Genomic DNA, 72,089 nt, shown 5'->3' with positions numbered 1-72,089 from the left:
TTCAACTGATTAGATGAGACTTCTCTCATTGTTGAAGGTAATCCCCTCTGCTTAGTGGGCCCATATCAATAAACTCTGCCTGATCCAACTTTATTAATTGATTGTAGATATAATCAGCTATTGGTAAAATAAATCTACTGATGATTTTAGTACATGAAATATCCTCACATTAACAATCAGTTCACTTCTTCCTTGACCAAACTACTGGACACCATCACCTGGCCAAGTTGACATGTGAACTTAACAATCATAGCTTGCTTTGAAATTTTTAAAATATGGAATTTGTCTTGAACTCCATAGAAATATACCAAACTATTTAAATTTAGAAAAACTTTAGCTATCCTCTTATAGTCCCATCTCCATAATATGTTGAAAGTGTGTCAGAAATACAGATGTCCTTTCTCTGTGAAAGATAAATAGGTTAGGGGAAGGGAAGGAGGCTAACTTTTATTAGGCAACTACCATGACCTGACCATTTACATTAGGCCCAACTCTAATATTTGCAGGGCCCAGGGCAAGAAAATAAATGAAAGCCTGCCTACCATATGATTTCAAAAGTTGTATAGAAAGCTAACAGTAGTTAAATAAAATATGCTCTATTCTCCTACCTTGACAAACACTTCATAACAATAACATTTTTTAAATGTTTGTAAAGCTATGATTTTTATATAACTGAAAGCACAATATCAAAGATGAGTGAATTTAATTGTCACTACACACATCTGGGTGTCTGCTGATGGACCAGTGTTTGGAGATGAGTAATTGTTCAATATTGCATAATCTTCTTCAGTCACCATGTGTAACTACTGCAGAGAACATTAATTCACAAATATCTCTGCTACCATGAAGAGAAGCAAGAAAATGAATACCCAGTTCTACTGAGAAATAATGCATTTCCATGCAATAAACTACAACACTCGTGCTGCGAGAAAGGTTTTATAAGTTATTTTGTCTTTTGTCCTACATAAGTGCTTTGGCTACTCAAATTCTCCCCACACCTCAAAGCAGTACCGTTTTCAGACAAGACTTCGTGGCATTTGGATGTAGTCATCTTTTGTTTGGGAACATTGGGCAAGAGTTGTGGGAAAGCCTTTCCCTGGGGCTTGAACAGTTTTAGTAGGCCATGAGAGTGGATGTTCAGCTGCCAATGCTGAGTAACAGAGGCATAGCATAATCTTTATGTTTCTTCCAGTTACTTTCATTCCAACTTAGTCTTTGCCACAGAAAAATCACATCACTGCCTTCTGTCACCTGGTAACCAGAAGCTTCTTTCAACACTAACCCCTTGAGGGTGTGCCAGGCACTGTGCTGGGCTCTGGGAGTAGACAGACCAGTGCCTTCCTTAAGGATCACAGCATTCCACACCCGGGGGCTTTCAGTCACCATTTCCTAATTTCAGCCTTAAGATAGTTGCAAGGAAAATAATCTGCACTTCTTTACAACACGTTCCCTTTCTCTCTTTCCCTTTATCAGACATTAACAACAGCATTACAGAATGAAGCTAGGAACAGAGTCCTGTTTACCCTGTAACTAAGAACAGATATATTAAGTATCCCGCATCGTAAGTCACAGAATCAGTCACCTTCCCACAGGGCTTGCTGAATGGTAACAGGTCAGTAGAGCCAGGATTAAACCCTAACTCCCACCTGCTGCCACTCTACTCCTACACCACCTTGCAGATGTTCAAGTAGAACTAAGAGGGAAGATAGGTTGAGGATCTGAAGGATTTCTCAAGAGAAGCTACTTCCTCCTTTCCCAACAATGCCAAGGGAGGGAGGTCATGAGAAAAGGGAAGATGATGTTGTATGTCCCCACTGGGTGTCACTGAGCTTAATAGCAAGTCCCTGTATTCCTGGAGGTAGGAAAAGAGCAATGGAATGAGATGGTGTAACAGGGACAAGAACTGCCCAGTTTCCTGTTCCCAAGATAGATGCGAGTTAGATCTGCAAATGCCAGCAGGCCACAGAGATGGGGACACCACAAACACCAGGTGACGCTGTTCTGCAGTCTTGCCTTAATCAGTAGGGCCTGATGAGGTCACCACTCATCCTGAAAGGGCCCATGGACTAAGTCATAACTAAGTCAACCGTTAGGGCCAATCAAGAAGGGTAGTGCAATCCCACCAACGGCACACATACAAGGCAACGTTTTCATCTCATCCCCTTCCTCACTGTCCCAAGACCAGAGTAGTCATTCTGTACAGTAAGGAGTTTGGCCTCTAAAAAGAGGTCTGGCCTTTGTTCTGGCTCCTGGGAGGTAACCTCTGCATCCTTGGAATTTCTCCTGTTAGGACTATCCTTGTTATTCATGGTTGGCCTCTTGATGCACCTGATTATTTGTGCTAAGTCTAACCAGATGACTCAGGGTGGGACTGGCCACACCAGAAAGAACAGCCACGTGATTAGAAGACTGGGGCTTTGAGCAGTGTCCTATCGGCCCAGCCTCAGGGGAATGTAGGAGGGCTGGAGATTGAGCTCAGCCACATAGGCACTGATTCGCTCAATCACGCCTACCCAATGAAACTTCATAAAAACTCTGGATGTGGAAGCTCGGGTGATCTTTCCTGGTGGGTATTACACACCAACGTGCCAGGAGAGTGGTGCGTCCTGACTCCTAGGGGAGAGGACAAGGAAGCTGAGCATTTGAGACCTTCTCAGAAACTGTCCAAATTTGCAGCCAGTTGTTCAGAAGTGTGGGTAGCCTAGGAACTTGCAGCTGGTGTCTAAAGTGAGGGCAGTCTTGTAGGGACCTGTGAAATCTGACCTAACTCCAGGTAGTTAAGAGTCAGAATTGCATTGCAGTTGGTGTCAGACATTATTGTACATTCCAAGAAGGTAGAGAGAAACGTGTATGGGAGAACAAATGACAACCCAGACCCACTCTGTTTTTAGCCACTAGAGCTACAAGCTTAACCTTGGCTGGGGGAAAGGAGGGGGAGGATGGTTGAAATGAAGAGTAATGAATTAAATATGAGATTAAGTTTTAAAATTGACAACATTGAGACTTTTAAAATATTAAAGTGGGATTGCTTTAATAATAAAAATTGACCAAAAGGTTATGAATCTTACCAATGTAAGACATTAAGACATCATCAAAAAAAAAAAAGCCTGCTACAAATCAAGAAAGTCCACAGCACAGAAAAAAAGTGGGGTATGAGACTGCAAATTGACAGCAGTTACTGAGCAAAGTAAACCCATTTCATTTATAATATACCAAAGCACTGAGACAATAGGAAACTTCCAGACATATTCATCAAGCTGAAAATGATGAAAAAGTTATGAAATTACATCACTGTACTAAAAAGAAATCTGTTATGTTCCTAGGAAGGGTCCCGCTCAAGCCAGGCTCAGAAGTTCAGACCCATTTTCTACCTCCCAGCTGTTTGGAGCTATTATCAGAGAATGATGCTTCTTATCATGATAGGTAAAAGCATTCAAATTTGGCAGAAAGTCTGACTTTACTGTTTGCAAACTGTCCAGATTTACACCTGGGATCTCTTTCCCAAAACTGCAGAAAAAAGAAAATTGCACTCGCATTTTTCTCTTTGTACTTCTTGCTTCTTATCTTTGTGGTCTCCTATTAAAAGTGATCGCTTTTGGAAAGATCAGAAATTGCTTTAGAAAGGTTCTGTTCATCCAAATGACATTGTTAAGATGGGTTTTTTGTTGTTCTATATATATATATATATATAAATCTGTTTCTCTTCTGATCTCCTCACTTTACAGCTAAAGTCTTTCAACCTTCTTGGGATGAAAGAAGTACTGTAGAATATTGATTTTTTCTCGTCTTCCTGTAAATTCATGACAAATAATGAACAAAAGCTTATCTGGAAATTTAGACGTCCAATTAAAATTTTGCTCTCAAGTGAAAATTCTCCAGAAAAAGAAAAAAGAAAGAAAGAACTCAAACTTCTTGTGAACTACTCACAGATCTTCATCCCACTGGTGACATGTCCTAGGACCATTCTCAAGAAACTGATCTTAAAATTAACTTGAGACAGAGAGAGTTAAAAATGAGAAGCATCATTCAATATAACATTTTCTTTTCCTTTGGGTCAAAGGGAAAATAAGACATGGCATCTGGCCGGAAGGATGATGTGATTTTATGAATTCACCAGTAATTTGGATCCAGGCCCTGGGTGGGTCTGGATATAATGAGATAAGACTGAGACAGGAGAGCTATGAAGGGAAGGACACACTATTTCAGGCAAAGCATGAATGCAAAGTGCAGAAGCAGGAAACAAGAAGGCAATGGGGAGAAGCCTAGACAGATATGAGACCCACTTCTGAACAGCAATACGCTGTTCAGGTGACTGACACACAGTTTGTTATGACGTGAAGTCAGACAAAAGTGTGGAAGATGAACTGGAGCCAGTCTTGCATAAGTCCATTTCATAAAAGGCTCTGTTTTTAAAGTGGTTCTCTGCTGCCCTTTTTTTTTTTTTGCTTCTGAGCCTCTCTCTTTCTATTAGCATCTCCAGCTCCAACTTTACCTAGGGAGTTTTATCTACTCTTTTCTTTATGCCTCTTATTCAAGCACCACTTGAAATCATTTCTGGAAACGTCTAAGGACATTTGGTAACAAATACTCTGTGAAGTCAGTCACAAAATTATGGAAAAGGATTACGATTCTATCCTCTAAGATAGGAAGGGAGGAAGGGAGGGAGGGAGGAAGGAAGGAAGAAGATATATATAGATACACACACACACACACACACACACACACACACATGTGAATATATACCCATACACAGAATAAAGTGAAATGAAAATAAAAAGAAAAAATGGTTTCTCCCTTTAAAAACAAAGTTGTTTCTGAAAGAGCTGGTCCTGAAAGAATCTCTACCCACCTTTTCACCTTCCAAGGTTCATGGGGTCACCTTAAATTCCACAACATTTCCCCACCAAATAATAATGACAATAAAGACTCTTTATTGATAATGTAACCTCAACATGATCGTCATTTATCTGCAGAGCCAGAGAATGGCTTTGGGTGATGGATTTAGATGTAAACAGCAACACAATCCCAAATGCTTAACTTCTCTACCATGGGTTGGGCTTCAGGAGCTCCTAGCATTACCACCTGCCAAGCTTCCTGCCTTCCCCACATGCCTGTCTTTTCTTGTTACACTTATCTTGCCTCTCTGGAGCACTCTGCATTCACTTTGATTCACAATTCTTAAATCATCTTTGGGAAGCAGACACAGAGTTATATAACTAGGGCAGCGAAAACCTGACAACTGCTCAGAGCACCCACTTGGAGGAGGTTCCAGGCTGCTGCCATGATGAACAGTTAATTGCCTAGATAGTTTTTAAGGTGGTGTGGGAAGTTGAGGGTTATATGACTGTAAAGGAAAAGTTTGGATAGAAAACCCTATTTTCTTGGTGGCTCCCACAGGTTTGTTCCCCATGTGAGAGGGGGAGAAGACCATAAGTATAAGTGCGGCTAAGCCTCAATTCCCGTGTCATGTGAGCAATATGATGGAATCAGAGTCCATTTTGGGAGTTTCAGCCCTATTCTTCCCTTTTACAAGTGAATCTGACAGGACATTTTCACTTGCTAATATAAAAAACCCAGTGCAAACTGGCTCAAGCAAAGCGAATTTATCAGCTTACATAACTGAAAAGTAGAGAGCAATATCCAGCAACATCAATCAAAACTACTGCATGAAATCAATCCAGTCTCAATTAATCTCCCTTCCTTCTTCTCCTCTCCCTCTTCTTTCCTTGACTTTGCTTTACTCTGTGGGACAGCCTTCTCAAAGGGCTCTTCCCATGTGGTGGCAAAGATGGCTAGGCTTATATTTTACATCTCTTGCCCAATAACTCTAGCAAAGGCTTAAGGATCATTCCCATTGGCGTGGTATGGTCACATGACCCTGCTCTCAATGGCCAGGTCTGCTTCAGGTGTCTACCCCTGGAGCCAAAGCCTTGGGCCAGCTGTCAAGAGCTGTGAAGGGTCTGAGATTCTATCCTTCTTGCAAGTGAACACGTGAGTCTGACAACAGTTTCATACATGCTGCTAGACCCCTGGGACAGAGACAAAGAACTTTATTCATGACACAGCAGACAGAATGAGCTTCATAATCACATGGGTCCCCCTTGTCACTGAAGTCCCACAAGGATATGCAGGGTGGCCCAGGTGAGTGCTGCACACACGGTCAGTGTGCATCATGGCTGAGGACCCTGAGCTGAGGAAACCCCAGTCTTATACAGGGGTTGCTAGCAAACCTGTCCAACCTTCACCCTGGAAAGAGATACTACCTTTAGGATTCTGGTCAGGAGGCAAACTTACCCACCACCTAGAGGAAGACACTATCTCTACCTTCCAAGGCTATCTGCTGTACAAACACCCTTGAAAAAATAGTCTGGAACAAAAGAAACACAAGAGACCCATAAAGAGATGTCTTTCCACAATAAGCCCTCTAAACTAAAAGGCATGACACTCGGGAGGGATAGTTCTCCCCAATGAAGAAACATATTCTGTTACCAGAAAGAGAAAACTTGTGCAGCCAAAAAGGAGCACTGCCCACCCTCATTTAGGGTGTCATCCTAACTCCAGCTGGATGTACTCTCTCTCTGGCTCCCCAACTCAGTTTTACCTTCTAGGAGTCCCTGATATTGTTTTTGCACCTGAGTAAATTAGGCCAATGTTAAGTTCAGACAGTTTTCTCAATCTGGCAACATGCTTGCCCAAAATCCATTTTTTTGCAAGAAAAAAACTTAAGGTCATGGAGATAAAAAACGTCACTCTGGGACCACCTCTCTGCATGGACCATGAGTGGCAAAGACCATGAACTCCTGTCTCAGATGCCCCAGCTATTTTTAAACTGTCCCCATGGGGTATTATTCTGTTCCTGCATAATTGCTTGCATCCCTCTGATCCTCAAGTCCACAAAACTGAAAAGAAGAATTGGGATTCAATGTGTAGGTAGAAAGATTCGTTCTGTGCTCGAGTAGATGAGTAAATAGCAGCCTTGGGTTTAGAATTTGCTCTGTCGCATAATGGATAGGCACTGGACTTGTCTGTGAACTCTGAGGAATTCTTTGATTCTCCTTGGGCATAGGCTCCATGGATGGAATCCAGGAAGCAAGAATGGCCCAAAAAGATACAAGCAAAGCATGAAGTCCAAGAAGACGCAAAATTTTCCCAGAGAAGCAGGCCATGCTAAAGGACTACCCCAAAAAAAGAGTGCATTTGAAGTTCTATAAAACTATCTCTGAAAGAATACTGTTATTCTGAGCCTAAAATGTCTCCCAAAATTTTGTCCTTCTTCTGGATAAAGAGCTCCACATTTCAAAGATACACACGCCAGTTTTTTTGAGTCACAAGTGTGGTTGTGTTACATAGTTTTATTAACTTCAAAATCAGATTGCTTGAGAAAGGAGTTTTAAAGAAGACACAGTGTTTTGAACAGATGTGACCAAGCAAAGTGCAGGTATCAGGGTGCTGGCCCTTAGGCAAAATTTCAAAAACAGACTCTGCATATGTTCACTGACAAATAAGCCAGTACATCCAGCTGGGATAACTGCTAGATGGCAGGTAGGCTTTTTCTTATTCTCCGAAGCTTTTTCTACAACCTCCAAGCATGCCAAAACCTTATCCGTCTTATGCATGATTATTCCATAAACCACGTCTCTAATAAAAATAAATAAATTATGTGTAAAAAAACGGTATCCATCTATCCATCCACCCACCCACCCATCCATCTCATTATTTACTGAACAAATGTTTTTTGAATGTCTACCATGGTGCGCCAGGCACTGCTATGCACTAGAGATTTAACAGTGATCAAAACAGATATGGCCCCTTTCCTCAGGAGTTTATTATCGAAGAGGAAATACAGCCATTTATAAAGTAAAAACACAAAGGAAAATCATGAAATAATGCACTAAAGTCTATAAAGAGAAAAAAAGTTTTCTGTGTGAGAATAAGCAGAGACACAACCCTCATGTGGTCCTAGCTGGCCTCCCTGTCAGTCTGAGAGGAGGCAGGTGAGACTGCAGTCCGGTGCGGGAGGTACCAAAGGGCAGGATGAGGATGGGAAACGAGATAGGGCCAGATCTCGAGGCCCCGTGAGTCAGAACTCTGGGATATGTTAAGGGGAGTGATGCCTTCTGCTTTATGTTTTGGTCAGATCACTCTGACTGCCACTAGTCAGTCAGAGTGATCTTGGTTTCAGGGCCAAGGAAAGAGGCGAGGAAACTATTTAGGGCACAGGGTCTCAAAGTGAGGTCCAAGGACCAGGAACATCAGCATCACCTGGGAACCTGTTAGCATATTCTTGGGCCCTAGACCCAAGACTGAATCAGAAACTCTGGGATGGAGCCCAGTAATCTGTTCTAATAAGCCCGCCAGGGGATTCTGAAGCACATTAAAGTCTGAAAAACACCAGTAAAAGGGATTACCACAGTAGTCTGGGAAAGAAACATTAATGGCTTAGAACAAAATAATGACAAAAGAGATGAAAACCATTAATCCATGAGCAATTAACAAGTACTAATAGGTGCTCCTTACATATTTGCCAGAAGTGGGTAAATGTAGTGCTGCTTGGAGCCATCTGAAGAACAATAATTGAATAAGTCAGCAGGTCTTGCAGTATGGAAAAGACAATGCAACAGTCCTCCAGTTTGCTTGCTTGAGGCTTTCTCACTCCTTAGGATTTCAAGGCTTAAGGTTCTGTAAAGAGTAGCTGCATCTAAGAGCTAGCGTTTGAAACATAATTATATTCGATTCCATTCAATAAGTTTTTATTGAGGACCTGCTGGGTACAGAGTGAGACGATAAGCAACAGAAACCTCTAAGAACTTAAAGAAATCTTTGTAAATAATTTTCACCAGGCAAACCTAGAGAACAATTAACGGGGAGCTGGAGGAATTCTAGGAGGCAGCAGTCGTTCCCTAGAAGCTGATGTACAAAAGCAGGGTGGGCAAAGAGTGAGGGAAAAGTTGTCTACTTGCTCCTTACGTTGATCACCGTATCTGTTGGTAAAACTGCTCGTTCTTAATTCCCTCAAACCCACCCTTCCCCCAACACACACACACACACACACACACACACACCTTATTTGTGTGGGGGGAGTGGGGGAATGGGGGATAAAAGGAATAACATGCTGAACAGCACTCCTCTAAGGATGGAATGAGAAACCCAGCAAGTGGCTCAATTAACCTCTATTCAAGGAATAAGAACCATCAATCACTTGGACATAGTTTCTTCTGTAATATCTAATTTTGGGAGGAGGGCTGAACCGCTTAGGGAGAGAAGGACTCTCTTTCCTTTCACAAACCTTCCAAAAAATCATTACACCCTTGCAAGACTCGAACAGACATTTCTCCAAAGAAGATATACAAATGACCAAAAAGCCCATGAAAAGATGCTCAACATCATAGCCATCAGGGAAATGCAAATCAAGCCCACAATGAGATACCATTTCACACCCAGTAGAATGGCTACTGTTAAAAAAAAAAAAATTGGAAAATGACTACTGCTGGAGAGTATGTAGAGAAAAAGGAACATTCATTCATTGCTGGTGGCAATGTAAATGGTGCAGCAGCTCTGGAAGACAGTCTGGCAGTTCCTCAGAAAGCTAAATATAGAATTACCACATGACCTGGCAATCTCACTTCTAGGTATACATCCAAAAGAACTGAAAGAAGGGACTCAAAGATATTTGCACACCAATAATTATAGCAACATTATTCACAATTGCCAAAAGATGGAAGCAATCCAAGTGTCCATCAACTGATGAATGGATAAACACAATGTGGTATATACACACAATGGAATATTATGCAGCTGTAAAAAGAATGAAGTTCTGATAGATGCGACCACATGGATGAACCCTGAAGACATCATGTTGAGTTAAATAAACCAGACACAAAAAGGACAAATATTTTATGATCTCACTGATACAAAATAATCAGAATAAGCAAACTCACAGAGTCAGAAAGTAAATTATAGGATGGGGTGGGCGTAGAGCTCAGGCTTAGAATGTACAGAATTTCTATTTGGGATGATGGAAAATGTGTTGTAACGGATGGTTGTGATAGTAGCACAATATTGTTAACATAATTAATAGCACTGAATTGTATGTTTTAATGTGGTTACAAGGGGAAATTTTAAGTTGTATATATGTCACTAGAACAAAAAATTTTTAAAAAATCCAAGGAACTGCATGATACAAACAGTGAATTCTAACTTCAACCATGGACTATAGTTAATAGTACTATTATAAAAATGTGTTTTCATCAATTGTAACAAATGTTCCACACCAATGCAAGGTGTTAATAATAACAGGGTCGGTATATGGAAATCCTGTATTTTATGCATGATTGCTCTGTAAACTGACTTCTCTAATAAAAAAATTAAATTAAAAAAAGTCATTACCCTGGGAAGCTGCTCATTCATATAAAAAATGTTTAAGTAAACTTCATTTACTAACAGTGAAACAGCACATTGTAGATTGTTCCAGCTGAGTCAAGGGGCAGTCTGCTAAATAACTCCATGCCCTGAGCATCCTGGCTAAGATTTCTCTTAACCGCCTTTCTTCTCTCAGTGTAAGACGTGTCTCCATGCCATGAAGATAATCATTAGAGGGATGTGAGACATTTCCGAGAGCAGAAGAGTGAGGAAGGACTAGGAGAGGCCTTTTCCTTAGCAACATCAATCAGGCAACCCAAATTGCCAGAGTGAAGCAATATCTTACTTCAAATAGAGTATCTGGGGGGTGGGGTGCGACACAGGACAAAAATCAAGAAAGAAAAAGCAGCTCCAGTAATATCTTCATACAAAAATGAATTCCAAACCTTAACAATATATCCTCAATGTTCCTTTTTTATTTTCTGAAAGTAAAGAATAGCTCAGTGATTTCTATGATTTGGTTCCCCAAAACAGAACCTTCCAGTCATTCTCTCTCATTTGTTTTTAACAGATAAATCTCTGCCTTCAGTTACTCCCCACAATTCAGCCATCTGAAAGAGAATGAGTTTCTACAGAACAATTATTTCATTAGTGGGGTTTGGCTGGGGCATCTGCAGCAGATTTGAGTTTGGGGGGAGACTGAAGTCAGCACATCTGCTAAGTTTAAGATCAAATATTTACTCAGGGGAAAATATAATTCTTTGTTAATTAAGGAAGCTTAGAAGCGAATAAAAGAGCAGAATGAAAATCTTTTATGCTTTCTACTCATTCCTAAAAGAGTCTACGACAGAAAATTGCTTTCCCTTGATACTGGGAGCTTTCAACACTCAACAGTGTTGTTCTGAGCATTTTTGGCAACCCAGCTGGGATATGCTACAGAAGAGAGGCTTTGGGGACGTTCCTTCAGGGGAATCTCTGGGACAGGCATGGTCTGGATGCCTGTTTTGTCCAGAGGAAAAGAGAGAGAGCCAGAGAGAAAACGAAATAAACAGAGACATAAACAAAGAGACAGAGACAAAGATACATTGAGAGAGAAGAGAAAGTAATGGAGGTAAAGATGTCCAGGGAGAAAGAAACACACACACAGAGAAATGGCTGCTTCAGAGCTGTTTGTTGGCTGACACACCTCCACCTTCAGCTGCCACATTCTTCATTTCCCAGCCTTGGAATTCTTAAAATCTGCCTGTGCCTTTCAAGCCAGGCCTCTCACAACCGATAATCACTGAGGAGAAGAACAATCCCTCTTTCTGATTACTTTGGGGCTCTAGCTTCAACTGCTTTTTCAGTCAATTTGACTACACTGATCTATATTACAGACGAAAAGAATTCAACTCACTAACATTAAATTCACAAAGTAAGCAAATATGGTCAGATCATTCCCTTCCTAAAATCCATGATGCCTCCCCATTGCTCTGGGGACACAGATCAAATTGTCTAACATGTTTCACTAAGTTCTGCAGGATGTGACCTCTGCTGACCTTTTCGGCCACTGATCTCACCGCACCCCCTGGCACCCTAAGCTCTAGCCTGAACTGCGGGCATCTCTCAGTTCCTCAAACCCACCAGTGTTCCGTCTCTTCTCTAAGCCTTACCAGACAACCCCACCCACCCCAATTTAAGATTCCACACTACCTTACCCCTGAATCACTTGCTAATCCAATCCCTCTTTCCCAGCCTCTACAGAAAAGTCTTCTCCAACTCCCCTCCACCACTCCAGGTCAGCTCCTCTTATGTATTCCCATATGATGTACAGTTGTCCCAATCCCAGCACTTGTGGCCATATTGTAATTTTCTCTTAACTTGCCTCTCTCCCATCCATGAGGACCAGGACCCTACCTATCTTGTTTGCTATTTACAGTATACTCAATCTTAACACTGAGGACAGTGTTTTTAAACTGCAAATTTGGGGTCTCATTAGGCTGAATCAACCTTTCTTTTCTTTGACGATAATGAAGAAATCTTCATTGACATAACAGTCAAAGGATTTCATACTCCCAGAATTCCTTATCAAGTTTCTTCTAGCAATATCCAGATGCCATGCGCACCACTTCAGCCCACTGCCAGACATGGGATTTTTCAAGCTGGGACAGCTCTGGGCCAGTGTGGTTTGCTTGGCTGTGAGGGGGTGGGGACGAGGGGACACTGAAAGATTTTTCCCCTCAATTTTCAGCCAAGCCATTGCACAGATAACTGGACTATTTATCTGAGGTTGACTTCCTCAGGAAACAGACTCTGAGACTTTGAGATTTGCACGCAAGAGGTTTATTAGGAAGGCTCTTGGGATCAATCCTATTGGGATGGGAAGGAAGCAGAATTAGGGAGTGGGAGGAGCCAGGATCCTCTGGGGAGCTCTGAAGCTTGAAGAACCCTTCAGAGTTGACTGGAGTAGGGACAAAGGGGCAAAGGGGCCGGGCATTTGTGCCCTACAGGAAAAGTCATTGGATGCTGTATGACCCCTCTCCTCTGGGAGGGATCAAAGCAACTCCCTCAGGCAGGGAACAATCATGGGGGAGAGTGGGAGTTGGGAGCTCATTGTCAGCCACCCACACTTGTTGCAGGTGGTGGAATGAGTGTACTGGTCCTGAAAGGGGCATCTGGGCTGCAAACCACACTATTGCAGAAGAGGGTGAAAGAAGTTCTGATCCTTTTATTACTTTCTCTTGGTCAGAACTCAGGGGTCCATGGTGTTTATCACTTACAACCTTCCTTCAACAGACTGGCAATACAATGTGACAAATTTCTCCCTAATGTATTTACAGTGGTATATCTAAAGAGCTAGCAAGCATGTGTCAAATAAAAATGCAGCTCAATCAAGAGCTTTGTGCAACTTTGGAAGGGGGTGGGCATGGAAAACTTTAGGGGACCTTAATTAAGGCAATAAACAAGAGCTATACTATATTCATGTATACCACAGGCTTCCCATGAGAAGAGAACTGAATCAGAATGACTCTGGATGAACCATACAGTCCAGGACCTCAAAGAGAATTTTCCTAAGGACTTATGAGGACACATACAGAAACTCAATGCCCATTAAATCAAATTTTATGCAACATTATAGTACTTGTACTTTTATTCTAAAATGGTGAAGGTTTTAGTTCTAAAATATGCCCAGGTCAGTTTTCTGAAGGTAAATTAATAAGGATGTCTTGGGGGTTGGGGATGAAAACAGAAGGTAAAGGAAATACCAGAAAAGGAAGAGGGTTTTACACACAGCTTTGGTGAGATAAAGAAGGTGAAGGAAGTCAAACTGGAGCCTTAATGCGGCATTTGGCCATGTCTGAGGCAAAGGAAGAAAGCCAAGAGGTGGCTAAGAGGAGCTGACAGATGTGGGCCCCAGGAAGGCAGAAATCAATAATTCTGAGTCATAAAATCAGAAAAAAACAAAAAACAAAACAAATAAAAAACAAAACCTGTGGTAAGCAGACTATCTGTGAAAAACAAACAAAACCATCAAGGTGACTTGTAACTGTTGGGAAGGGAAATCTTGGAATTACCTTGCTACTCACTAAGAACATGCAAACCCTCACTGACACTGTGTTGAGAGTGTAGTTTTAAGTTATTTTACTGAACATAAAACCTGAAAGGCTTTCATAGACTCATTTGGGACATCTATCTTCCACTCTTATTTTTAAAATAATGTCCTAGACTGTGAATTCTTCTACTATGAGGGTTTTTAAGAACCTAATTTCTGTGGTTAGGTACATGCTATTGTATGCACACACATTTTATTAATGGACATTTATGCACTCCACTGTAGCTCACTGATCTCCTTCATATTTGTCCACACATTCATGGCACTTGACAATGAGTGTCAACCACTGGAACAAGCACCCCCATAGGAGTCCAACAAGAAGGATTCTAGTCTCAACTCTGATTTCCTAGCCTCAAATCTTTGCAAAATTCCCTTACAGACAGTAAGATATATATCTCATCTCTTAAATAACATGGGGATGAAAATCTATCTTGCAAGGATTTCTGAGAGATTCTCATGAGATTTTGTAAGTGCAAGTAGCTGTAAACTTTAAGGTGCAATATAAACATAAATTATTACATCATATGTAGAAAGCATAGGAGTATAATATAGGAAGAATGCAGAAAATATGTACTAACAGTGGTGAGAAAAATCATTTAGGTGTAAGTTCATTTATATTTAGCAATTTTTTAGTAATAAAAGCTATCACATAAGAAACATAATAATAATTGAATTTGTTCATGGTTACTGTAGAAATTCTTTCCATTTCCTAGATAGCATCACAAAACAGCTGTATCTGTTGTGATTTTAAAAAAGAGTCAATATTTACTGAATGCACTTAATATGGGCCAGCACATTTCTAAGAACTTTATATGTATTAACTCATTTAAGCCCCATTACAACCCTATGAGGAAGGTAATATTATCAAATCCACCTCACAGATGAGAAATTTGAGGCTCAGAGAAGTTAAATAACTTGCCCAAAATCACAGATACAGGACGTGACAGAGCCAAGAGTTACACCCAGGCATCTGACTCCTAAACAGAACACCAACGCTAACCTTGAAAAGTTATAATCATGGGATGGGGATGGGAAAAGAAAGTCAGTTAAAATCATTTAACATTTTAAAAATGTTATTGTGTTTAATGTTTTCATCTACCCTCTTTCAATATATAAAACTGTGCCGCTAAAAACAAGTTCTTAGCTCCCAAACAAATGGTCCGATAACCAGGAATTTCTTTATTTCTCACTAAGAGACAGATTTGTCCTTGGTGGTTCTGCAGATGCAGCTACCTGATCTCAGACTGACCAAGCTCATTCTCATACTTAATTGAACAACCAGAGTAAACAGATAGCTAAGTCATGCCAATAGTCTGCCACCAGAACTACTGTGGCAACCATCCTCTTTTCTTAAAAGAAATGATTTTGTCCCTTAAATTACCTCCTAGTGTTTAGCAGAAAAGAGACGGAATGCACAAATGAGCCACACAGTTGGTCCAGGGGCCTGTGTAATAATAAGCCTTGCTCTCCCTGTGGGTCAGATTATGATATGAGCCCACTCAGAGCAGACGGGATGAATAAAAGTGCCTTTTAAGCTCATCTGGCCACAAGGAAAGAACAGTCATTTTGGACCGTTTGGTTTCCACCAGGAGAACTTTATTCAACCCTCAACATTAGGACTTGTCTGTGCTGGGCACTACGTAAGACACTGGGACACCGAATGAGTGTGACCCAGTGTCTGTGTTGAAGACTTCAAAGCATAGCAGGGCAAGGAAGGCCCACAAAATGCCCCCTGTGATGGAAGCTATGAAAGAGATAAGAAGAGAGAGTAATAGGAGCCCCAAGGAAGGAGAGGGATGAACATTCAGGAGTTTTCTGAGCAAGATGGATGAGATTCGGGATCCAACCTGGTGGGCTGGTAGAGTGAGATGAATGACGTCAAGGTCTCTAGCATCCAGGACAGCTGAGTAGAACTTAAAAGAAATAATAGTTCTAAAAGACTGCTCCAGAGTTCATTTGTTCACAAGTCCAATGACTTGCTTCAAGCTACTGTTAGTGCCATCTGTTGGCCACAGTAGAAACTGATGAACACTGGGCTGGCATTAAGTTTTGTGTGTGTCTCAATTAACTTTGGATGTCTTGAAGTAGAGGACCATGTGTATATGATGACATCCTTAACTGAGAGAAGGAAGAAAGGATGGCTGTTAAAAGTGTGTGGGTTCTGAGGTCAGACTGCCTTGGGGGTAAATCAATAGCTGCATGACCTTGGTCAAGTCATTTATCTTGACTGAGACTCAATTATAGTCAAATGTAAAATGAAAATAAAATAATAATTATGTCATAGAACTGTTCTGAGGATTAGAATATATGTTGCACAAATAAGAACACCCAGCAGTTGCACTCTTAGAAATATACCCAACAGAAATGTGTTCCTAAGGGCACCAAAGGACATACACAAGGATTTCATAGTAGTCCTATTTGTAAAAACAACAGAAAAGAATCCAAATGCCCATGCAACAGAAAAAGAGATGCATAAATTGTGGTATATTCATACAATAGAGCACTATATAACAATAAGAATAAGCAATCAACAACTAAAACACAAAAAGATGGACTAATCTCAGAAACATAATGTGAAGAAGCCCAACATCAAACAGTACATATTATCTGATTCCATTTAAATAATGTACTGAAAGATGCAAAACCATTCAATGTTGTTGGAAGTCAAGATAATGATTATCCTAGGGTGGAAGATTAACAATGGAAGGGAGTGCTAGGGAAGCTTCTAGAATGCTGACAATGTTCTGTTTCTTGATTTGGATGCTGGTCACCTGAAGTATTTACTTGATAAAAATTTATAAAGCTGAGCATTTTTCTGTATGTATACTAAAAATTTACTTAAATTTAAAAAGTGATATGCTACCTGTAAAGCATTCACACCACTTGATAACAAGACTTACCATGAAGCTACAGTAATCTACCCAGAGTGGCATCAGCAAAAAGAATAGACACATAGACCAATGGGCTAGAATAGAGTTACCCAGAAAAGTCACAATGGTGACAAATGATCTTTGACAAAGGAGTAAAGGCAATTAAATGGAGAAAGGAAAATATTTTCAACAAATGGTGCTATAGCAATTGGATGTCCATAAGAAACTAGACACAAACCTTATACCATTCAGAAAGGTTAACTCAAATAGATCACAGACCTAGACGTAAAATGCAAAACTATAAAACTCCTAGAAGAAAACAGAAAATTGTGATCCAGGAAAGAATAATTTTGATAAGTTGGACTTCATTAAAATTAAAAACTTCTCCATGAAAGACCCTGTTAAGAGAATGAAAAGACAACCGGGAGAATATATTTGTAGAGTACATATCTGGTAAAGGTCTCATATACAAAATACTCCAAGAGCTCTTACAGTTCAATATAAGAAAACAAACTACCTAATTAAAAATAGGACAAAAGATCTAAACAGACATTTCCACAAAGAAGACATACAGTTTGAAAAAAAGCATATGAAAAGATGCTCAACATCGTAAGTCATTAAGGAATTAAAACAACCATAAGACACCATTACTACTTATAGGAATGGCTGAAATCCAGAAAACTGACAATACCATTTGCTGGTGAGGATGCTGGCTACAGGCACTCTCATTTATTGCTGGTGAGAATGCAAATGGTACAGCCACTTTGGAGGACAGATAATCAGTTTCTTATGAAGTTAATCATAGTCTTACCACATGATGCAGCAAATGTGCCTTTAGGTTTTTACCCAACTGATTTGAAAAAATGATGTCCACACAAAACCCTGGGCTTGAATGTTTACAGCAGCATTATTCATAATTACCAAGCTGGAAGCAAACTAGACATCCTTCAATAGGTGAATGGATAAACAAATTTTGGTAACCCATACAATGGAATACTATTCAGTGAGAAAAAGAAATGAGCTATCAAGTCACAAAAAGATATGCATGAATATTGTGGTAGTCTGGAGCTGTACGTACCCCAGAAAAATATGTTCTTAAACTTAATCCATTCCTGTGGACATGAACTCATTGTAAGCAGCAATTTTTGATGAGGTTACTTAAGATATGGCCCACTTCAGATGGGTCTTAATTCTATCACTGTAGTCCTTTATAAGTAGAATGAAATTCAGACAGACAGAAAGAAAGACAGAACTCAGAAGAGAAGGGTAAGACTAAGAGACTCTGCCATGTGCCTTGCCATGTGACAAGCTAAGGACCAAGGACTACCTGCAGCCAGTCCCAGAATGCCAATCTTTGGGGAGAAACTATAAACTTGATGATGCCCTGATTTGGATTTTCTCTTAGCATCAGAACCATGAGCTAATAAATTCCCATTGTTTAAGCCAAAACCCATTGCATGGTATTTGCTTGAGCAGCCAAAGGAACTAAAACAAATATTAAATGCAAATTGCTAACTGAAAGAAGCCAGTCTGAAAGGCCACATAACTGTATGGTTCCAATTATATGACTTTCTGGAAAAGACAAAACTATAGTTAACAGTAAAAAGATCAGTGGTTGCCAGGAGTTTGGGGGAGAAGAGGGATGCACATTGAATCGGTGGAGCACAAAGGAATTTTAAAGGTGATGGAACTATTTTGTATGATAGTGAATGGTGGATATATGTCACTATGCATTTGTCAAAACCCATACAACTTTACTGCACAAAGTATGACCCTAATATATGCAATTTAAAAAATCATTTAGGAGGTTGGAAAATCTCACCAGAAAGCAGAATGTGACAAACCATCTAACTATATTTACAAATGTATGAAACAACCTCACTGAAGGGGGTGGGAGAAAACAGTGATAAAGTAAGTAATTTTAGAAACAAATGGAGACTGTAAGATTAAAGGCAAAAGTAACTACATAGAAGCACTGTAATCTCATTGATTCCCATAGGGGTATGGATTAACAATTCTAGTATCACTATAAACATAAACTGAAGTTGAACAATTAAGTAAATGAATGACGGATGGTGGGAGCCAGGTTTCCTCACTGTTGGGAAATACTAGTTAAGTGGAGAGTTAGGTTATAGTCAAGAAGAGGCTAGAAAGATTAATGTAGTAATGGATTAGAGTTGGAGACATCAGTATGAACTCATATTTAGCCTAATACACAGACGGTTACATATTGAAATATTTATAGTTATTTGTATACATACAAGTCAGTATACATACATATTTCACTGAGAAAACTTAGAAGCAATCGTGTCTCGGTAGCAATGAGCACACCTAGTGCCTAGGCATTGATTTTTTTTTAACATTTTTTTATTGTGAAAGATAACATATGCAGAAGAGTGATGAATTTCAAGATATAGTTTAACAAGTAGTTATAGAGAAAATTTCAAAATACGCCATGAGTAACAGTTCTACAATTTCAGGTATTTCCTTCTAGCTGTTCTAATTCATTAGAGACTAAAAAGAAATATTTATATAGTGATTCAGTAGTCAAAATCATTTGTTAAATCCTATCTTCTCTGTTACAACTCCTCCCACTCATTTGATCATTCTCTCAATCTTCAGGGATATTTGGGAAATGACCATTCTAACTTAAAAGGGGTGTTGACATTAAGGGATAGGGGGACAGCAACTTGTTGATGTTCTTGGAGAGACTGGTACCTCTGGATTTCAGGGCTTATCTAGCATAGGAACAATCTGGAGGTTTTACGTTCTGATAAATTTAGTGAGTGAAACTTTTATAGAGTCTCAGCTAGAGCCCTGGGTATTTGGGGCTTAGCATACCACGGCAATTTGCAATATCTAGCTGACTCTTGCATAAGAGTAACCTGCAGAAGAGCCTCTCGACTCTAGCTGTAATCTCTTAGCAACTGCAACCTTATTTTATTACATTTATTTTCCTTCTTTTGGTCAAGACAGCATTGTCAATCTCCCAATACCAGGGCCAGGCTCATCCCTGGGAGTCATGCCCCATGTTGCCAGGGAGACTTACACCCCTGGAAGTCATGTCCCACATAGGGGGAAGGATGATGAGTTTATTTGCAGAGTTGGGCTTAAAGAGAGAGAGGACACATCTGAGCAACAAAAAAGGTTCTCTGGAGGCAACTCTTAGGCATAAATATAGGTAGGCTTAGCTTCCCCATTACAGAAATAAGTTTCATAAAAGCAAGCCTTAAGATAAAGGGCTTAGCTTATTAAATTGGGAGCCCCAAATACTTGAGAGAGTATCAGGAATTTCCCAGGTGGGAAAGTTTAATAGTTCCATATTTTTTCTCCCGCCATCAAGGGACCCTGCAAATTTTTTTTTTTTTTAATTACCTGTCCAACATACACTGGAATGTATCAGGGTATTACATTAAGCTATATAGAATTACAAGGTCTCATTCCCTATTATAGGCGACGTGTTTAGTTGTTTAAATGAACTAGACAACAGGTTAAGTTAGATTTGTGCTACAGAAAATTTAAATTTTGTACAAAATAAACATCTCTTTCTTTGGTCTCACACTGAAGGTGAAGTTTTAAAATACAGACCATATCAACCTTTACCCTGTTTTCTGATTTCCCTTCATCACAACCAGGTCTGCTTTTTCATATCTCTAATTGAAGTCTGATCTCTTTTTCAGCTTCTTTAACAGCTGCTGTATGGAGTAATGCTGACTTTTAGAGCTACAGAACTCTAACTCTGAGTCTTAGGTGTCACACAGGTACCCAAAGTTCCAGGAAAATAGCAGGTCATACACAAAGAGCACAGCATCACAGAATTTAGAAATAACACTTAAAACTCAGGAATAAATGTAACTGCTGTAAGATCTTACAATCTAGGCCCTAATTTTCCTATAAGTACTTTCTAAATGAGACCATACAATATTCTCCTTTTGTTTCTGGCTTATTTTGCTCAACATAATGTCCTCAAGGTTCATTCACCTCATGGCATGCCTCATAACTTCCTTCATTTCCACAGACACATAATATTGCATTGAATGTATACACCATAGTTTACTGTTCCACTCCTCTGTCAGTGTACCCTTCAGCCACCTCATCCATTGGCTATCATGAATAATACTGCCTCAAAGATCAGTGTGCAAATGTCTATACAAGTCTCTGCTTTCAGTTCTTCTGAGTATATTCCTAGTAACAGGACTGCCTAATCCTGTGATGACCCTATATATAGCCTCCTGTGTACCTGCTACAGTACCCCTAGGAGGGAATACACCATTCTGCTACCCTATTAACAATGAGGAGGTATACCTCTCTCCCCACATTGTCTCTAGCACTTGAATTTTTCTTTCTTTCTTTCTTTCTTTCTTTATTTTTAAATGCATTTTATTGTCACCTTTAACATATATACATAACAGTGATAACTTTCAAAGTACGTTTTAACAAGAAGTTAGAGAGTAAACTTCAAAGAAAGTCATGAGTCACAATTCCACAACTTCAGCTATTTCCATCACTGTAAAATATAACATACAAACAGAAAGGTGTTAACTTTCGAAGTACAGATCAATAAGCAGTTACGTAGGTAATTTCTAAATTTGTTATGGCTACAGTTTCACAGTTTCAGTTCTTTCCTTATCATGCAATATAGGGTATATACAGAAAGGTGAAGACTTTCAAAGCACAATTCAATGAGTAGCTACAGAGCAAATTTCAAAGATGTTGAAATTTCCAAATTTCCAAAGGTGGAAATTACAGTTCCACCATGTCATTGCGTCCTCCCAGCTATTCCAACAGCCAAGCATCTAAATATATATATATATATATTTATATAAAGTTTCAGTCTTCACAGACCTTTGTTAAATCTTATCTTGTTTGTTGCTACCCTTTCCTCTCACTTAATCCCTTTTTCCATCTTCAGGGGTGTCTAGGCAGTGAGCACCCTAACTCATTCATACTGAAAGGGCGTGTTGATAGCATGGGGAAGGGGGCTGCATCTGATTGTTGTTCTTAAAGAGGCTGTTGCCTCTGGGTTTTAGGACTTGTCTGTCAAAGGAACACTCTGGTGGATTTAAGTTTCTGAGAAATAAAACTTATGAGTGAATCTTTTTTAGAATCTCAGGTAGGGATGTTAGTATTTAGGGGCTACTTTTGGTAAGGACATGGTATACTGTGGCCATTTGCAATGTCTAATTGGAGCTTGCAAAAGAGAAACCTCCAGGATACCCTCTCGACGCTATTTGGGATCTCTCAGCCACTGCGACCTCAGCTTGTTGCCTTGCTTTTTTCCCACTTTTGGTCAAGTAGGCATTTTCAATCCTTCACTGCCAGGGCCAGACTCATTCCTGGGAGTCATATCCCACATTGCCAGTGAGATTCATTCCCCTAGGAGTCATGTCTCTTGTGGGAGGGAGGTTAATGAATTTATTTGCCAAGTTGGGCTTAGAGAGAGAAAGGCCACATCTGAGCAACAAAAGAGGTTCCCTGGAAGGGCCTCTTAGGCATAATTACAGGGGGGCTCAGCCTCCCGTTTACAACCCTAAGTTTCACAAGAGCAAGCCTCAAGTCAAGGCCTAATTTATTAAGCAGTGGGTTCCTAATTTCACTTTATATATATTCTATCCCAAGATAAACAGTCAGTTTCTTACAATATGCTCACTTAGTTGTACAATCATCACTCTCAACTTTCAACAATTATCATAACATACTACATCCCAGAGCTCTAATCGGCTACTAATTATTCATCCCTAATATTAGTGTAGAGTTGGTAAGATATTCCTGTTAAGTATAGTCTTTAATATGTAGTGGGTAGTTTTTCCATACCACCCTGTTGTTAACCCTCTGCACCAGTGTCATACTTTCTAAGTATATCATGCTAACACTTATTTAGGTTTGTGGTGCTACTCTGTGGGTCACATGCCTTTAAACAACCATTTATGAACATGTTCACCTTCAATGTGTCACTGATACTTATAATCCCATTAACGAACCACAGTCACAACTGGCCATTCCCATACCATTAAGTTCACCCTCATTATCATATCTGTACATATTAGACTATCATTCCCCTTTCACTAGATTCTATTTTTAGGTCCCCTTTTCTAAATTATAAGACACTTATTTTAAATTTTTCATGGAGTTCACATTACTGGTAACATACAATATATCTCCTTTTGTGTCTGGCTTATTTCACTCAACACTATGTCTTCAAGTTTCATCCATGTTTTCATATGTTTCATGACATTGTTCCTTCTTACTGCTGCCTAGTATTCCATCATATGCATATACAACATAGTACATCCTATGTATATACCACCATACTTATTTATTTTGAATCTGCATTTTGTTGAGATAGATTCACATAGCATATATTCTATACAAAATAAATGAATGTTTCCAAGTATCCTCACTTAGTTGTACAATCATCATCACTCTCAATTCTAGACAATATTTGTTGTTCCCAAGAGAAAAATAACAGATACACCCACACCAAAAAGAAAACCCCAAACACCCCATAATTCTCATCCCCCCTCAATTATTTACCCCTAGTATTGGTGTGGTACTAGTGAGGTATTCCTGTTAAAGTCCACAGCATGCAATAGGTAGCTTTTCCCATATACCACTTTATTCAGGACCTCATTCCTTCTTACTAATGCATAATATTCCATCATATGTATATACCACATTTTCTTTATCCACTCATCTGCTGATGGACACTTGGATTGTTTCCATTTTTTGGGCAACTGTGAATAATGCTGCTATGAACACTGGTGTGCAAATGTCTGATTGTGTCACTGCTTTCAGATCTTCTGGGTATATACAGAGTAGTGGAATTTCTAGGTTGTAGGGCAACTCGATATTTAGTTTTCTGAGGAATCGTCAAACTGTCTTCCACAATGGCTGTACCATTATAAATTCCCACCAGCAGTGAATAAGAGTTTCAATTTCTCCACATCTTCTTCAACATTTATAGTTTCTTGTTTGTTTAATGGCAGCCATTCTTACAGATGTGAAATGATATCTCATTGTGGTTTTGATTTGCATATTTCTAATAACTAATGAAGATGAACATCCTTTTATGTGCTTTTTAGCCACTTGTATTTCTTCTTCAGAAAAATATCTATCACATGTTTTGCCCATTTTATAATTGGGTTGTTTGTTCTTTTGTTATGGAGTTGTAGGATTTCTTTATATATGCTTTATATCAAACCCTTATCAGATACATGGTGTGCCAGTTTGAAACTCCTATGTACCCCAGGAAAGACTGTTCTTTAATGCAATCTTGTGGGGGCATATTTATTATGGGTGGAATCTTTTGATTAGCTTGTTTCCAAGGAGATGTGACCCACCTAACTGTGGGTGAGACCTTTAGATTAGATTATTTCCTGGAGATGTGACCCTGCCCATTCAGGGTGGGTCTTAATAGGATCACTGGAGTCCTTAAGACAGCTGAGAGCCCACACAGACCCAGATGCTTTGAGACACTTGGAGATGCAGACAGAAAGACATTTGGAGATGCTAAGCTAAGAGATGAAGCCCAGAGTTTGTCCCAGAGAAGCTAAGAGGGGACCCCCACACACTTGGAGAGAAACAACCTGGGAGAACAAGCAAGGATGTGCAGGAGCTGAGAGACAGAAGTTAAGAGAGACAGTAGCCCAGAGACATTTTGGAAAAAACCATTTTGAAACCACAACCCAGGAGCAAGGGATGAGCAGACGCCAGCCATGTGCCTCCCCAGCTGACAGAGGTGTTCCAGATGCCATTGGACTTTGTTCAGTGAAGGTATCCTCTTATTGATGCCCTAGTTTGGAAGCTTTTATGGCCTTAGAACTGTAAATTTGTGACTTAATAAATCCCCTTTATAAAAGCCAATCCATTTCTGGTATTTTGCATAACAGCAGCTTTAGCAAACGAGAACATATGGTTTCCAAATACTTTCTCCCATTGAATTGGCTGTCATAAGATCTAAGAAGTTATCTCCTATTACCAGGTCTTGAAGATGTTTCCCTGTACGTCTAGGAATTTTGTGCTATTGGCTCTTATATTTGGTCTTTTAACCACTTTGAGTTAATTTCTGTATAGGGTGTGAGGTACGGGTCTTCTTTCATTCTTTTGGATATGGATATCAAGTTCTCCCAGCCCCATTTGTGGAAGAGACTATTCTGTCCCAGTTCAGTGGATTTGGGGGCCTTGTCAAACATCAACTGACCACAGATCTGGTAGGCTATTTGTGAACTCTCAGTTTGATTCCATTGATCAATATGTCTATCTTTGTGCCAATACTATGCTGTTTTGACCACTGTGGCTTTATAATAAGCTTTAAAGTCAGGAAGCACAAGTCTTCCCACTTCATCCTTTTTTAGGATGTCTTTGGCAATTTGAGGTCCCTTTCCATTCCAAATAAATTTGATAACTAGCTTTTCCAAGTCTTCAAAGTAGGTTGTTAGAATTTTGATTGGTATTGCATTGAATCTGTAGATCATGTAGGGTACAACTGATATCTTAATGACATTTACCCTTTCTATCCATGAACACAGTATATCCACCTATATTCCACCTATTTAGGTCTTCTTTGATTTATTTTAGCAAAGTTTTGTAGCTTTCTATGTAGCAGTCCTTTACATTCCTGGTTAAGTTTATTCCTAGATACTTGATTCTTTTAGTTGCTATTGTGAATGGAATTTTTTTCTTGAGTGCCTCTTCAGTTAGATCATTAGTAGTGTATAGGAACATTACTAACTTTTGCACATTAATCTTGGGTCCCACAACTTTTACTGAATTTATCAGCTCAAGTAGCTTTGTCATAGATTCTCAGGATTTTCCAAATATAGGATCATGTCATCTGCAAATAATGGAAGTTATACTTCTTCCTTTCTGATATGGATGCCTTTTACTTCTTTCTCTTGCCTAATTGCTCTAGCTAGAACTTCTAGCACAATGTTGAATATTACTGGTAACATTGGGCACCCTTGTCTCATACCCAATCTTAGGGGGAAGGTTTTCAGTCTCTCATTGTTGAGTATGATGCTGGCTGTGGGTTTTTCATATATGCTCTTTCTTGTATTGAGGAAGTTTCCCTCAATTCCTACCTTTTGAAGTGTCTTTATCACAAAAGGATGCTGAATTTTGTCAAACACTTTTTTCATTGTCAATCAAGATGATCACATTATTTTTCTCTTTTGATTTATTAATGTACTGTATTACACTGATTAAATGTTGAAACACCCTTGCATGCCTGGAATGAACCCCACTTGGTCATGGTGTATAATTCTTTTAATGTGCTTTTAGATTCAATTTGCAAGTATTTTGTTGTGTATTTTTACATCTATATTTATTAGGGAGAGTGTCCTATAGTTTTCCTTTTCTTGTAGCATCTTTATCTGGTTTGGGTATTAGAGTGATGACAGCTTCAAAAAATGATTTAGGTAGTGGTCCTTTTTCTTCAGTTTTTTGGAAGAGTTTGGGCAGGATTGGTATTAGTTCTTTTTTGGAGTGTCTGGTAAAATTGCCCTGTGAAGCCATCTCATCCTGGGCTTTTTTTTATAGGAAGGTTTATGATGACTCAGTGAATCTCTTTACTTGTAATTAGTTTGTTGAGGTCCTCTATTTCTTCTAGAGTCAGTATAGGTTGTTCATGTGTTTCTAGGAAATTGTCCATTTTCTCTAAATTTTCTAATTTGTTGGCATACAGTTGTTCATAACATCCTCAAATGATTTTTTTTTATTTCTTCAGGATCCATGGTAATAACCCACCCCCCTCTTGTTTCTGATTTTATTTGCATCTTCCCTCTTTTTGACTTTGTCAGTTTAGCTAAGGGTTTGTCAATCTTGTTGATCTTCTCAAACAACCAACTTTTGGTTTTATTGATTCTTTCAGTTGTTTTTTCTACTGTTGCTCTCCAGTCCATTTATTTCTGCTTTAATCTTTGTTGTTTCTTTTCTTCTACTTGTTCTAGGGTTAGTTTGCTGTTCTTTCTCTAGCTTCTTCAGTTGTTATGTCTTTAGTTTTAGTGCTTTCTTTCCTTTTAATGTATGCATTTAGAACTATAAATTTCCCTCTTGGCACTGCCATTGTGGCATCCCATAGGTTTGGATATGTTGTATTCTCATTTTCATTCATCTCTGGATATTTACCAATTTTTCTTGCAAGTTCTTCTTTGACCCACTAATTGTTTAAGAGTGTGTGGATAACCTCCATATATTTGTGAAAGTTCTTTGGTGGTTAATGAATTCCAGCTTCATTCCATTAAGATAAGAAGAAGTGCTTTGAATAATTTCAGTCTTTTAAAATTTATTGAGGCCCGTTTTGTGGTCCATCATATGATTTATCCTGAAGAACGTACCATGAGAACTAGAGATGAATATATATCTTGGTGTTCTGGGATGCATCGATCTATACATGTCTGTTAGTTCTAATTCATTATCACATTATTTAGGCTCTCCATTTCCTTACTGATATTCTGTCTGTTCTAGCTATGGAAGAGTATTGTATTGAAGTCCCCCACTGTATGTAGAAATGTCTTTGCTCCCTTCAGTTTTGCCAATGTTTTCCTCATGAACTTTGGAGCTCCTTGATTCGGTGCATAAACATTTATGACTGTTATTTCTTCTTGGCAAATTATCCCTTTTATTAATATTTAGTGTCTTTCCTTGTCTCTTATGACATCTTTGCATTTAAAGTCTATTTTGTCTGATATTAGTATAGCTATCCCTGCTTTTTTCTGGTTACAGCTTGCATGGAATATTTTTTTCCATCTTTTCACTTTCAATCTGTTTGTGTCCTTAGGTCTAAGATGAGTCTCATGCAATCAGCATATAGATGGATCCTACTTTTTAATCCATTCTGCCAATCTGTATCTTTTAATTGGGGAGTTTAGTCCACTCACATCCAAAGTTATTACTGTAAAGACAGTACTTGAACCAATCATCTTATTCTTTGGGTTTATTTGTCAGATCTATTTTTTCCCTCTCTTTTTTTTTATCCTTTAAGTTACCCTTATTAATACTCTTCAATTCTGTGCCCTTCTCCAGACCTCTCTCTCCCTGTCTTTTTTTTCAGTCAGCAGAACTCCCTTTATTATTTCTTGCAGGGCAGGTCTCTTGTTAACAAATTCTCTCAGCATTTGTTTGTCTGTAAAAATTTTAAACTCTCCCTCAATTTTGAAGGACAGCTCTCCTGGATAAAGAATTCTTGGCAATTTTTCTCTTTCAGAGTCTTAAATATGTCATACCACTGCCTTCTCAAATCCATGGTGCCCACTGTGTAGTCAGTAGTTAGTCTTATGCGGCTTCTCTTGTATGTGGTGAATCACTTTTCTCTTGCTGCTTTCAGGACTTTCTCCTCTTCAGCATTTGACAATCTGATTAGCTTGTGTCTTGGAGTAGGTCTCTGAATTTATTCTATTTGGAGTTTGTTGGGCTTCTTTGATTTGCATACTTATGTCTTTTGTAAGGGTTGGGAAGTTTTACCCAATTATTTCCGCAAATATTCATCCTAGCCCATTACTCTTATTTTTGTGTGTTTAATGTCGTCCATCATTTCCCTGAGCTCCAATTCCAATTTTTCCATATTTTCCACTAATTGTTTTTTGTGCATTTGCATTCAATTGCTCTATCCTCTAGTTCACTTATTCTTTCCTCTGCCTCTTCAAATCTGCTGTTGTGCATGTCTAGTATATTTTAAATTTGATGTACAGTATCTTTCATTTCCAATAAGATTCGCAATTTTTCTATTTACTCTTTCAAATTCTTCTTTATGCTCATCTAGTGTCTTCTTAATATCTTTTATGTCTTTAGCCAATCCATTGAAGTTATTTTGGAGATTTGTATGTACTTCTTTGATTAATTTTTCCAAATTTTGTATTTCCTCCAGCTTTTTTATTTGGTCATTTAGCTTGGCCATCTTACATCTCATGTGCTTTGAGATTTTCTACTGATTTCTAGGCATTTGATTATCTTGATAAGGTTATTTTGAAAGTTGATTTCCCTCACTCACCTAAGATTTTAAAGTTGCTTGAGTGTGCACTGAGGGTGTCTTTTGGCACCTGGTTTAACAGTATTCCCAGCCAGACCAAGACCTTCTATAGGAGATGCAAGTCTGTTCAGACATCTGTAGAAGATCTGGCAGAACAGCAATTTGCAAGAGTGCACTTTCCCTGTCACTTCAGCAGATAGTACTCTTGGGCCACCTCTTCCCCTCAAGCCCACTTTTCCCTGACTGTGGCAGACAGCTGGGCAGGGTCAAACCCAGGTGAAAATCCAGTCAATGCAGCAGGTCTCCATGCATGCTGGAGGCAGCCAGTCCTGGGGGTGGAGAGTGGGCACTTGCACTTCAGCAGAGAATCCACTTAAGGGAATGATGGGTCTTATGATTTTCAGGCTTCTGAGTGGAATAACCTCAGGCTGTGGGACTAAAATTTTCACCTCCCCCAGCCCTGAGCCATCTCGGAAGTGCCCTGCTATTTGTCAGGCCGTAAAATCCCTGCCTGCCATGCACCTGCAAGTCTCTGGGGTGGGGAAGGAGCTCTTTGTGCTTCTGTGTGGCTCTCTCCCTTGTCCCCACCTCTCTGCCCATGCTGTAGGCACCACCGGCCTCCGTGGAGAAAGAATACAGGCAGGGAAAACAGAGTGTCTCTCTTGCCTGCCAACTGTTGGATTGACTCTGCTCTGCTCCATGTCCCCTTTCCTCCAGAGGGGAGGCCCCCCAAGTCTTCCTCAAAACAAGGCACCCACAGCAGCCTGCCTTAGGGTTGGGGGGTAGGCACTGGACACCACAGCAAGGTCTCTGTGTGTGGATAAAATGAGTCTGTTGGTTCCCAAGTTCCCTCACAGATGCTCCTGGCTGCAGAAATGAGAAGGGTGATCTCTTGAACTGGCTGTGGAGATACAAGTATAAAAGTGCACAGCTCCTCTCTCACCCACTCCATCAAGCACATAGCAGCCAGCCCCAGAAGTAGTCATGATTAATAAACTCACTCTGTCCTCTCAGTCTTTAATTTCTCTGTTTTTTCATACAGGTTTTTCCTATATAACGTAAAAGTCACTCCTTGGCCACTCATACTCTGGAACTGCTATACTGGTCATTTTCTGCCTTTTCTCTATTTATTCCACAGCGGAAAACTTAGCTCTGCCTCTCTTATTCCACCGTCTTCCCGGAAGTCTCGCTTATTGCAAATAAACCATCAGCAGTAGCAGCAGCAGCAGCATCCAGGACTGTGGACCAAATACCAGTTCTTCAGGTCCTGGAGGGGTTCTGACGTGCCATTAAGGGATGACAGGAAGCGCAAGCAGCTCAGGGACTCAACCAACAGGTGGGCAGCACACAAGCAGGTGGAGAGCAAGTGGTGGGCTTGTGCCTTTATTGTAGTCCAAGGGTGGCAATTAGTAGGTGTGCCAGTTGGATGTATTATATCCCCCCAAATGCCATTATCTGTGATGCAATCTTGTGTGGGCAGACATATTAGTGTTGATTAGATTTTGGAATCCTTTGAGATGTGATTCAATCACCTGTTGACAAGAGCTCTGGTTGGATAATTTCCATGGAGGTATTCCCCACCCATTCAGGGTGGGTCTGAATTAAATTACTGGAGCACTATATAAGCTCAGACAGAAGGAGCAAGCTTGCTGCAGCCAAGAGGGACACTCTGAAGAATGCATAGGAGCTGAGAGAGTAGCTGCAGCTGAGAGACAGTTTGAAGACGGCCGTTGAAAGCAGACCTTTGCTCCAGAGAAGCTAAGAGATGACAAACGCCCCAAGAGCAACTAAGAGTGACATTTTTTGAGGAATTGCAGCCTAGAGAGGACCGTCCTGGGAGAAAGCCATTTTGAAACCAGAACTTTGGAACAGATGCCAGCCACGTGCCTTCCCAGCTAACAGAGGTTTTCCGGATGCCATTGGCCATCCTCCAGTGAAGGTACCTGATTGTTGGACACTTTATAGCCTTAAAATTGTAACTATGCATATTAGTTAGGGTTCTCTAGGGAAACAGAACCAATGAGAGGTGTCTCTGACTATCAGATTTGTAAAAGTCATTCACACAACTGTGGGTATGCACGAGTTCAAATTCTGTACAGCAGTCTGCAAACCATCAACTCCAAGGAAGATGTCCGATGAACTCCTCAGGAAACGAACCGGCAATTTCAACGAACTCCTCAGGAAATGAACTGGGATCTTCGACGAACGTGTTCGATGAACTCCTCAGGAAATGACCGGCAACTTCGACGAACTCCTCAGGAAATGCTTCACTGGGCAGCCGAAGAAGAAGTGAAGGTCCTCTATCTGTCTCGCTTATACGTCTTCAACTGATTAACTGGATTAAATCCAGCCAATTGCATTCTCTCATTGTGGAAGACACGCCCTTTGGTGAGTTATCAGTCACAGCTGCAGTCAACTGACTGATGATTGAATAAACCAGCCTGTTGGTTTATTAACCAGCCACAAATGTCCTCACAGCAATGGTTAGGCCAGTGTTTGCTTGACCAGACAGCTGGGTACTATCACCTGGCCAAGTTGACACATGAACCTAACCATCACACTGTGTAACCAAATAAACCCCCTTTTATAAAAGCCAATCCATTTCTGGTATTTTGCCTAATGGCAGCATTAGCAAACTAAAACAGTAGGTTTCCCCAAGATATTCTCCAACAAAAGGAACCGGGAATCCTTAGGAAAATGGCTGATTATATGGCCAGGGAAGGAAATTATACAATAACCTTATAGCATCTTGTAGTGCCAGAAAGTAACAGAATGTTTAAAAAAAATAGAAAACACATACAATTGTAGGGGGTGTCAAAGGGACAAACAAGTCAATTTAAATCACTCCTAATGAACAAAGGTAGAATGAATTGAGTATTGAATTATAACCCAAAGAATAAAGTAAATATTTATGAGTCCATACTGGGATAAATAAATGTTGAATAAAAAATAAATGGGGGAGACTAGATAAATCTCCTGTGCAGAAAAATTCCAAGTAATTTATGTAGATAATCTTCTTTCAAGGATGTAGAGCATAACTCCCCATTCCTTAAGGGTTTTCTGAGCATAGTGATTTTCTTCCAAAGGGTACAGTATGGAGGGTGGTGGGAAATAACATAACACTGGAGAAATCTGACAAATTCTATCTCAGATGATCAAGGTTAACATCAACAGCATTAAGTCATGTTGATAATATTCACCCTTAATAAGACATGATTAAAATAGTACTTTACCCTTATGGTCTCTCTCCCCAAAACCTATAACCCCAGTCTAACTATGAGGAAAACATCATTCAAATCCCATTTGAGGGCCGTTCTACAAAATACCTGACCAGTATTCCTAAAAACTATAAAAGTCATCTAAAACAAGGAAATACCAAGAAATTGTCACAGCCAAGGAGAGTCTATTGAGACATTACAATTAAATGTAATGTGGTATCCTAGACAGAATCTTGGAATAGAAAGGGGATATTAAGCAAAATAAAGAAACATGGATAAAGGATAGACTTCATTTAATTAAAAAACAAAAGTGATATGCTGCCTGTAAAGCTCTCAGTACAGTTCAAAACAAGTGTTCAGTACATGTTAGGTACTAGACCCACCATGAGTGTGAAGGGGAGTAGGATGAAGAATCAAGTAGAGGAGTAGTTTGGGAGGAGAGTGGGAAGGGGTTATTAAAGCGTACTACTACATTTCAGTAGAGATCTTCATCGCTCCAAAACAGTCATTGAAGCCATGGAAAGTATCAGCGTGCTAAGGTAAGTATCCAGGTAAAGAACCCTGGAAACAATACTATTTATAAGGTAGGCTGGGAAGGAAGAATTTAGGAAGAAGATGATGGGGAGGTGGGAAGAGAAGGAAAATAGGGTCATGGTTCAAAAATAAAGGAATAAAAGAGTTTCTCATGAAGGGTGGCATCAAGAGTTCTAATGCTTCATAAGGTTGGGACAAGTGAAGACTACATATAGTTCCGCAGATTCACTGATGACTTCAACTAGGAGAATTTTAGAAGAGTTGAATTTAGAATGGAACTAAAGTAAAGACAGTGAGGAAGTAAAGACAGTGAGATGTGAACCACTACAGCAAACATGGGAAGTGGAGAAGTATGACACTATATTGAGATGAAATCGGTGATGGCAATGTACTTACTACAATATTTAAGATTTGTTAATAATTTGAAGGAACAGTGTGTGGGGGGGAGCAATAGAAGATTCAGAAAAGATGGAGTAACTGACAGAATGAAGTCCTTAAGGAGGCACGATGATTCAGTTCCCAGCTGAAGCAGTCAGAGTTGGATAGAGGTTGACCCCTCTTCTAAGAATCAGGAAAGAAGAATGGGTATATACAGCCTGATGATGAAGATGATGATAATGATGATGATAGCAGCAGCTAACATTTATTGAGGCCTTCCAATTTGCCTCACTATGACTGTCTCACTCCTAGCACAGCCCCTAGCGGGGTATGTAACTATTGTTACTTTTACTCTACAGAAGAAGAAATTGCATTCAACCGTATTAAACAACTTGCCCAAATTTTAAGTGGTAGAGATTCACTGCTCCTCCTAACATTCTCCCTCAAATATTTCAGACTTCATCTCCTTCTCGGTGGCAGTACGTTTAGGTACTTGTCCAGTGTAAAAAAAAGGGCACTCTGTTCTGTCAGATATTTTGTGGGGCTTTGTGTAAGTCACCTATCTTCTGCAAGCTCAGTCTCCTCATTGGTGGAATGATAGACTAGAACTAGATACTTTTTTTCCATATTTTTTCTAGCCCCAACATCCTTCAATCACTTTTAAAGACAACTTCTACCCAGAAAATCTTTGGGAAGAATGTAGTATCTGGCCGTAAAATCTTTCACAATTTTTAAAGTGGAGACTGTGGCTAATTCAATCCAGGGTCAGCAACCTTTTCCTGTAAAAGACAAGACAGTAAATATTTTAGGCTTTCAAGGCCACATGGTCTCTGACATTACTAATCAAATTTGCCACTGTGGTGGTGACAGCAGCCACAGATAATACATAAACAAATGAATGTAGTTGTGTTTCAATACAACTTTATTTCCAGAAACAGACAACAGGCTGGATTTGGCCCATGAGCTATCGTGTGCCAACTCCTAGAAGTTTTCAACTGTGGATGTTAATACAATCTCTCTCTCCTGTATCTCAAAGTATGGCCTCAGAAAACTCAGTTAAACCTGCTTCAAATTAGTATTTTCATCCATAAGTTAAAGACAACAGAAAATAAGGACATTTGCCTTACTGTGACAGAGCTAATAAAAGTTACAGTAAAACTCCTATAGTAAACTCCTCTGACTAGAGGCAGAGCTAATAAAAGTTATAGTAAAACACTGAAAACAGATTTAGGTGTATCATATAATGGAAAAAATCAGCTGTTCTTTCTTTCCAGTGACTATGAAACAAGAAAAAATGGGATTAAATTGCACCAAGACTTATTTAAATTAAGAAAAGAAAAAGCTGAATGCAATGGCTATGAAATAACAGACTGCACAACTGAAAAAGGTGGAAGATTTGTTTTCTCTGGATATCCTAAAGAATTGAACAAATATGTAAAGCATCATCAGAAATATGTCTTAACAAAAACTGTTGAGAAGGAAGTGAACTTGAAGTCCTCTTTCCTTGTCCTACGAAACTTAGAAGAACCTTAATCCTAGTATATCATCACAGACCCTTGTTTGCTGCACCCAAGCATCCATTCAGCCCTTTCTGACATTCCCCATTTACACCTGAGAATCCATGTGGTTCTGGGAATTCACACTCTATCCTCACCTCCAGGGTGAGCATGTGACCTAGTCTAAGGGAGCCAAGTGGACCACTCAGCATGAATTTCAGGCCCTTTCTAGCAATGAAGGAAGGGCATTTTGACCTTGTCTACCCTGCATCATATGTGGACCAGAGGCCTGGAAGTACTGCACTATTTGCTACCATGAGCAAAGCCAGATTCTGAATGATGCCAAAACACCAGTAAGGGTAGGGCCAGGAGAATCAATAAAGTCAGAGTCCTAAAGATACCATGGACTTCCAGATCAAACAGTGCCTGAAGCCTGACCTAGCTTTGGCTTTCTAAAGTTCCATGAGCCAATATATCCCCTTTGTTGTTTAAGCCAGTTTGAGTTGGTTTTGCCATTATTTTCAAAAGATTACACCCTAAAAACTGATACATATTCTCTCCCTGATTTGTATATATAGCATGCCTTGGGCAAGGAGATGATAGCTTAACACTTTTATCTACCTCTAAAATATTTTCCCAAACTTTAAGTCATTTTGAAAGCACAATAGCCAAGTGACCATCATTATCATCATGGTTCCAATCTGTCAGCAATTTATTTGTTCTGCGGTTTCTGAAAGCAAAAGACAGACTAGACTTTGACCCTGTCTTTTTAATTTTGTCAGATTTAAATTGTAATAATTCAGAGCCCTGTCCTCATGAGAGGATTCCCTCTTGCACATCAGTTGTCTTCAAGTCTCTAAACTCCCACCTCAGATGGCCTCTGAGAGAAAGCTGCAGAAATGAAGCTTTGAAGGTGCTCTTTCCAGTCCCCAGAGAACTCCTTCCAGGGGCACATTAGGAATCTTTATGTCTTAGGGCTCCAGAAAGAGATTTTGATTTATTCAGGAATGAGAGAAACAGACTAGAGAATGCTGGGTTATGTTTCATTCATTTGCTCCTTTCTATTTTTAGTTTCCTCCAGGAACTAAAGTACCAGCATACTGGATACTTTACATGAACATAAAAAGAGCAGGACAACCTATTGGCTGTCGTACATTTCTCCCTTGCTAGCCAGCAGCAAAACAAAGATAATGTATTAACCAACCTCTCTGATCCATTCATCTTCTCAAGATATGTTGGATTCTTGGTCTAGAAGGATGCACAATGGTGAATATTCACCTTTTAAATGTCACTGAAACAAGGCTACTACTTCAAATATAAAGTCATCTCTTTCTTTTCTTCACTATTACTAAGTAAAACTTTTCCAAATGGCATGCCCTCCTGGAAACTCAAATACAGACAGAACAGTCCAACTACAAAAATATGCATTCCTCTACATGCCTAGAATGTAAAGGGAACAAGTAGGCCAAATGGAAAGCAAACAGAAAAGCCAATGAAAAGCAGACACAGGCGCCTTAAAGGCATTGCATGGAATCTTGCCTCTTCTTTAATAATATGGGCTTTCCTTGGATTCTATGCCTGTGAGAGATCTCAGAGCATGGGGAGGGGAGGGTAAACAGTGTTGAAGCATGAAAAGGTGCCTTGGGAATAATCCTAGCGGGTCCTAGATTCTGGCTGCAGCTTATGCTTCTACCTATCCTGATCTATTCCTTTTCCCACCACCACCTCCCATTATACTAGTTTTTTCCCACCTCTTCCAAGGGTAAGCTCATTTACAAATGGCCCTTTACTCTGCTGCTCCTGGGGCTTGAAATTTCATTGGCATTATCCATATACTGCTTTTTCTGTCCTATGGGAGCAGAGGAGAGCAATGTTATAACCATCATTCTAAGCAAGGGAGGCCAAAGGCCACAGTGCCCTTTCTTATAAGGTATCTGCATGCTTTGTTTGGGAAAGATGAAATAATAATACAAACAATCCACCGGAAGTTCCTTTGTAAGGAACACTGCCTGTTTTGTATTTATTTCTTCCTAAATAGATTAGAGAAGAACTTTCTCCTTCATATCCCAAAGAAAATCACAAAGGACTCTGGGGGCTGAATCACAACTGGATTAGGTAGAGATTAAATAGCTATACCTCTAACACCAGGAAAATTACAAAAGAATCAGGATGGTCCTTCTCACTTGCTGAAGAGAAGACTGTTCAATTGAGCAGAGAGCTAACTCTTTGGTCCTGGCTTTCTGTCACAAAGGGAACACACCAACTTCAGGTCCCTGGACCCCTGGAATTACTGAAAAGACCACTTTCAGTGAGAAAGATAGTGTGGGAGGATTACCCAAATACTTTCTGAGTATGGTTCTTAACAGTAACTAAGAGACCATGTGGACTCTTTTACTGTCCTAAAATTTCCATTCTCACTCCAATTAATAAAATCAAAGAATGGTCTGGTTTAGAAAGTAAAGAAACCCTAAATTGGCTTGTAATTCCTCAGCCCTAACATATCTCTGATTAACCATGTCTCTAACTCTATCCCTGCCATTGACCATGTATTTTTCTAAACTCTACACCAGTCCAGAACAGAGAACAAATACCCAAATCACGTTCATCCCCCAGTAAAATCTGTGTATGTCTATTTTTTGGAAACTCTTGTAAGGCCAAACTAAATCTTAGCAGTAATCACTTCCCATTGTATAACAAAAAGAATATGCACTAAAACAACTACAAATTTCAGAATCTCCTTGCAACCAACAATTGATGAAAATGGGATAATGTCAGATTTTATAGCCTTACTGGATGACTTGAAGCAGCATCCTACCTTGAAACTCCAAATAAATTAACATTGTAATGCAGTTATGGTATGCTGATGGTATTACCGACCATAGGAGATGAGGTAGCCTTCCACTGCAGTTGCAATAGCTATGAGTATCAAAGCTATAAACCAGGGAAAGGGGGTGATTTGTGTAGGGTAGGGCATGGAGCCAAGTTGAATGTTAAACAAGGATTACAATAGGATAATATTGGGGTTCACTAGCCTTGCTAGGCAACAGAGAAAGGTAGATTTTTCCATTACTATGAAACCACATCAAGCAAAGAAGAGAAACTAAACATTCTAGATGGGGAATCTCCTTTGCAGACAATCAATGATGTATTCAAGACAGGCCAGCTTCTTGGGCAATAAACTTCAAATATCAAGGTTGTGAGCTGGTAAAGAACAGGTAAATACTTTATCCCCAAACCACCCTCACAACTACTATCAAAATACGACCTCCTACCATCTCTGCTCAAAGAACTAGGAAATTACACATTCAGTTGTCAAATCCAATGACTTCTGCTCTTAATTAATTGTTTTAGGTTTACATACTAAGGAACTCAAAGAGATTTCACATATATACACATAGACACACATGCAAAATGTGAACCTAGTCAACATTATATTCTATATTCATAACATTTCAATTCTTTTTCATAGGCATTTGTTATCAGTGGGTATAGAGTTTTGCCCAACATTTTCAATGTATTTTTTCATCTAAATATTCCATCTACATTTCAACCATTTGAAATAGCTTTCCATTCTAAGGACACTAGAAGGATCCACATGGTCACAGACCCACATACACACATGTACACACATATCTGCACACATAATATATCCCTCTTCTCCTTGCAAGAAATGAAACATCAAACAGAAACCTGAAGATGATGCAAAAAGGACAATCCCACTTGTGCTAGTCTGTATCTCTTCATCCTTGCAAACAAACAATGTACCAAAGCTGGCTTCTTTCCTTGCTCTCATGAAAGACAAAATGGTGCAACTGTAACCTTTTTAAACCATAGCTCTGTGCTAGAATCTCCAAGTGGGTGCTCTAAAGAATATCAACACCTGGGCCCCACCCCTAGTGATTCTGATGTAACTGGACTATTGAAAGGGCACTAAATTTACAGTAGGTAGATTGAATTTGAATTTGTTCTCCATCTCTATGAGTTATACAATCCTGAGCAAACTCCCTGAGCTTCAGTCTTCTAATATATATAATGGGAATAGAATTATTTTAAGGATCAGAGATAATAAGTGCAAAATCCCCAGCATACTAACTGACACATAGTAGGTCTCCAAAAATGGTAGCTTATTATGAATACTCGTATTCATCAGATTTCCTGATAGTAAAACAAATACCAGAGTAAAAGAGTGGGCAATGCAGCCTTTAGGAATTTTAACATTCTTAAAATGTCATGTTGTTTATTAACTATGTCCATGAAAAATTATACAATATCTGAAATACTGTTGTGACATTTTAAAGAAGTAACACATTTTAGTGTCGAGCAATGGTATATTTTGACTCTTCGATTTTATCACATATTTCTTCTTATTAAATGTCCTTATCTAATTTAACACCAATATATGAGCTGGCTGGATTATTTTTACATGTCCAATATTTTGCAACCACAACAGAGGATGATAGAAAGTCCTTTAATGTTTATTTAACAGAAGAGCATTACTTGTGTGTAAATGAAGCTTGAAATTATTAGTCCATTGTATAGTGGTATTGCTTCTTGTTTTTATCTGTCCAAGTAGCATATGAAATTAAGCTGTATATGTATCAGAGTAGATATAAGCTGGACACATTACCAAGACTCTATTAAGTTGTCATGGTCTGGTAGTCCTCAGTAGCATCTCATCTGTGTGGTATCTGGTTATCACATGCCACCAACACAAAATGTGTGACTGGAAAAATCAAACACAAACATGAAGAATAAAAACATATGCAAATGGGGGGGAGGGTCTTCTCATTTCAGTACATTGGTCTGAATCAGAAACAGTTTTTTTCTCTAATTCTGAAAAAGATGCAAAAAGAGGTACACTAAGGTTATCATGGGTCCCACCTTCTACAGAACGACATACGTTCATAGAAAAAGTTTCAGCCGTGATCTTAAAAATGAAAGCGAAAAAATTCACGAGAATAGAAGGTCTTGCAGGTACATGGAGCATGAGCACTCAGACTCATGGGAAAGGGCGCAAAGAAAGCGAGTGCAATTATTTTCATTTTCAGTCTTCATGTTCCAGATATTGGAAAGAATAAAAGAGGTATTGGAAAAAGTGCCTGGAGGCACCACCCCAAATGTTTTAAATTACTATTCCGAAGATTCATTAAGCACCAAAAATACACTATGCTGAACACAGCCTTTGGTAGATATCAATCAAAAGCACATTTTCTCCCAAATGAACAGGGGAAAAAAGCCCCAACCTCTGGCATCTTTGTTCCTCTGCATTCTGATTCTTTTCTCTGGGAAAATTTTGCTTTAAATTGCAGTTTGTTCTCATAATGGACTAGTGCCTTTGAGGTCTTTACTACTTAAAGTGTTCTTAATGTACAGTCAATATACATATAAAGTTCGCACTGATTATGTGCAGCTCAAAGGATTTCAAAACATCTCCCTAGAAGCTTTTCCCTTCTCCTCAGAATTCCCATATGAGTTTTCTGGAGGCTGATTTTCAACTGAACAAAACAGTCTCCTCTCGGAAACGGATATCCCCCAGAAGTGGGCTACATCAAAAGAGAGCTCTCTAACGTGAGAGAGATTTCTCTGACTTCATTGAACCACCATGCAGAAGAACAAAAACAACCTCTCTGCAGATATTGGAAATGCAGTGCCAGGCATTGAGCACGGCTCAAACCCTTCCCTCCTATGCTTTTTCAGCCTGTTTTCCTTACGGTTTCATTCCTTGTGTTTTGTTGTGCTAATTTCAGAGGTCCCTGGCCCTCTCACTCAAAATCTCTGCTAAATTCAAAGGTCTCTTTTGGGGCTGAGCCTTCTCAGCCCTCTTCACACTTTGGTACAGTTAACTCTTAAAACAGTGTCTTTGCTTTGTTCCCACTCCGCAGCATGCACTTCTTAGGCTCTTTATGGGTCCCTTTTCTGTGCATCACTTGTGGCTGCTCACAGGGATGTGTGACAATCCTCTCCCAGGCCCACCCTGTCACTCCTTCCCTCCAGAGGAGGAGGAGTGGAGGGGAGAGGTCCACCATTCCTATGGCATTGATTCAATTACCATGTATTACCAATGACCCCAAACCACATCACCAACTTAAATCTTCTCCAGTCCAGTATAACTAATGTAGGTTTAACTACAAAAAGAAAACCTGTTAAGTCATGGAACAGGATACAAAGGAAGCAGGGAATACTAACTTTTAAGTCTTGAGCATCTTACTAACAGAAAACATTACGACCACAGAGATACCAACTAATAAGGGGGATTTGTTCCTTAGTGTCTTTAAGTTCTCTTTTCCAGATCCCATCTGAATTTAAAAAGCATGGCTTCAAGTTTTGGCTTGTACTTTTACTGCTTATTTAAGAAAGAGATACACAAACACTCAGACACAAATACACTATGCCTATATATGCACTTATATAGACCTATATATGCAATATGTATTATATAATATGCACAATAAAATGCCAGCCACTGCATTTTGCTCTATGGAACATTTAGTCCTACGTCATTTGAATACTGAGACACACTCAACACAGGTGGTACCACTAACTCTAGTGGAAGACACTGAAGTCAGGCTTAAGAGTGAGGGAAAAGCAGAAGGGATTGGATCAATTAGTCCAGATTGCAGATAAAGGAGCAAACATCCCTTGGCTCCTATTCCCGCAGGTTTCTAAACACTCAGTATTTCTTCAGCACAGTGTATATCCTAAATCAAAGTCATGAACCCAAATACCTATAGAGGCCCAGGAGCTAAAGGAACAAACCCTGACTGGGAACTGTGGTGAGCTGCTGTACACACGGGCCTTTTACACAGTCACCTCCAACATTTCCTGTTCTGAAATCTCCTCTAATATCCAGTGGCATCTGTCTCCGCTTTTCTCCTAATGCAAACTAACCCCAATTTGCTATATAATGGATCTCCTGTCATTTCACTTTGGGTCTGGTGTATTATGGAATGTTAGATCTAGGGAGGTGTTCTAGTTTGCTCAAAGCAGATACCACGAAATCCATTGTTGTTGTTTTTTTTAATGCAATTTTATTCAGATATATTCACATACCAGATAATAATCCAAAGTGTACAATCAGTGGTTCACAGTATCATCATATAGTTGTGCATTCATCACCACAATTTTTGAACATTTTCATTACTCCAAAAAATGAGAATAAAAATTAAAAAGAACACCCAAAACATCCCATATCCCTTACCACCTCTATTATTTATGTATTTATTTTGTCTTTGTTTTCTTACTCATCTGTCCATACACTGGATAAAGGGAGTATCAGTCACAAAGTTTCCACAATTATACAATCACACCATGTAAGCTATATAGTTATACAACAACCTGCAAGAATTAAGGCTACTGGATTACCGTTTAATAGTTTCAGGTCTTGCCTTCTAACTATTCCAATAAACTAAAAACTACAAAGGGATATCTATATAATGCATAAGAACAACCTCCAGAATGACCTCTCAACTCTATTTGAAATCTCTCAGCCACTAAAACTCCATTGTTTCATTTCTCTTCCCCATGATGCCAGGGCCAGGCTCATCTCATCCCCGGGAGTCATGCCCCATGTCACCAGGGAGATCTACACCCCTGGGAGTCATGTCCCACATAGTGGGGAAGGCAGCAAGTCTACCTGCCAAGTTGGCTTAGACAGAGAGGCCACATCTGAGCAACAAAAGAGGTTCTCTGGGGGTGACTCAGGCATAATTATAAGTAGGCCTAGCTTCTCCTTTGCAGGAATAAGTTTCATAAGGGCAAGCCCCAAAACTGAGGGCTTGGCCTGTTAAATTAGTAGTCCCCAATGCTTGCAAAAATATCAGGAATTCCCTGGATGGGGAAGTTTAACATTTCCACTTTTTCCCCCAACCCCTCAAAGGGGCTGTGCAAATACTTTTTTTATTCTCTAATCAAATTACTCTGGGATGTTTCAGGGCATCACACTAACCTGTAAAAACCAACAATACCTCACTCTCTATTCAAGGCTCCAGGTAATTATAGTATTCAAATACAGAAAATATAAATTTTGCACCACATAAATATCTCTTCCTTTGGTCTCACATAGAAGTTGAAGTTTTAAGACACTGTCAATATTGTCCTTTACCCTTTAGTCTGATTTTCCCTAGTCCTAATCAGATCAGCTTTGTTCATATCACTAACTGAAGTCTGATCTTTTCAGCTTCTTTAACAGTTGCTATATGGGATACTACTGACTTTCACAGCTGCTAAACTCTAACTCTGAGTCTCAGGTGTCACACAGATACCCAAAGTTCCAGGGAAGAGGCACAAAGAACCCAGCAACTGAGAATTTAGGAAAAAAAAAATGTAACAATTCAGGAACAGAAATGGCTGCTAAGAATTTACATTCTAGGAATCTTTTCCATAAGCCTTCTCCTGATTATCTATGCTCTCAAATTCAATTCTCAGAGTTTTCACATTATATTTAATCCATAGTGAGGCATTATAATATTGTTAGAATATTTGTCTTTTCATTTCTGGCTTATTTCACTCAACTTACTGTCCTCAAGTTTTATTCATCTAGTTGCATGCTTCACAACTTCATTCCTTCTTGCAGCTGCTCAAAATTCCACTGTATGCATACTCCACAGTTTGCCCTTCTGTTCATTAGTTGATGTACCCTTAGGCCACCTCCATCCATTGCAAATTGTGAATACTGCCACCATAAATATCAGTGTGCAAATGTCCATTTGTATTCCTGTTTTCAGTTCTTCCAAGTATTTTGTCTGTTAAGGGGGTTGCAGGATCATATGGCAACCCTATACTTGGCCTCCTGTGGAACGACCAAACTGCCCTCCAGATGGGCTGCACCATTCTACTTCCCCACCAACACTGAATAGCTACATCCCTCTCACCACATTTTCCCCAGCACTTGTATCTTTCTGTTTGTTTTTCAGCTTTACTGACACAACCAACAATCCATCCTTAGTAAATAATCAACAGTTCCTGGTATAATCATATAGTTATGCATTCACCACCACAATGTATATGAGGATATTTCTGTTTCTCCCACAAAGAAAGAAGAAGAGGGGGGAAAAAAAGAAGAAAAATAAAAAATAAATAAAATAAAAAGGAGAAACAATAACACAAAAAATACCATACTCCTCCCTTACATCCCACTCTTATTGACATTTAGTTTTGTATATTACCTTTGTTACATTTCATGGAAATATATTACAAATGTTACTGTTAACCATAGACTCTAATTTGCAGTGATTATCTTTTCCATACAATATCCCATTTTTAACACCTTACTATGTTGACATTCATTTGTTCTCCTTCATGTAAAAACATTCTTATATTTGTACATTTAATCGCCATCATTGTCCACTCTAGGTTTCACTAAATTATACAGTCCCAGTTCTTATCTTCTATCTTTCCTTCTAGTGCCATATATACCCCTAGCCTTCCTCTTCCAACCCTATTCACACTCAGCTTTGTTCAGTGTGTGTGCTACCATCTACTGTTTTGTCTTTCAGATTTTATATGTTCTATCTTATTTTATTTTTATTTTTTCTCTCTGTTTTTACCCTTACTGATAGTCTTCATTTCTACTGTCTTCTCCAAACCTCTCTCTCCTGTCTTTTCCTAACTGCCTGTAGTGCTCCCTTTACTATTTCTTGTCGATCAGGTCTCTTGTTCACAAACTCTCTCAGTGTTTCTTTGTCTGAAAATATTTTAAACTTGCCCTCATTTTTGAAGAACAGTTTTGCTGGATATAGAATTCTTGGTTGGCAGTTTTTCTCTTTCAGTATCTTAAATAAATAATACCACTGCCTTCTCACCTCCATGGTTTCTGCTAAGAAATAAGCACAGTCTTATAGAGCTTCCCATATATGTGATGGATCGCTTTTCTCTTGCTGCTTTCAGAATTCTGTCTGTCTTTGAAATTTGACAATCTAACTAGTAAGTGCCTTGGAGTAGGTGTATTTGGATATGATCTGTTTGGAGAATGCTGCCCTTCTTGGAGCTGTAATTTTATGCCTTTCATAAGATGGGAAATTTTCAGTGATAATTTCCTCCATTATTCTTTCTGCCCCCTTTCCCTTCCCTTATCCTTCTGGGACACCCATGACAAGTATATTTGTGCACTTCATGTTGTCATTCAATTCCCTGAGACCCTGCTCATATTTTTCCATTCTTTTGTCTATCTGTTCTTTTGTGTGTAGTATTTCAGATGTTCTATCCTCTAGTTCACTAATCCTTTCTTCTGCCTTTTCAAATCTGCTGTTGTAAGTCCCCATTGTGTTCTTCATCTCTTCTATTGTGCGTTTCACTCCCATAAGTTCTGCCAATTGTTTTTTTCAAAACTTTCAAGTTCTTCCTTATGTTCACCCAACATCTTCTTTATATCCTTCATCACTTTTGCCACATCTTCCCTCAACTTGTTGATTTGATTTTGAATTGATTTAGCATGTTTGTTTGAACATCTTTAATTAGTTGTTTCAACTCCTGTATCTTGTTTGAAGTGTTAGCTTGTTCCTTTTACTGGGTCATATCTTCATTTTTCCTAGTGAGACTTGTAATTTTTTTGTTTTGGAGTCTAGGCATCTGATTTCCTTGATTAGTTTATTCTAGAGGTCATCTTTACTCTTTCACCTAAGGTTTTCTTGCTGGTTGGCTTTGTTCTCTACCTGTTCTTTTGCATTCAGTTCATCTTATTCTATACCTCTAGCATAACTTCTGTTTGATCAGAATATTTCAGCTCCTGTTGTTGTTGTTGTTGTTGTTGTTGTTATTACTATTATTTGAGGAACATCTACACAGATAGAAATCAACCCCAAACAGATTTTCTCAGACCAGACAGGGGTAGGTCTCAGGAAGAGGGTGTAATCAGTATCAAGTTTCCTGAGGATGAGACCAGAAGTTTCTCAGACTTTCCTGTGAGGCCTCTAGTCTCTGTGCTTTTCCTATCCTTCCCAGCAGATGGTGATGTCAGCCCAGAACTCCCCATAGCAGAAAGAAGAGTGGTGTCTTTAATTCTCAGCAGACCCTGTCCCTGCCAGGGGCATAGTTTAGATGAAGCCAAGCTTAAACTGTTTCTGTTTTTGTTACAGCCTCTGGGATCTGAAATCTCTGAAGGAGGGCCACCACTTTAGCTAGGCCCTGCCCCCCTTTGCTTATGGAAGATACAGCCTTTAGGGAATTACCTCCTTCACTTGACCCTTTACTTTGTCTCTCAGACCTATCTTAAATCCACCCTTGCCTGGGTCAGCACTAACAACTGAAAATGCCTGAGGCTTTCTCTAATGTGCTACTTACAATAGTTTAACAAAAGAGAAAGACCAAAAAAAGAAAAAGAAAAAAAGAAATTCCCTCTTCAGAGTCAGTCCCCAGCCCCACCCCACCCCCAGTTTTGCAAGTCAAGAGCTGGAGTTGGTACCCAGTTCTATGTGCCCCTTTCCTTGGGGCACAGCCCTTTTCCAGTATTCTGAGCTCAACTGACTCCAAAAGGCTCTGCTTTTACTTTTTTTTCCATTAGCCCTGCTTTTTCTCTGTGGAGAGAGACCTCATGGTTCCTTTTCTGCTTGCTCCAGGTTTATCTGTACCCTACCTTGTATTCAGTAGTCCAAATTTGTTAATTAAAACCATGATTGGAGTTTCGTTGAGCTACCTTCCCTTGCTCCTAGTAGAGGCTGCTTCTTTTTCCCACAGGGGAGTGCTCCAACTCAGCCTTTCATGCCAGTGGGGGAGGAGCACCCACCTCTGCCACTTGGGGGGCTTTACTTACAGTTCTATGCTGTGGTCTCAGCCCTTTCACCCATTTCAGACTGCTGTACAATGTGTGTCTGGTCATGGATGTCCCCCAAGCAGTTGTTCCAGACTATTGACTAGTTGTTCCTAGCTGTTTACTAGAGGAATAACTAAATTCCACACCTCCCTATGCCACCACCTTGCCCCGCCTCTACGCACTGGTTTTTACAATGGGAATTTTTTAGCTTACGAACTTACACTTCTGAGGCTGTGAAAATGTCCAAATCAAGACATTATCAAGACTTTCCTGATAATGGCTCCAATTGCCTCCTAAGGGAGGTGTGTTGTTATGGTGGCACAAGTCAAGAGAAGAGAAAAGACAGGAGGGGGAAACTCTATAAAATTTTTGGAATAGCTTACTTCTTTGAGATGGATTTGAGACACTGCATAGCTTGAGATGTGGGATGAGAGGCCATAATGAGATCAGTGTCTGATGTTTCAGGCTTTGCAAGCTAGACTGTCCTCTCTGCAGAAAACTAAGGGAAGCCTCTGTGTCTAAAGGTGGGGCTGGGGCCATCGATAGTATTGATATGTAGTGAAATCACTGTCAGTATGAGAGTAGAGAGCTTGGCTTCTAGTCCCAATCATGCCGTGAACTAAACTGCCTCATGTGCTCTGCAAGGTATGTATTGTGGTGCATGGATTGCCCACTCAATCTTTAAGCTCAACATTTTATTTCACAATTTATTTTTAATGAATGTCTACCAGGTGCAAAGCATTGTGCCAGGTGCCACAGGGAAAAGAGCAGAGAATCAAGTCCCTGCCCTCAAAAACTGAGTTACTATGTGGTAAGTTGAGATTGCTAGGCTCTTATGAGCATCTCAGTTTTATCTGGGTCAGGGGACCTATGGTGTGATCCTGGACAAAAGAACGGTGCCTTTGATAACTGCCTCCATTGGTCCCTTTTAAATACTGTAGCTATAGTTGCATGTCACAGAAATGCTAGAGACAGCTATTTCATGATTTATTTTGTTATAAGAAAGTCCTATACTGGAATTGGCTCAGGCCTTGCTGGCTTTTTGTGATTCCAAGCATTTCAGAAAATTAATAAAATTTTGCTATTAAGCACTTCCAAATTTGTCCAAACCATTACATTCCCTATGCCCAAAGGCAAACAGCCCAGTACCTAGCCTGCAGTTTTATAGGAAGGGCACATAACATTCATGGTTACAATCCTCCCCAAAATGAGATTAGCCATCAAATAAATCAGGTCACATTTGAGAAAAGCAGCTACTGGAACATTCCAAACCAGTTCACAAAAGGTAAAAGAATGTTCACTCAGAACCGGTTTTAAACAAGAGTTGGGTGGGTAGAAAATGACTGATAACAGATTAAATATGAACTTGCAGAGTAAGTGCAAAGTCAGGGGCCAGAGTCAGGAGAAAGAGCTACAAATAGCAATTATAGGTTAACACCACACTGACATTCACGTGGAAGGTGTTGCTTAGAGGGAGGGAGGAGGTAATTACAAGCCAATCTCGTTCAGAATGCTGTGTATAGTTTGGAGCACTCCATCTCGAAAATGTCAGGAGATGGGAGGTAAAAAAAAGGCAAAGTGACAAGAGTTGTTTATGATACCTAGAAAAAGATTAAAATAATACGAATTAATTAAATAAATGACAAGGGTATATGGACAGGAATGTCTATAAAGAAAATATCCAAAACGAGTTCTTTGGAGGCTAGTATCCTTCATTAACAGCTAGAGTCCACCTACCAGAGACAAAATTTCTTCTGCAAGGGGAAAAAACAATAGTGCCCCATTGTGGACATGGCAAATCTGGGTCCAGCGAGACTGGAGAACTTCCTCCTAAAGAGGGAATTTAACAGAGGAAACACTACAAAAAAGAGATGCTGAGACCTCCTCAGTGGAAGTGTTCAAAAAGAGGTTATGTAAAACCTTACGAAGAAAAGATAATCCCCCACGTGATCATCTGTCATTTTGTTTTGAAGTGCAGAGGAGGAAGGAAACAAATAAATCCAATTTCCAATCTTCCAAATTCCAGTATTTAAACAGATAGAGATATCATAGCCCTATGTTTGAAATCCTAAGTACCTGCCACCTGCCATGTCAAAATAGAAACAGTACATTCTTTAAGTTTAATTCACAAAGAAAAATTGACCATTTCCGAAAAGATATTGGAAGAAATACTAGCAAGGAAAAACTTATTTAAAAGTGACTTTTGTTTTAAAGTAATTAGATTAAAAACATAGCCCAGAGAGGAAATGTTTCTAGTATTAAAATTGCTTTTTCAAAAACATCACCGAGCAATATGATAGAATGAAGAACTCAAAGGACTTAACCTTTCTGCTTGACCCATGGCAAAATTAAATTATAACTTCCCCAACCTGATTCCTCCCATGAAATCTATTCTGTTTAGGATGAAGGTCAAGTACCAAGTGAGAATGATTTAGTGCTGCTCTTCAAATCCAATTCCATAATCATACTCTTGTCTCATAAGACCAGCTGGACATCAAAGAAGAAAAGAGAAAATTATACGAGAAATGCAGCCACACTCTCAAGAACACTGTGAAGCTGAAATATGACCATTTCAAATTCTGTCATCCTCAAATACAAAGAGAATTTTCATTCATTAAATACTAAGCAAACATGGAGCCTATAGCTGGCTTCACCAATTTTTAGGATCTCGCCTTTTCACACAGAGCCTCACGAGCCCTTGCCATACTCTTTTCTAAAGAACTTGACTTGTTTTGAAAAACTGCAGTGCTTACATTAAATCCTTTCCTTTCTTTTTCTGTACATGCATAATAGTCACTTGACTCCAGAGAAAGTAAAATTCAACAACCTATGGCATTACTGAAAATACTTAAAACATAGGACCAAAATAGCACAATGGACAGGCAAAGCAACTGTTCTGTCTTTATTACAAGCCTAAGAGAGTTGGAAAAGAAATAGTATATATTTATTACCTGTGCAATGATGAGCCATCAGAGGTTTTTAAGAGGAATCTGACATTTAAATAGAAGCCCTAAAACAAAGTTTGAGCTAGGGAAAAGGACTCTACGCTAAAGGAATCTTCTCCCCCAACCCAACCCATTCTCTCTTTTAAAGCACCTGAGAGGCATACCATAAATAAAAAACAAATTATTCTTCATGGACAAATTAGGATTTTAAATGGACATTTATAAAAAATGAATTAACCAACATATAGTAATTGAGTACCTACTATGCCTTATGTTTTTCACTGTGGGCTCCATAAAGAAATAGAGGAAAGGTTGTTCTAATCTACAATTTAATTAGGGTAATCAAACACTTTAGTGTCAAAAGCTAAATTATAAGGCAAAACGGCACAACATAAGTGGTCATCAGGTAGTACATTACATAGTTTATGAGTTGCGCAATCAAGAAGTTCTCTGAATTCAAAGAAAAAAGATGCTACCAGGTGCTCAGCAGATTTTGAAGTGGGCCTCAAAATAATTTTAAATGTTCTGGTAGCTCTAGAGGGAAAAAAAAAAAACAACAAAAAAAGTTGGGGAAAAAGTTACATGAGCAGACCCTGAAGACAGAAAGGACCAAGTCCTATTTGGGAGTCAAGACAGCATGTAATCGGCTAGGTCTATTCTCTTGAAGAGAGTTTAAAATTGTTGAGGTCTAAATTCATGACTTACGTATTATATAGTGGATATCTATGAAACTGTTTGCTTAATACCTTCCTTCTCCATTCTCATGGCAACTGACAAGTATCTCCAACCTTTTACACACTGTGACAAACATTGTTGATAGCCATTCCTAACCCCTACTTGGTCACTGCCTCCCATTTCAGAAGCTATTGGGCTAGTTGCTCACTTTTCCAGACTCCCTCACAGGTAGAGCATTCACATGGCTCCATTCTGGTTGATGGGTCATAAGAAGAAGCCTGTTGTGGCTTCTGAAATAAGTAGATAAAAGAGGCTGAAGGTAGACATCATCTCGTTAGCCATTTTCTCATCTTGCCTTGAATGTTTACATGATTTGGACCTCTGACAGCCATCTTGTGATGAAGACATGACAAGCATGAATATGAAAACTCAATGCATTAGTGGGAACAGAGTGAAAAAACAGAATGCTACAAAGTTTTGGATGATGTCACTGAACTAATGGTTTAACCCTAACTCCAGATTTTTTGTTATAATAGTAACTAATAAATATATTTTTAGGTTAAGCCACTGTCAGTTAACACTATCTTGTTCTTTGCAGTCAAAATCATTCCCAACTAATTTACTTTCTCTCACCCTCTCTAATCCCAAATCAACAAGCTTGACTTAGGAAAAGCCAGGTTCTTCATGACTTAGGGAACAGTTAATTGCTCCAAGAATGAAGCCATGACCCAAGTCCTTTCCTGAAAATTTTCAAATTGAACCCAAGAAGGAAAGTCAATTCCCAGTGTTAAACTTGGGAGTCCTCAGCAGCTATGGTTTTTTCACTGAATAGAAAGCCCATCTACAATGAGAGGCTAGAGTCAACATTTACAGAGAGGCATAAACAAAACATGGAAAGAAATTCCTGTTGGGGTTCAATTCCCTGGTGCCAGCTCTTCCTGAGCCCAGGTGAATTTGTGTCTTTCCTACAGTTTTTGAGTCAAGCATTCTTTAAAATCCAATAAATCCTCCTTTTTGCCTAAGGTAGTTTTGAATTGTGTTTCTTCAATTTGTAACAAAAAAATACATATAATCTATGTATATTTCACTTTCTTCCCTTATAGAAGAATTTTCCTATGATTTTTTCATAGAGTTCATCTTGTCTTCTAAAAAGTAGAGTTCATATTTTCTTCTAAATCAGGTAGGAAAAATATAACCATTAATCTGGGTTCAAATCCCAGCTCTGCCACTAAGCAGCATGTGACTTTGGGTAAGTTATTTAACCTCTCAGAGCCTCCTCAATAAAATAGGCATGACAATGGTATCTAACTCATGGCATTTTGGAAAATTAAGTCAATATATGCAAAGAAAATAAAACAATATCAAGTAGTTAGGGTTCAATAAATGTCGACAAGGGGATTGGGAAAGCCATAAACTTTGTCTAGTTTATGGATGGATGAGTAGAAAAATAGGGGAAGGAAACAAACAGACAAAGGTACCCAGTGTTCTTTTTTACTTCAATTGCTCTTTTTCATTCTAATTATTATTCTTGTTATTCTTGTGTGTGTGCTAATGAAGGTGTCAGGGATTGATTTGGGTGATGAATGTACAACTATGTAATGGTACTGTGAACAATCGAAAGTACGATTTGTTTTGTATGACTGCATGGTATACGAATATATCTCAATAAAATGAAGATTAAAAAAATAAATAAATAAATAAATGTGAGTTGTTATTCTTTGCCCTACACCAAGATCCTGGAAATAATGAAATACCTGATCCATGAAGGATAATAAGTGAATTTTCAGCAGCAGGTCCAGTAAGGAAATTAATTTTTTTAGTATCTACTGTGTACACAGTAGTATCTACTGTGTACACAGTGTGTACTGTGTACACAGCACTATTCATGGTGCTTAAAATATTGCCTGTGCTGGTTTGGATGTATTATGTCCCCCAAAACGCCATTATCTTTGATGTAGTCTCGCATGGGAAGGAAACATATTGGTGTTGATTGGGTTGGAGACTTTTGATTGGATATTTCCATGAAGATGTGATCACTCAACTGTGGGTGAGATCTTTCATTGGATAATTTCATGAAGGTGTGGCCCCACCCATTCAGCATGGGCCTTGATTAGTTTACTGGAACACTATATAAGCTCAGACAGAAGGAGCGATCTTGCTACAGCCAAGAGGGATGCTTTGAAGAACGCACAGGAGCTGAGATAGGAGCTTCAGCTTACAGAGACATTTCAGAGATGGCATTTGAAAGCAGACTTTTGCTCCGGAGAAGCTAAGAGAGGACAAATGCCCCAAGAGCAACTAAGAGAGCCATTTTTGAGGAACTGCAGCCTAGAGAGGAACATCCTAGGAGAAAGCCATTCTGAAACCAGAACTTTGGAGCAGACACCAGCCACGTGCCTTCCCAGCTAACAGAGGTTTTCTGGACACCACTGGCCATCCTCTAGTGAAGGTACCCGATTGCTGATGCATTACCTTGGACACTTGATGGACTTAAGACTGTAACTGTGCAACCAAATAAAACCCCTTTTATAAAAGCCAATCCAGCTCTGGTGTTTTGCATTCTGGCAGCATTAGCAACCTGGAACATTGCCTAATATAAACTCTTAACCCTATTAGGTAGCTATAACTAAAACCACTCTGAAGGCAAGAAAACCAAAGGTTAAGGAAAGTTAAGCAGCATGTCTACTACAGCATAACTACTACTAAGAACCCAGGGTGGTATGTATTACAAGGCTCAACTTTTCCAACAATACCACACTGCCACAGGGGAAAGAACATATTCAGTACGTTGGTTCTATACAGTGGAGTAAAAAGATCACAGTAAACTCTCACATGACACAATATTAGGGTTGAAAAACAGATTTCAAGGTAAAAATTATGTGTAGACAAAGAAATCCTTGAAAAATCTCTTAATGCATCTTTAATGTTCCAGGACTTGGGCCCCTGAAAGTACAAAAGGCAAGAATTGATACCTTTACTTCTTCTTCATATTTATTATTATCATTATTTTACTTTTTATTGGGGTTGGGGGAGATGGCCCATGGGGCACTTCAGGGCAAAAGGATATCTTTTTGTAAGCTCTTTCTCTCCTAAACTGGTGTGGCTGAATTTGTGTAAGTAGAATAGGTGTGTGGTGCCACTCCAAGGGGGCTGCTGGTCAGGGGCTAGTTTACCCACTCATTTGCCTTTTCACCTTCTTGATGAAACCGCTAACTATGCCCATCCTTTCAAGGTCAGATCAGAGCTGCAAATATAACCTCCAGAAAAGAAGAACAAATATTCAAATATTTCTGTTTCCTCAAAATAGTTAAATAAATATTTGCCTTTTTATCCTATGGTCATACTACTTTTGTGCACATTTATGATGGAATAAATTTTGAGATTCCATACATTGAACACTTGTGATTACCATCACTTTGACTCAATACCACACAAGACGTAACAGCAAAGATTTTTTTTTAGGGGAAAAAGGTAGAAGAAGAGGATAAAATAACAACACAAATTCAAAAGTTGGAGAGTTGATGAAATTAGCAGACAGAGAAAGCATGTCTGTGTCAGAAGTGGGAGAAACCCCTCACTAAAAGGATTTGTACTGCAGACCCTCAAAGGACCCAGGATTTGGAGGCAACAGATGCCCACGAAAGTGGACACAGATAGAGTGGAGACCAGGAAGACTGGCTGAAAGTTTAGATCAAAAAAGTAGTTAGCTACCCCAGCCCATCTTCATGGCTCCACATAGATCCCCCCATTCCTACAGCCTACATCACCAACACCACTCCCCAGTCCCTACCCCAAGTCATCTTCTCGGGCAGGAGTGACCGTGGCTCCAGGCCAGCCCTCCCTCCCAGGGCCCACACGTGTTCACGGGACACACCCACACAGCCTCTGCCCCCCACGCTCTGGGTATATCGCTGCACCTCCCTCACTCCCACGTACCCGAGCAGCTGGTTCTTGGCCATTTATTTAACTTAGGAATTTTTTATCTTCTGTTACATCATGGCTTGGATGAAAACTGGAAATCAGTAACTGGTCACATTTATATAGTCAAATAATATGAACACTAAATACTGATCCTTATAAACATTATGATATTCCTCTAATGGGGAGGGGGAAAAGGAATCAGAGTTAGTTGGGGTAAGGGGAAGAGTTAAATCCTTATCTTCCAAAGGAGAAAGTCAACAGATAACATCTAAACCTGAAAAAAAGCATGAAGAAATAGCAGTATAAGTATGTTATCTGTAAATACAGAGGTAAAGGCCAGGAGTAAAAGCCCTAAAAGTTAGAAGTGGATAACTGTAGGGAATGGGAACCAGATCTGAGAGAAAAGGCAGGTCAAGGGAATGACTGAAATTCAACGTGAACCCTATAGAATGGTATAATTTTTTAAATTATGTAAATATGACTTTGATAAAATAAAAATCAAACAAAAATGAATTATATATATGTAGGACTCAGTTACCGCTCTTAGTTGTTAACTACACATTCAGTTTTGCCTTTTACATCCTTTCCTCTCCAAAAATGTCCAATGACCATGTGACTAAGTCAAGTTAGGCTATCAGAATGATTAACTACAACGCACATTTTAAACAAGTCTGAGAAAATCCATATTTAAATACTACAAAGTAGGAGACAACACATCAGTCCATAAAGTCTTTCCCAAATGGATTCTTTCACACAGAGATACCTCTAATATATCTAAAATGATTCAATTGATTTTTAAATGTGATTTACATAAAGCTTTACAGCAATATATTCATTGAATGCAGACAGCGTACCTGTATTCAATCTCAAATTTCCTCTCTATCGCACTGAGGATACACAACTATGAGAAACAACTACACCTTAAGAAAACCTGAAACAATCTCTGATATATTTCAATCAAAATATCCATTTCAAAAAAATTTTTTAAATGAGGCTGAATCAATCCATTATTATATCACTTAAAGCTTAGGAGTTAAAAGGAGCACTGTGTGAAATGATTTTCTCTTATTTAGAGTAGCTCTGAAACATGGATTCACAAGCATCATTAGAAGCGTGATCAAGCCCGCTGGGAATTGTTGAGAATAAATGGCTTTAGTAAAACTAACTGTCAAAACCTAGCATTCACTGTCAACATCTATCTGTTTTCCCTCCTATCTACCAAGATTGCTCTCAGACAATGCTTTGTTTGATAACTTCCACAGACCTATATATTCTGAAGTTCTTCAGAATCACTCAATTTAAATTTGTTTTTCATTAAATCACAGTGAACTTGGCCTCCTATATTTAATATATGATAAGCTTTCAAATTTTATTTTCCCCCTTCAAAGAGACAGATTTCTAGTTCATTAAAGACATTCACAATATTTGCCATGTATATTTTCATAGAATTATAGAGATGTTCAAAACTCTTGAAAAGCTGTGGGCATATTTCAGTTATGGACACACCAAATTTCTTTCACGAACTTGACCTAAAATGTTCTATCACACGGTGGCTAGTATGAAAAAGCTCTCAAAAATGGTGACTCAAAAATTATTATTCCTTCTATGCTATTCAGAAGGTGAATTGTGTAATATTCAATCCAGTTTTCAGAAACTTATTTCCAGCTTAAATAGTGATTGAAATAATTGGAGTAGAGACAATTAAAATGTATCAGATAATGCCAGTATGCATTAGAATGATGTCACATTCATTGCCATTATGCATGTGGATCCATTCAGATAAATTATAACTTTAAATTATCGTCACATCAGTTAACTCTCAAAACTAAATGTGAAACATTTTTAATAAGGCACTTTTTTTGGTGACCCAACACAATTTTGGACTGAGCATTGAATTTATCTCTTTCACTTTTTCTTTTTAGAAAGCTATGTCCAAGTATACTAGAGTATGCCATGCTATAATATTAGGATTACAGAATCAGTCTCCAAAACAGTGATGATAATCAATACATCAACAGTGAATAACACATCATCACCACTGAAACCAGGTTCCCATCATAACAAGGTCCCAATTTCCCATCATAAAACAACAGGCATAGCTGCCATATAATAATCTACATTTCTTTCAGAAAAATTTTTGGTTTACAGATGAATCTCGCAAAAAGGACAGAGTTCCGCTATATTCCCTTCACACAGTTTTCCCTATTATTACCATTTTGCATTAGTGTGGTACCTTTCTTGCAAATGATGAAACAATATTATTATAATTATACTATTAACTATACTCCATAGTTTATGTTAGGCTTCACTGTTTGTGTTGCACGGTTCACTGTTGTCCCTTAGAATTTTTATTCTGATAACATATAGACATCCTAAAATCTACCCTTTTAACCACATTGAAACATACTTTTAAGTGCTGTTAATTACATTCACAGAGTTGTGCTACCATCACCACCATCCATTACCAAAACTTCTCCATCACCCTAAACAGAAACTCTGCACAAATTAAGTATTAATTCCGCATTCCCTATACCCACCCTGGCCCATGGTAACCTGTATTCTAGTTTTCTAACTCTATGGACTTCCATATTCTAATTATTTCACATAAGTGAAATATGCAATATTTGTCCTTTTGCATCTGGCTTATTTCAATCAGCATAATGTCTAAAAGGTTCACCCATATTGTAGCACGTATCAGAACTTCATTCCTTTTCACAGCTAAGTAATATTCATACACTCATTATTTTCCCATATACAACCCTATTATTAACACCTGGTATCAGGGTCATATATTTGTTATAATTCATGAAAGAATATCCTTAAAATTTTACCATTAACTATAGTCTACCATCTACAGTTGGGTTCAATGTGTTATACAATCTTATGTTCTATCGTTTTATCTTTAATTTTTATTCTAGCAACATATAAATCTAAACTTTCCCCTCTTGACTACATTCACCTGTATAATTCAGTGCTGTTAATTACACTCACAATATTATGCAACTATCACCACTGTGCCAGTTTGAATGTATTATGTCCCCCAAACGCCATTATCTTTGATGTAATCTTGTATGGGCAGAGGTTATCAGGGTTGATCAGATTGTAATTCTTCGAGTGCTTCTATGGAATGCACCCCACCCAGCTGTGGGTGATGACTCTGATTGGATAATTTCCATGGAGGTGTTGCTCCACCCATCCAGGGTGGGTTTAAGTTGATCAGTGGAGCCATATAAATGACTTGCCATAACAGGAGGAACTCAGTGCAGTTGTGAGTGATGTTTTGAAGAGGAGCTACAACCAAAAGGGACACTTTGAAGAAAGCACAAAAGCTGCAGATAAGAGACAGTTTGGAGACAGCCATTGAAAGCAGACTCCTGCTCCAGAGAAGCTGAGAGAGGACAAATACCCCAAGTGCAACTAAGAATGACATTTTTGAGGAACTGCAGCCTAGAGAGGAATGTCGTGGGAGAAAGCCATTTTGAAACCAGAATTTGGAGCAGACACCAGCCATGTGCCTTCCCAGCTAACAGAGGTTTTCCAGACACCATTGGCCATCCTCCAGTGAAGGTACCCGACTACTGATGTGTTACCTTGGACACTTTATGGCCTTAAGACTGTAACTGCGTAGCCAAATAAACCCCCTTTTTATAAAAGCAATCCATCTCTGGTGTTTTGAATTCCGCAGCATTAGCAAACTAGAACAACCACCATCAATTTCCAAATCTTTAAAATAAACTTAAATAGAAACTCCATACAAATTAAGCATCAACTCCCCATTCTCTAACCCCAGTCTATCCTCTGGTAACCTATATTCCAAATTCAAACTCTATGAGTTTGCTTATTATAATTGGTTGTCAGTGATATCACATAATATTTGTCCTTTTGTGTCTGGTTCATTTCACTTAGCATAATGTCCTCAAGGTTCATCCATAATTTCTCATGCATCAGGACTTCATTCCTTTTTATGGGTAAATAATATTCCATTGCATGTATATACCATAGTTTGTTCATCCACTTGGGTTGCTTCCATATTTTGGAATTGTGAATAATGCCATTATGAACATAGGTGTACCATATCTGTTTGAGTTCCTACTTTTAATTCTTCTGGGCATATACCTAGTAGTAGGATTGTGGAGTAATATGGTCATAATATACTTAGCTTCCTGAGGAACTGCCAAACTATCTTTCACAGCAGCTGTACCACGTTACATTCCCACCAGCAATGAGTGAGTGTTCCTATTTCTCCACATCCTCTCCAACACTTGTAGTTTACTGTTTGCTTAATAATGTCCATCCTAGTAGGTGTGAAATTAGGTATGTCCCTAATAGCTAGTGATGTTGAGCAACTTTTCATGTGCTTTTTAGCCATTTGTATATCCTCTTTGGAGAAATGTCTCTTCAAGTCTTTTGCCCATTTTATAATTGGGTTGTTTGTCTTTTTATTGTTGAGTTGAAGGGTATCTTTATATATTCTGGACATTAACCCTTATTGGATACGTGGTTTCCAAATATTTTCTCCCATTGAGTAGGTTGCCTTTTCACTTTTTTGACAAAGTCCTTTGAGGCTCAGAAGTTTTTAATTTTGAGCAGTTTCCATTTTTCCCTTTTTTCTTCCATTCCTTGGGCATTGGGTATAAAGTCTAAGAAACCATTGCCTAACCCAAAACCCTGAAGATGCTTCCCCACATTTTCTTCTAGGAGTTTTATAGTCCTGGTTCTTATATTAAAGTCTTTGACCCATTTTGAATAATTTTTGTATCTAGTGTTAGATAGGGGTCCTCTTTTATTCTTTTGCATATGGATATCCAATTCTCTCAGAACCATTTATTGAAGAGACTATTCTTTCCCAACTGAGTGAACTTGGCAGTCTTGTCGAAATTCAGTTGGCCATAGATTTGTGGGGCCTATTTCTGAAATTTGAATTCAATTCCATTGCTCAATATAGCCATCTTTGTGCCACTACCATACTGTTTTGACCACTATAACTTTGTAATATGTTTTATAGTCAGGAAGGTAAGTCCTCCAACTTCATTCATCTTTCTCAAGCTGTTTCAGGTCTCCTTACCCTTCCAAATAAATTTGATAATTGACTTTTCCATTTCTGCAAAGCAGGCTGTAGGAATTTTGATTGGAATTGCATAGAATCTGTACATCAATTTGGTTAGAATAGTCTTCCAATCCACGAACACGGAAAGTCTTTTCATTTATTTAGGTGTTCTTTGATTTCTTTAGTGATATTTTGTAGCTACTGCAGTTATTGTAAATCTTATTGTAGTTCCCTTGTATGTGATGAATAGCTATTCTCTTGCTGTTTTCAGGGGTCTTTATCTTTCACATTTTTCATTCTGATTAGTATGTGTCCTGAAGTATGTCTATTAGGATTTATTCTGTTTGGAGTACACTGTGCTTCTTGGACATGTATATTTATGTCTTTCATAAGAGTTGGGAAACTTTCAGCCATGTTTTCCTCAAATATTCTTTCTGCCCCCTTTTCCTTCCCTTCACCTTCTGGGACATCCATGATATGTATGTTTGCATGCTTTGTGTGGTCATTCAGATTCCTGAGACCCTGATCAATGCTTTCCATTGTTTTACCTGTTCTTCTGTCTGTGCGATTTCAGTTGTTTTATCTTCCAATTCAGTGATTCTTTCTTCTAACTGTTCAAATCTGTATTGTATACCTCCAATGTATTTTTAATCTCTTCCATTTAACCTTTCATTCCCAAAGTTCTGTTATGTTTCTTTTCATACTTTCAACTTCTTTTTGCTCACTCAGTGTCTTCTTAATATCCTTTATCTCTCTAACCCATACTTTCCTTTATCTATTTGAATTGACTTGGGAGATTTGTTTGAGCATCATTGTTTATTTGCTTAAAATTCTGTGTCTCCTCTCAAGTTTTAACTTATACCTTTGACTGGGCCATATCTTCCTGTTTCTTATTATGGCTTGTAATTTTTTGATGGTGTCTAATGCATCTGGTTATGTTGATGAGTTAATCATGAAGGTCAGTTCCTCTCTGGCCTAGGGTTTTATTGTTGACTGAATTTCTGTAAAGGCTCTTCTTTGACACTTGGTTCAACTTATTTTAGACCTTTAAACTGCCCTGTTAAGCTGATTAGATTTTTTCAGCTCTTCTTTGTCTCATCTTTCCCTGTATATGTGGTAAATTTTTTAAGATTGCACTACTTATGCAATTGTTTGACCCCCAGGAGAGAGCTTCCTTTCCTCTGTTCCTTCTTTGGGAATCCTGATCTGTTCTGTCTTTGTTTTGCCTCTATAGCGCTTCTTTTTAAGTCTCCTTTTATTGCCTAGCTGCTTTTGACTAGAAGGCAAATTCTGGGAGGAGGGTCACCCCAAAGAGGACTTTCCTAAATCAATATTTCCCAGCCAAAACATGACCATGGCCCTGCAAAGGGGATGCAGAGCAGTTCCAAAGAGCCCTGGGGAGAGGGTCAGAAAGATGCCCAAAGCCTTTCTGACAGTTCCTGCAGGTCTGCAGTCCTCTCTTGGAGTACCAGCAGATGGTACTCTTCAGCAAACTTTTCCCTGCAGCCCTAAGGAGGCCCTATGTCTTTGAACTCTCACTGCCTTCACCTTTGTTGGGAGCAGGGTTGAAACAATTGACAAGCAGTCCCTGTCCCGGTCAGGCTAAGACATAGTCCAAAGCTGGGCCCAAGAGTCACCTATCAAATTTGCCTATCAAAAGACATGATCAGTACTTGGCCGTTCCCACTCCTACCCCCATTCTTGGGGAAGATGGCATCCACATCCCTCTCCATCCACAGCAGCCAACCAGGAACCAGATCCAAGGTGTCTAGTCTCGAGAGTGGGGGCTGGGAACTGGCAGTCACCCTTGAGCACTGTACCCACAGTTCCTTACCACAGTGTTTCAGTCTCTTCTTCCCGCTCTTCCTTGGACGCTGTACATTGTTCTCCTGGCCTCCAGAGCCCCAGAACAGTTGTTTCAGATAGTTTATGCCTGTCCACTAGTTGTTTTTGGAGGAGGATTGAGTACTGCAGTTCCCTACTCTGCCATTTTCCCCATCAATTGATTTTTGATAAGGGTGCCATGTGGACTCAATTAGGAAAGAACAGTCTCTTCAACAAATGGTGTTGGGGAAACTAGCACTCCATATGCAAAAGAATGAAGGTAGACCCCTACCTCACATCATATACAAAATTAAATTAATTAATCAAAGCCCAAATAAAAGAACCAAAACTATAAAACTCCTGGAAGAAAACACAGGGAAGCATCTTCAGGACCTTGTATCATCAATGGATTCTTAGACCTTTTGGTATACAATACCAAAAGCACTATCAACGAGAGAAAAAAATAAATAAGTGGTACCTCATCAAAATTAAAAACTTTTGTGCAACAAAGGAGTTTCCCATGGAAGTAAAAAAGACAACCAAAATAATGGGAGAAAATATTTAGAAACCACATATCTGATAAGGGTTAATAACCAGAATATATAAAGAAATCCTAAAAATAAAAAATAAAAAGGCAGTAGTGATATCATCAACATGGTGATGTAAGACATCCCTGGAAAAAACCTCTCCAAATATCAGTGAATAAAAGGACAAATCCCACTTGCTTAGAACTCTGGAGGTGGGTAGAGACTGGAGAAGGTCTCTGCAAATGCTGAATCTAAGAAAGCAAAAAATATCAGGTAGGAAACTTCTGTCCGAGGCCATCCTCTTCTTTTCCCCTCCCTCAGTCCCATGCAGTTTGGGAATTACCCCAGAGACAGTGGCTCAAGTCTCTCCAACCAGGGAAACAGACTGTAGAGGAAATCACAGCAATGAGTTAGAACCCCACACATATCCAGGCACAGGGGACCCAAGTCCACAGAGAGCCAGGATAGAACACAAGTCCTGAGGAGTGCTGAATACAAAGGGCCTCTGGAGTGGGGGTGAGGGGAGAAACTGCAGTACAAGTGGCTGCCAAGTGGTGCACACACTCAGTCCATTTACTCTTAGGTGGATTACATAAATGCAAAATGGACCTTTCTGGAGTAAGCCATCTTTCTGTGTTGACATTATTTGGCTCCCCAGGTGAGATACCCTAATTGGGAAGAAACCAGAGGCAGAAATGCCTCATAGAGAGAAAAGAAAAAGGAGGAGAGGAGGTTTAAATTGTACTGTTGTAAAATAGAGGGTCCCAAAACTGAAAAGTGTAAGGAAAATGAGGCACAGAATGAGGGAATGAATTTAACCAAATCATAATGCTGGGGAGAAAACTCTGCACAAAAATAAACAGAACATGAAGATTCACAGAGAAGGAACAGAGGAAAGAAAGCTTTCTCCCAAAGGTGAAACAATTACACAAAAATTGCAATATTAAAAATTATACCACATATCCAGGACAAAAATCAGATGAAGAAGAGCAGAAAAAATCTTATCAGTTAAACTTGGGAAATTTCAAAGATCCAGAATAAGTTGAACCAAGCATCAAAGAAGAGCCTTAATACAAAGTCAATCAACAATAAAACCCTAAACAAGAAGTAGAAACTGACACTGATAGTTAAATAATAAAGATAATCAGATGTACAGACATTATCAAAAAATTATAAGCCATACTAAGAAACAGGAAGATAAGGCTCATTCAAGGGAACAAATTAAAACTTCAGAGGTGACACAGGATTTGGAACAACTAATCAAAGAAGTTCAAACAAACCTCCTAAATCAATTCAAGGAGATGAAGGAAAATATGCACAAACAGATAAAGGATATTAAGAAGACAATGTGTGAGCATAAAGAAGAATTTGAACATAGAGAAAGAAAAAGAAAATTATGGAGATTAAAGGCACCACAGCAGAGATTGAAAATATATTAGAAAAAAAACATTAGTGGTATAACACAACAGCAGTTTGGAACAGGTAGAAGAATCAGTGAACTAGAAGACAGGGAAATTGAAATCATACAGTCAGAAGCACACGTGGAGGAAAGAATAGAAAAAATTGAGCAGTATCTCAGGGATATGAGTGACATGTCATGGGTTTCTCAGGAGAAGAGAAGGGAAAAGAGGCAGGAAGACTATTTGAGGAAATAATTATTGAAAACTTCCCAACTCTTATGAAACACAAATATATATGTCCAAGAAGCACAATGTACTCCAATCAGGAAAAAATCCTTATAGACCCGCTCTAAGAAACATACTAATCAGAATGTCAAATGCCAAAGATAAAGAATCCTGAAAGCAGTGGCAGAAAAGCAATTCATCACATTACAAGAGATCCTCAATAAGACTAAATTCCAATTTCGCATCAGAAACCATGAATGCAAGAATGCAGCAGTATGATATACTTAAGGTATGAAAGAGAAAAACTGCCAGCCAAAATTCTGTATCTGGCAAAACTGTCCTTCAAAAATGAGGGAGAGTTTTAAATATTCATAGATAAGCAGAAACAGAGTTTTTCAACAAAAGACCTGCCCTACTAGAGTTACCAAAGAGAGTTCTACAGGTTGAAAGGAAAAGGCAGAAGATACTGTTTTGGAGTAGCTGGAAGAAACGAAAACTCAGAGAATGTGTATACTATCGAAGCTAAGTTGATATCTTTTCAAATGAGTAGGTTATAGATGTAGGTTGTGCAATATAAACCCCAGGGTAACCACAAAGAAAGTATTTAAAAATATACAGAAACAGAAATGAGAAAGGGATCAGTCCGATACATCACAAAAAAATCAACTATTCAGCAAAGGAAGTTGCAATAAAGGAAAAGAGACAGAGTAAAAAAGATATGATATAAAAAACCTGGAAGTAAGTACTGCCTTTATAGGAATAACACTGAATGTTAATGGATTAAACTACCCAATCAAAAGACCCAGATTGTCAGAATGGATAAAAAAAGCATGATCCAACTATATGTTGTTTTCAAGAGACTCAGATTAGACCTAAAGATACAAATAGGTTGAAAATGAAGGGGTGGAAAAAATTATTCCATACAAATAGTAACCAAAAAAGAGCTGGGTAGCTAATATCAGACAAAATAAGTTTAAGTCAAAAGCTGTTATAAAACACTAGAAGGACACTATATATTAATAAAAGGGGCAATATACCAAGAAGAAAAAACAATCATATTTATGCACCTAACCACAGAGGCATATAATGAAAAAATTGAAGGGAGAAATAGACACCTCTACAATATGAGTTAGAGACTTCAATGCACCCCTCTCAACATAGATAGAACATCTAGAAAGAAAATCAATAAGGAAACAGAATTGGAATAATATGATAAATGAACTAACCAGCAAATATGTACAGAACATTGTACCCTAAAACAGCAGGATGTACATTTTTTTCAAGTACTCATGGATCATTCTCCTGGATAGAACACATGTTGGGTCACAAAAAAATCCTCAATAAATTTAGAATGAATGAAATCATACAAAGCATATTTTCTGACCACAATGGGATGAAGCTGGAAACCAATAACAGGCAGAGAACTGGAAAATCCACAAATATATGGAAGTTAAACAACACACTCTTAAACAATTGGTGGGTCAAAGAAGAAATTGCAAGAGAAATCAGTACATATCTTAGGATGAATGAAAATGAGAAAACAATATATGAAAATACATGATGCAGTGAAGGCAGTGGCGAGAGGGAAATTTATAGCCCTAAATTCTTACATTAAAAAAGAAGAGCTAAATTTAAAGACCTAACTGCACACCTGGAGGAACTAGAAAAAGAACAGCAAACTAAACCCAAAGCAAGCACAAAGAAAAAAATAAAAAAGTTTAGAGCAGAAATAAATGAAATTGAAATTGAAAAGCAATAGAAAGAATCAACAAAACCAAAAGTTGGTGTTTTGAAAAGATTAATAAAATTGGCAAACCGTTAGCTGGACTGACAATGAACAAGAGAAAAGACAAAAATAAATAAAATCAGAAATGAGAGGGGGGACATTACTGCTGACCCCACAGAAATAAAACAGATCATAAGAGGATATGATCAACTGTATGCCAACAAAATAGACAACTTAAGTGAAATGGACAAATTCCTAGAAACACAAGAACAACCTACACTGACTCTAGAAAAAATAGAAGACGTCAACAAACCAACTAGAAGTAAAGAGATCAAATTCTGTCATCAAAAAAGAAAAGACCAAGAACAGATGGCTTCACAGGAGAATTCTACCAATCATTCCAAGAAGATTTAATACCAATCCTCTTCAAACTCTTCCAAAAAATTGAAGAGAAGGGAATATAACCTACCTCATTCTACGAGGCCAACATCACCCTAATACCAAATCAGATAAAGATATTACACAAAAAGAAAATTACAGATCCATTTCTCTAATGAATATAGATGCAAAAACCCTCAACAAAAGATTTGGAAATCTAATTCAACAGCCCATCAAAAGAATTATACACTATGATCAAGTGGGTTTTATCCCAGGTATGCAGAAAAGGCATACATGCGAGCATCCGAGCATGCGCACAGGGTTACTCTGTTCCTTCCCGATCCATAATGGGGCACAAGCCAGGTCACAGCATGCCAGGAAAGGGGTTGGAGGTGGACCAGAAAGGCAGCACAAGCTTCTCCTATTGTTTTTTAAGTTGTGTTTTTTTGATTTGGCACTCACAAAGTTACTGCAATCCTTTAATGTTTTACAGAGTTCTGAGAAAGATGACTCTGCCAGTTTTTGTTGTTCAAAGATTCCAAGGAGGAACAGAATCCTGGAACATCTTACGCCACCATCTTGGTCGACCAGAAGTCCCATAAACAGTCTAATTTGAACTAAAAGAAAATCTCAAAATTTGCCATCAACTCCCCTTCCCAAGAAAGCAGTACAGTTTAATCAGTATTAGAGGAAATGTTACAATATCTCACCAATATCTCTCAAATTTGTGGGTCAGGTAAGAAAGTGGAGTAGGAAAGTCTCAAGAAAAATAAGAAACCCTTCTTGGAGGGCCATCCCTCCTTAGATCAAAAGTACTGGGAACCGGTTTTATACCCAGAGCAACATCTGCAATTGAGGATTCCTCCCGGGAAGACAACTGCTTGCAAGTGTGGCTCAGGAATTTGTTAACAGCAAAATCCACCCTGGGAAGGTGGTTGTGTACATAAAGCCCACCTGCCCCTACTGCAGAAAGACCCAAGAGAGCCTCTGTCAAATGCCTTCAAGCAAGGACTTCTGGAATTTGTCAATATCACAACCACCAGTGACACAAACACAATTCAGGATTATTTCCAAGAGCTCAAAGGGGAAAGAATGGTACCTTGGGTCTTTATCAGAAAAGACTGTATAGGTTGAAGCTCTGATCTAATAAGTATGCAAAAGAGTGGGGAACTGGAGACCCAGCTACGGCAAATTGAAACTCTAAAATAATTACAGCAGAGCAGGCTCCAGTAATGTCTCTCTTGGGAACTGGACAGCCTCACCAATGAAGACAATACTTCTTGGTGGATGGATCTGGGGCCAGTCTTATCCAGTTACAGCAACTGAAATACATTTATTAAAATAATATCAATAATAATAATAGTAATAGGGGGAGTAGAGTAGAGGCGGGGGGAAAGCTTGTCTTCTTCTTTTGGATCAGTATTAAAAAGTAGACCAACTTTCCCCACACCATGGGGCTGAAAAGATTGATGGACCTTCATGGGTTTCTGGCCTTTTGGGTTCCAAAAGACCATGATAAGTTCTGGTTTAGGATTCCTCCATTGATCCAAAAGATGTTCTTTTGGACATGTTTTTCTTATTGACTGTTCCCCATGTGCCAACACTCCTCTACCTCTAAACCAGTGTGTTTCTCAACAACAACCATGTTTATTCCAAGCCTCTTAGGATGAATCTATATTTGGTCTTTGGTACTATCCATCAGCCAAAATTATTTTCCTAAGCTTGACTTTCTGGAGTTTGCATTATGAAATCAATAGCTTCTTAAATGTGCTTTTTCAAACTACATGCATATCTCCCTTCACTATCTTCACCCCACCTTATCCTATTTTGAGAATCATTACCCTGAGCCAGTGTTCTCAACCTTGACAACTTAAGAGTTCTCATGGAAAATATGCAACAATTCCATGAAATGTCTGAGGGCGCAAGTTGAGAAACTCTGCAGGAAAAGTTAGGCACTGTTAGTCTTCACTCAGTGCCACAGGTGTCAGAGACACAAGTGCAGATGCTGCAATCATGTGTCAATATTCTTATACAAGCTTGTCCAGGTAATCCTGAACGAGTGTGTATTATTTTGGAGTAGCATCAAAATTAAAATGCAAAATTAAAAAATTCTCATAGAAATCTTGTAGCTCCCTCCCCCAAGAATATGTCTGTGGAAGGAGCTAAATTTGGGAAACACTGTCCTAAATGGTTCTCAATTTTCCTTTTTTTCTTTTTCCACTCTTTGAAAATTTAAGAATCCCTTACCATGAAGTTTAATTTTGTGTTCTAATTGCAAGATTATGTTCATTTCCTATTGTGATCTCTAGTATGAATAGCTAATTTTTCTTCTAATGAAGAAAAACCCATAGATGATTCTGTTATTTTGTTAAATTCTTTTCCACGTCTTACAACTTTATTCATGTGTGCCCCCTATCATTATAAATAAAGGCATGTGTTGCTGTCACTTGTTGAGTACAAAAAAAGTATTGGGAACCACAACACTCCTCAGACAGGAAACAACACCTAGAATCCATTATCAAAACTGTGCACTGCACCAGTACCTGCAAGAAAAGTAGGTCGTGTATAGGACATCAACTACAGCCCCATCTTATAGTCCATGAACCACAGAACATATCTTTTTGAGAAAGGTAAACCCTTTCCTCACACCGGAGGCTTCTCATCTGCAGTTGGAGAACCCACAAAAACCCAAGGATGACTCAATGTCAGGAAATGCATTAATATAAAATCACATGGTGATCGATCAAATGATAGAAATTATAAGATAGCATAGATAGATGCCCAAAATTCATCTGATTAAATCAACATACATTCCTGATTAAAACACTTTATAAGAAAGGGAATAAAAAAATATTTCCTTAATATAATATGCTTAACATGAGGAAGTAGAAAAGTCCCCCTTGAAAGAAAGATAAAAAATCAAGAATGAATGCTGGAAGCTTTAGCCAATTCAGGACAAGAAAATTAAGTAAGTGGCAAATATTTTTTGGAAGTTGTCTAGCAACATGCATCAAAAGTCTTAAAAATTTTTTTCGTAGCCTTTTACTAACCAATTCCAATCTAGGACTTTACACTCTGGGTTAAGGAACCAAACATGTACACAAATATGTTGGTGCCTGTCACAGTGAAAAGACTATAACTAATGAAAACACTGAACAAAAGTAACTGATAACAAAATAAACAAGTCTGTATGTGGTATGTATGTATACACATTATGGTCCAGCTATCTATTGAAATACTACACAGTCATTAAAAATGTTACTCAAACTCCATAAGGATATAGATAAATGATTGTTTTATTTTAAGTGAAATAAACTAAATAACAGTATCATCTTCATTTTGTTGAAAAAAAAAACACCCATGTCCATTTATGCACAGGCATACATAGAACAATGCATCTAAAATTTTCAAAGTGACGAAATTGTAAGCAACATTTTCTTTGTACTAGCTATATTTTCCAATCTCTTGTTAAAATAAACATGCACTCCTTATAAATTCTGAAGAAAAGATAAATCTTAAGTATTTTGTAAATATCATAGAAGGGGCCTGTGTCACAGATAGGGGTTTCTATTCAGCAGAATAGAGTTTGTTAAAGTCGTCAAAGTCCAAGTGATACCGTCACCAGGGTGAAGTCTGACCAAAATAGTTGTCCCATCTAACTTCTGTCTCTGCTTGAGTTATGCTTATTTCCAGAAAAATAAAGCAAGCAAACACCTGCAAGAAGCTGTTGAGAACTGCAGCTCCTGCAACCCCTGCAGCCATTGCCCCGTCATTCCACAGTGAACCACAAAGTCCCCAGCCAATAAAATAGCAAGAACCCATCTTGATGCCAGCTACAAGTTCCTGGCTTGCCACAGCCAGGGAATTCCACTTCCCGAAGCATGAACAGTAAGTTCCCAACTCTGACTTTTCTTTATCTTTGCTCATTATAATAGTAAATTCTCCACCTCTGGGTGGGACTTGAAGACACCATTTTCTGAACATGCAACGCTTGTAAAAGTATGTTCTAGCGTGACCAAGAACTGCGCATGATCAGAACCAATGAAGAAACCCCCGCCCATTTGAATCAGCCACCTGCACGCACAACCTCTGACCCCCAATAAAAGAACCACACTCATTTCCCTTGGGGGAGAAGATGCCTTTAAGACAGAGTCCACCCTTTTCCATTCTTTGGTCAAAGAATAAAATTCTGCTTCTCTTCACTGAATCTGGTTTCATTCTACTGGTGCAAGCAACACCGGACAGGAGACACTTTTCCAGGGTCTGACCCAAGGAAGCTTGGTAACAATAACAACTGAAATACAGGAGACAAAAAGGTAGTACTGATGATGATGTTTGGAAGTGCTTGGTACCCAGGATAGAATAATTTGGAACATAACCAAATACAAAATAACAGTTACCAGCAAAGATAATCTTTGTCAAATACCTGTTAAAATAGAATGTGATAATCACTTTAACTCTTCAAGTCGCAGCCTGACAAACTATGCTGCAGTACATCATACTGACCCGCTGCTGCCTGGCAGATTCTGGACAGGCTTAGCCTGCAAAGGAGCTGTGAAGGAAAGACAAAAGTCACCTGAGTTTCACATGATGTGAGGGGCACTGATGGTGTCTTAAGAGATTTTGGGATGCGGGCCTCAGGAAAACTATCACTAGCAGCTGAGTATGGGGGGACTATGAAGAGAGATGCAGATGGGGGCATGTGCAAATGATTCCCTGATTACAAGTCAGAAAGCAAGGAAATGCATGCCAAAGTGCACCATAAGCACATTGTGGTCAGAACTCTGCAGACTGCATGCATTACCTAATGGAAGAAGATGAAGATGTTTCCAGTAAATAAATCTCTTGGTTACAGAGAAAAGAACATAACTGCAGCCATGGTGCAGAGGCAAAGGAAAGCTTGTGCTGCTATACAAGACATGGCAGTCTGAGAAGAAACCTAGGAAAGGTTTTAAAAAGAGGCAGAAACTATGCCCAAATATCTATTGCCCAGAAAATAGATTGGGTTGCTTAGAAAGTTTCCTCCGAGTTTTATGAAGACTTTTAAGATTAAGACAAATTTATTGACCAAGAAAAAAGAAGAATGCATACTCATTATATTAACCTAGTTCATAGTTTCTTCATAGCACTATGTTCTAAAGAATAAAGTCCAAAGTCTTTAGTTTTTAAAAAGCTGGGATAAAAAGCTAATACATGTTTAAACAATTTATATTTGTGACTCTTTAAAAATGATGTGCCCAATTTTGCATATGGTGTACAATGTCAAAAGGCAGTAATCTACAACTTTATTAAGTAAGCCAGACCTTTTCTATGTATTCTTTCATTCATTAAATGTTAAAGCCCTGATATATCCATCCAAAAGCTGCACGGTTTTTTCCATATAATGATCTAGAACAGGGGTTGACAACTTTGGTAGTATTGATTTGGAGTGGATAATTCTTTGTTGTGGGGGCTGTCCTGTACATTTGTAGGATTTTTAGCAGCATCACTGGCTTCTACCCACTACATAACCGTAACAGCTCCCCACACCAACCCCAGTTGTGACAACCAAAAAAGTCTCCAAATATTCCCTGGGGGTGGGGGGGTGTACAATATTGCCCTCGGTTGAGAACCCCTTATCTATTGGCATTTTGACCATTTAATGAGATATTTCAATGTCTGGATATTGCAAACAATTGCTGAGAACTTCATAAACCTCAGACAGTGAGTTGCTTAGAATTGAATTTAAAAGAGAAAAACAATATGCTTTTTAGTTGTCTGCTGTGATTTAACTTGAGTAAATTCTAACATTTACCTGAGGGTAAGTTGAAGGGTGAATCTTTTATCATAAAAATAAGACCATCTCATAAATTTTACAGAAAGTTTCAGTAATTTCTTCGTGTTTCCATGGTTGGCAAGAAAAACAGAATACGCTAGGAGGCAAAAGTATAAAATTTTGTTGCCAACTCAAACCACTCCATAATTAGCAGATTTAGATTACTGTATAATGAGCAAATGTATGAATGGTTTCGACATTAGAGAAGGGAAAGAACGTTCTACTTGGAGAAAACAATCATCAATTGTGTATAAAGGGAACTTTGCCACAACTACATAAAGAAATTCCATAGCAATGTATTTAGATCTTGATTCTTGCCCTGATGTGTACTTGTATCTTTTAGGAAATTATTTCCTTTCAGTTCTAACAGGGAGTATACACTTGGACACCAAGCACTTTCTGAGATTTCCATGATGATTTCTGTTGTATCATAAAAGAACCAAGCAATGAAAATAACATTAATGAGATGTGGCAAGGCTGGGTTAGAATAGATAGAAAGACTACAAGGTGTGAAGCTCCCTCATAAAATTTTATTCCTTTACCAGTCGAACTCACTAGGAACTGCTTTGTCTTTCTAATGACTTGTTTTCATACTTTAGCCAGCCAATCCTCACCTATCCAGAGACTATTTAGGGGAACTTTTAGTTATCTTTATTTTAATTTTCTTTTTTTTTTTTTCTCCTCTCTCTCCTCCTAAACTGAATTCTTATCCTCAACAGTAAACTCTTTTTTTCCCTACATTTTCTCTCTCAGAAAACTTAGAGACAGTTTCTCAGGTTAAAGTGCTAAACAAAAGTTTTTATGGAGTCTTTCCTAAACACAAAGCTTTGAACCAGATCCTATAAAGTGGGTGGTTCAGAAATAACAAGGGCCTGCCCTTGATAAACCTAGGAAAGTGGTGGATACAGACTACAAAATCTCAGAAATGGTAAATAAGAGCCAGGTGCCACTTTAGGAAAGCCTTCCCTGTTTCCTCCAGGCAGAGGGAGCAGCTATGCCTTCCTAAGCGCTTAGGCTAATGGGGGTTCACATGAGTGGGCTCTGGTGCCAGACTTTTTTTAAATTCAATTTTAGTGAGATGTATTCACATACCATACAATCATCTACAGTGTACAGTCAGTTGTTCACAGTACCATCACATAGTTGTGCACGCATCACCACAATCAATTTTTAAACATTTTCATTACTCAAAAAAAAAAAAAGAAATTAAAATGCGAATTAAAATAAAAGTAAAAAAGAATACCTCCAATATCCCAATCCCCCAGCTCCCCCTATTATTCCTTTAATTTTTGTGCCCATTTCTCTACTCATCTGTTCTGGTGCCAGACTTTTGCTCTGCTGCTATGTGAGTGGTTTGGGGGAGGTTATGTAACTGTGTCTAAGGTTCCATATCTTTTAAGCAGAGCCATATGAAATTGCTATTCTAAAACTGCTTTGACCCACGTCAA

At 38.8% G+C, this 72,089-nt stretch overlaps 1 pseudogene; it reads left to right on the top strand.

The window, feature by feature from the left end:
• Positions 1-32,520: 32,520 nt before the first annotated feature.
• Positions 32,521-66,035, top strand: LOC119526497 (annotated as a pseudogene).
• Positions 66,036-72,089: the final 6,054 nt, after the last annotated feature.

The sequence above is a fragment of the Choloepus didactylus genome, chromosome 1, assembly GCF_015220235.1.
Source record: "Choloepus didactylus isolate mChoDid1 chromosome 1, mChoDid1.pri, whole genome shotgun sequence".
Lineage (NCBI taxonomy): Eukaryota > Metazoa > Chordata > Mammalia > Pilosa > Megalonychidae > Choloepus > Choloepus didactylus.
The sequence above is the reverse complement of the archived record's forward strand: the minus strand, read 5'-3'. Positions and strand labels throughout refer to the sequence as shown.